We start from the raw sequence: 64,474 nt of genomic DNA on the forward strand, positions 1-64,474 counted from the left end.
AAAAATAAAATAAAAAAATAAAAAGTAGTGTATAATTTTAAAATACAGGTTAGTAGATAATCATCTATAATAGTCAAGCTTGTAGTCATGTTAGTTAGGTTTTCTAGATGTACAGAGATATATTTCAGATGGATAGGTATTCTTCAACCCTTTCAAAGACCTGCAGAATATAGCATTTAAAATGTTTTAAGAACTTAAGAGTTTTCATGGCAATAAGACATGTCTGTTCCTAGCAGCACCAATTCCTTCAGAGAGGTTGATGGGCATTAAAGAAACTCATTATGAAATTTACCTTCACTGTGACAAGGCTAGCTATTTGGGCAAAAAGACTGCTCTTGCCTGGACTGCTTGATGGTATGCTGTATGAATTGGACATGCAGGACCCACAGAAAAATGACTGATGAAGTTGCCTAAAGAAGGTGAGATGGTCCTTCAGGGTTCCTGCTTCATGAAAGAGTCTGCCAGAAATTCTGCAGAACACAGAAGAAAGTGACTGACAAACTGCCAATATAGGTGGAACTGTCTTTGAAATTTCCTACTTCATTGGAAAGTCTGCTGGATACTGTGGGCCTGTAGGCTGAAGATGGGTGACCTCAATATTACAGAAAAACTTTGGGTGATGTCTCTGTCAATTCTAGAGTTTTGGAAGTTGCTTACTTTGTACTTCCTGTTTACTTAGGTAATATTATAGCCTTCTGGGATCTTCGAAGAGTCGAAGACAGATAGTTATAGTTTTTCTTAGTTATGATAAAAGATAAATTAAATGTAAAACTTTAAACTCACAAAGACAGGATAAATGATATTTTCCTTAATTTACCAAATACAAATGTATTAAATATTGTAACTATTTTCTTGCTTGATAACTGTTTTGTGTATGTAATTTTATTATGTTAAAGTTAAAAACCCTCCTTTTTAATTAGACAGAAAAGAGGAGATGATGCAAAATATCCTTATGTATATGTGTTGCTTTTATTGGTTAATGAATAAAGCTGCTTTGGCTTCTGGCAAGGCAGAAGATAGCCAGGCTGGAAGGGATCTAAAAAGAGAGTAGGTGGAGTCAAGGTGATACCATGTAGCTGCTGAAGGAGAAAGACACTAGCTGCCAGCCAGAACCTAACTAGTAGGTCACAACCTCATGATGACTCATAGATGAATAGAAGTGGATTAATTTAAGATTTAAGAGTCAGCTAGAAATATGCCTAAGCTATTGGCTAAACAGTGTTTTAATTAGTATAGTCTCTGTGTGATTATTTTGGGTCTGGGAAGCCAGGAATGAATGAATAATCTCTATCTACAAAATATGTTTTCCAGAATTCACTGACATTTAAAAAATTCTTATCCTTAACTATTATCATACTTGTAACTGCATAGTTTATTGCTTATTTGTTTGAAGTCCAACAATAAAGCATATGTGGATAACTTCACAAATCAAGTAAAGGGCTGGTGAGTTGGCGCAGTGGGTAAAGGATCCTGCAGCAAGCCTGGGCACTTGAGTTTGATCCACAGACTTTCTGAAAAGGTGGGAGGAGAGAGCTGCAAGCACAAAGTTGTCCTCTGACCTCCACATGGATACTGTGATATGCATTCCTACTTTCTGTTATACACACACACACACACACACACACACACACACACACAATATTTTTAAAGAAAATCAAGTACTACAATAGCATATGTGCCACATGCTCAACATGTCTGTGTCTTTGAAGAAATGGCTTGTGTGTATTGACACATGAGGTTAACCACTGAGGGTTCTGCAAATACAAATTCCAGTAAAACTGAACAGAAGGTCATGTTGACAAGAAGTGAGAAAGGGGTGCCAGGGAGGAGTCAGAGCTTATGTTTGCTGTGATCTCAGCAGCCACTCAGTTGTGAATCTGTCTCTGGTGGGGGGGGGCAAGTCCAAAAAGCCCCTTCTCAAGTTATGCGAATACCTGCCGATGCTTACTAAGTTTAGTTTCTATCCACCTGATACAGAACAATTACATATATGTCAAAGTGTTTAACATAGGACTAAAGTCACAGGAGAAGTTAGAGTATAGTTGAAGAAGGGTCTTCACTATGCTCCATCCTGGTTACAGGATGTTTTTAAGGATCTAGTCAAACCTCCCCCTAAGGGCAGTGATCCCCATTGGAAAGTGAAGGAGCTAGAGAAAGCTTTCTCTTTTTAAAAGTTATTTTTAATATCATGCTATGGATATTTAATCGCATAAAACACTTGAGGTGATGATCTTAGATGAATGAACATGTTTTTGAAAGCACATCATATAAATAATCAGGAGGATATAAATTAGAGTGAACCTGACTCCAGCCTGTAAGCATGCCAATGTATGTACGAAGGGAAGCCCAATCAACAGGCTAGGGGGCTCTGTGCTAAAACTCGACAGTGATTGTCTGTAAGTGGTAGTGGTAATGTCTTATATACAGGACTTCAGGCTCACCAAATTGTACATGTATATACACACTTCCCACAAAGTAAATAAAATAGTTTTCAAACGTGCAATCATAGCACCTCATGGCTGTTTCATACATGTCCACTCTTGTTAATTTTGAACTTTTAACAGATTTGTTTGTTCTTATTTGTGGATGGGTGTGTGTATGCATGTGTATAAGAGTGGCCACACAGTCACACAGTCCAGAAGAGGGCTACAGATCCTGTAGAACTGGAGTGACAGATCTTGGCGAGCCTCCCAGTGTGGTTACTAGGAACCAGAGGAGCAGTCAGCACTCTTAACTGCTGAGCCATATCTCCAGCCCTATTTTGATTTTGTTTTAAAATTCCTGGTTTCCCTTTTACTTTCTCATGGCAAGTTCGGACACATTCAGTGACATCTCCTAATGGTGCCTCCGAGGCATGTGTGGGCTACTGTTAATTCTCAATGTGGGGAGAGAGAGAGAGAGAAAGAGAGAGAGAGAGAGAGAGAGAGAGAGAGAGAGAGAGAGAGAGAGGGAGGGACTTTCATCAAGTGAAGTCCTCTCCTTCACAAACCTCTCTGTTTATATGAGAAACAGAAAGTGTTGAGCAGGCACTTGGAGAGGAGCTGCTCCAACAGGGACAGAAGAGGAAGAACGTTTGAAGGATGCTGAGACCCAGTTTCACAGCTGTGCCACTCGGTGCAAAGACATGAGAATAAGTTGGACGCAATCGATTTAGTTTAGTTCCTGTGTTAACTAGGCCAGCAGGGGTCACCAGATACACTTAGGAAAGCACCATTGGCTAAGACGTGTTGGAATCTTTAGGGCGCCTGAGGCTTGAAAAACTCACCTGTGTGTCCAGGGTAATTCTGGACATTTTTGTTTGTTTGTTTGTTTTGTTTTGTTGGCTTTTGTTTGTTTGTTTGTTTTTCAAGACAGGGTTTCTCTGTGTAGCCCTGGCTGTCCTGGAACTCGCTTTGTAGAGCAAGCTGGCATTGAATGCAGAGATCCACCTGCCTCTGCATACCAAGTGCTGGATTTGAAGGCATGGACCACCATTCCTGGCTGATTCTGGACATGTTTATGAACCACTTAGTATGTGCACTAGTCTAGCAGTCCAGGACATTTTCTGTTTTGTTTTGTTTTTGTTTATTTTCTTTTTTTTTTTATTGCACATCACTCCTTTATTATACTGATCTGGAAAAGAAGATTTAGTATGCCCAAAACAAGTTCTGGACCCACATGGTAGGGTCAAGCAGCTGGAACATGATTCAGACAGCGAAAGACAAAACCCTGGACATGATCAAGGGGCACTTCACCTCTACAAGACAAGGCGGAGGGATCCTAACACACAGAGACACTCCTGTTCCTTGAGGACAAGGAGTTTATCCCACTTGATATGAGGAATGGCTTATTTTCTGGTGACCACATAGACTATTTCAGTGACCACTAGAAACCTCAGAGGGGTTTTTGTGTGCTGATAAATATATATGTACTTTTGTTTTTTGTAAAAGTAAATGTAACACATAGACTTGACAGGATTGATCTCAACCTTCAGGGGCCAGCAGCTCCTTTAGGGTCAGAGAGGAAGGTAGTTCATCTTTTAAATGCAGGCTACTTTCACCGTCCACTGGAATGACTACAGCCCCTACCTAACTGCAGAAGAGTGCAGGACAGGCTTCACCCTGGTCAGGCCACAGCATGGTTCCTCTCTGACCTCCTAAAAGCAGACCCTTGTAAACAAAGGACTAAGAAAACTGTAATTACTACCTCTCAATTCTCCTGGGAAGAGGAGCCCTCCCTGGATGTGGACCAAGAACCTGCACCCTAGAGGTGTTACTCTGACTAGATTCTGTGAAGGGAGTGGGTGCAGGGGATAAAATACTAAAACAAAATGGGAGCCACGGGTCCCCATCTGCAGCTACAACTTAAGATCCTAAACATGGAGTCAGTGATGGGTGCTGGGAAGGGCACAGGAGGCAGAGACAGGCAGGGAGGGGGGTCTCAGGGCAGAAGTCTGTCTGCGCGCCTTCACTTCTTGGCCTTGCCCTGCATGGCTACAGCTTCCATGGCTTTCCGCACGGTCTCTTCATCTCCCAGGAACTTCATGGGTTTAACAGGCTTCAAGTTCTTGTCCAACTCATAGACAATGGGAATGCCAGTTGGCAGGTTCAGCTCCATGATGGCCTCTTCTGAGAGACTCTCCAGATGCTTGACGATCCCCCGAAGGCTGTTGCCATGGGCCGCAATCAGGACTCTCTTCCCCTCTTTGATCTGGGGGACAATCTCTTCATTCCAGAAGGGCAGTGTTCTGGCAATAATGTCCTTCAGGCTCTCACAGGACGGTAGCTGGTCCTCAGTAAGGTCTGCGTACCTGCGATCCTTTCTGATGTTGCTGTAGAAGGGATGGTCAGGCTCCATTGGCGGTGGTGGGACATCGTAAGATCGCCTCCAGATCTTTACCTGTGCCTCACCATGCTTAGCAGCAGTTTCTGCTTTATTGAGACCAGTCAGACCCCCATAGTGTCGCTCATTGAGGCGCCAGGTCCTGACTACTGGCAGCCACATCTGGTCAATAGCATCCAGGACTGTCCAGAGGGTCCGGATTGCTCTCTTCTGCACGGAGGTGAAGCATATGTAGAATTCATAGCAAGCATCTTGCAACGCCTGTCCCCCGCGCTTTGCCTCCCCGTGGCCCACCGGACTCAGGTCGGCGGCGTCGTACCAGCCGCTGAAGCGGTTCTCCAGGTTCCAGGCGCTCTCGCCGTCCCGGATAAGGACGAGCTTGTAGGCGGCCGTGGCGACAGGTCTGTTTGTTTTTTTTTCTTCGCAAGGTCTCTCTGGCCTTGAACTCAGGGATCCTCTTGCCTCTGCCACCGTGCCCAGAGGCCCAGGATATTTTCACTAAGAAGTAGTTTCTGCTTCCATGTGAACATAGGGACTTTAATCTTGTGAAGTATAGATAAGACATTTTGGATCAGAAAACACTATGTTTCTGGAAAAGACTTATAAAATGCTAAGCAGTATCACCAGATAGAAGTGGGGACCTGTTGAGGCCAGGAAGGAATGTCAGAGCAAGAATATGGCGAACACATGAAGAGCTTATGTAAGTGGTGACGACGGCTTCCATTCTCACGGTAACAAAAGGGAAACCAGCATGCCTGGAACTCAAGTAACAATGAAAGTCAAGGGAAGACAAACGCGAGGAAGCAAAGAACAAATGGACCTCAGAAAAACCGAGAGTGTGGGCTTTATCCAAGTCACTAACAGTATGACATTGGAAGAGAATTTTCTTTATAGGAAAGGTAACATTGAGAAGGACAGGGCAGGATGCGTCCAGCCAGAGGTTATAAAGCCTACGTTTCAGTGACAAATTCTATAATGTAAAATATTATCTCTCCTGAGGGAAGCATCATCTTCATGGTTTCAAAACTTTTAAAGTGAGATATTTAGCGTTTGAATGTTAAGGTTTCGATTTTCCAATGTGACATAGTTCTATATTTCATTTCCATGTTGTCATCTGTTCAATGTGTGTCCTTTACAACACAAATGCGGGGGTTGTGATGGCGAAATCAAGAGTGCAGTGCCGGGCTCTGTGAATAGAAGCCGTGTTATTGTGGGGTTTCTAGTATAGCATGTAAAGCAGATGCTGATGAAATAAATGAATGGCCTTGGATTAGTAACTTCTGTAACCAAACATGTGATGGAAACAAGTTAAGGGAGGAGGGGCTGATTTTAACCTGTGGTCCTACAGCTGACAGTACAGCATGATAGGAAGGCATGGGCCTTGGTTCACAGTGAGGTCAGGAACACAGAATGGGGGACACAGGAAGGGACCAGGACAATGTACTATGAGGGCTAAATTTATGTCTTAAGTTTTAATTACTATGCTTGACAGACCTATAAAACAAAAATGCCTCCCATCTGCAACCCCCACTTACCTGAGGACAGATTACATTCTGGAATCCTGGGGACTATTTGTGTAAGAATACAAGCCACATGTTTTCACTTCTATAAACAAGACTGGTTGCCCAAACTGTACTGGATGTGCTTGCTCATATGTAGGTGGGGGTTACATAGGTAGGAAGTACATCAGGATGTATCCTTTCCCTGTTTGTTCAAAGGTGGGAAGTACTTAGTCTTGTTGCTTTTGCCTTTATACACACCTGATTAACATAATTCACAAGTATTCTCTGGAAATCCTGGGTATGGACCTGGCCAGTGTCCATTGTCCTGGCCAGTAAAGCTTTCTTCAAATTTGGCTCAGAAACTGTGGTAGTGGTGTTATTTTCCTTGAATGAAATTAACATTTCTGGAGGCTCCAGTAAGATCAGAACATCCACCCAAATTCTACAGCCAGACCTTTACTCCGGAATTCTGCATTGAATTTCGCCCTCAGGAGATGTTCCAAGGCTCTGAGGTATGCTTTCAGTTCTCGTAGACAGGATGTGAACCGTTGTGCTGAGAAGGCAACAGGCGTCTAGAGAGTCCTCTCCTGGTAAGCTATAGTCTGGTTCTGTTCTGAGGGATCCCAATCTGGGGTATGGGTAGGTTTTACAGGACCCGAATACTCTCCTGTCAAGGGCAGTGAGATATTAGTCATCCACAGGGTTCTGATTGTTTGGAAAGTTTTGTCTGCCTGTTTTGTATGCATGGATAGGTAGTGGTTTCTGGAGTGTCTGTAAGCTTTGTTGCTAACATGGGAACTAAGACAGATGTGGGTCAGTATGAAATCTTATGGATGACAATTGTTGGCCACCACATGTTTGGTTTCTGACTAGTCACCTTGGAGTGAGTGGACTTTCTGAGTTCATCGGTTTTGTTTTGTTATCCTTGCTACTTCCAGCCTCCAACCACCATGGCTATCACTACTTGCTGTGGATGTTTGGATGGCTAGGACTCAGAATTTACCTCTGAATCTTGTCACTGGATTCTGTTTAGCAGGGATTCAAGTACCTTTTGGGTGTGAATAATATTAAAGTTGCTTTAGGCTGTTCTACTTTTTTTTGAAAAGATAGCTCTACGCTTGGGTTATGAATCTCCCTTCTCCTCTAGACTCAAGCATGCTTATGCAAGCTGCTTCTACACTTTGTGTTAGACGACCTACTTTACTCTGTGAAAAGGGAAAAGAGGACAAAGCAAAACAGCCAAGACTATTGGTTTCATTTAACTGACTAAAACTTTTGCTAAGATGTAAAACTCATCTCAAGATTTTTAAGACTATTATGTAAACTTTTTATACTTCAATATTTGTATAAGTTTATTTGGTATGGTTAAAAATCTGTAACAATAACATTAATTTAAAATTCATAACATAGGAGGTTGGTGGTTAAACATCTATACATAGATAATCTTAAAGGAACCATGTGGTGTGATGCTATCTTGAGCTATAAACAAGATGTGACTTGCTGCCATCTTAGGGTCTGTCCCTTATGTTGATAGAGACAGCCCTGTGTCTGGCAGCCATATTTACTAAGGTTAGAGAGGATGAGTTGGTTCCATGTGACATTACTGCCCTCTTGATTAAAGGTGACCACCTAATATAAAACAAGCAAGGAGGTAACAACGGGTCTCCAAGATATTTTGAATTAGGATGGATTTTGTTTGATAATTCCTGATCTGAACACAAAGTCACAAAAGCAAGACTTATGGAAAACAGGATTTTAAAACAATGTGTGTTTAATAAGGTATCAAAGCTACAGCTCCATGCATTTATATACAAGAATGCCCCTGTGTTGGCAGCCGAACTTTGTAATGTAAGAATCATCTGGGTTGCATTGGCTTCACAGCCATGAAGGGGTTGTGCAGAACAGTTGAGACTTGGCACTGTGTAGCAGGGCTGGAGTTCCCATAGAGAGCCAAAGAGAGGAACCCTGTTAGTTTTAGAAATGCTTGTGCCATGTGATGATCACCAGAAACAACAACAGCAATGAAATGGAGCCAGCAGGGGCCCAGAAGACAGGTTGTCTGTGCTGCTGAGGTAGGGCCAGAGAGGTGACTTAGTCTCTTGGGGAAAGCCAGAGGGCTATGAATAAATTCCAGCTACTGAGCGTTGAGTTGTTTGCACTGTTGGAGTTTGGTTTTACCTTGTTATGGCTGTTCTTGTTTCTTTCCTCTTGAAGTAAAAAAGGGTGATGGAGGAGGGTCATCTGTCTATGTGTTACTTTCATTGGTTAATAAAGAAACTGCCTTGGCCCTTTGATAGGACAGAAAATTAGGTAGGAGGAGTAAACAGAACAGGATGCTGGGTAGAAAACAGTGAGAGAGACGCTATGAAGCTCTGACCTAAGATGGACATAGGCTAGAATCTTCCCGGTAAGCCACCACCTTGTGGTGCTACACACATTAATAGAAATGGATTAAGCAAGATATGAGAGTTAGCCAAGAAGAGGCTAGATATAATGGGCCAGGCAGTGCTTAAAAAAAATACAATTTGTGTGTTGTTATTTCAGGTGTAAAGCTAGCCGTGCGGGAGCCGGGTGGAATGAAAAGCAGGCCTGCTCGCCTCATCACTACAAAAGGGTTCTTTAAGAAGAGTACTTTATTTTTGATATTTTGATATTGCAGAAACCCACCACTGAAAGACTTTAAACTTTAAGAAGAAATTTTGGAATTTTACAAAAAATTTAAATTATAAATGTTAATATATTTTTAGGTCAGGTAGTGGTGGTGCATTCCTTAAATCCCAGCACTCAGGAGGCAGAGGCAGGCAGATCTCTGTGAGTTCAAGGCCATTCTGATTTACCAGAGCAAGTTCCAGGACAGGCACCAAAGCTACAAAGAGAAATGCTATCTTGAAAAACCAAAACAAAACCAAAACAAAACCACCACTACCAACAACAACAAAACCAAAATACAACAACAACAACAAAAAAACACCCAAAAGATTATGGGACATTGAAGTTTATAAAATGTTTTATATTATGATGCCTTTATTAATATGTAATCTTAAAAAAATAAAAGACTAAAGAGTTAGGGCCACAGATATGAGCACTATACACCAGAAGCTGGGATATTCCTATCTCATGAGGCAGTAAGACAAGGACCTTAGCAGTTTGACAGAGAGTAGGCATGAGGTCTAGTCAGGCTAACAGCAACTGATTTAAGCATGTGTGCCTAAACCTTTTTGGTTTTGTCAACCATGGTAAGCCTTAGCCATTTTGATAAATTGATTCATATAAAAAAACTGATATTCTGTAATGGTGCAGTATGTAAGGACCAGGAAAGTAAAGTTGCTAGTCCTTAATAGACTATATTTGTGATTTAAAGTTTTATTTTTATACTAAAATAGATTTGGTTAAAAAAATTGGTTATTTTTTAAGGCATAAGCTTAACAGGACTAAAACTGTAAAGTCATAACCCTTTGAAATCTACTAACTTGTTATAAATCTTTAAAGATGATTCAGGCATGCAAGTTAATAGCTGCTTTTTAATAATTAAATTCTTTAATGTGTTCAGAACTACACTTGTAGCCATGCTAAATTCTAATATAATTAATTACAAGAATAAGCTTTATTTATCCTCCTGTATATGTTTTCGAGGTTAAGCCTAAAGCCAGTGACTAGACAGAAGTAAAGTTTATTTAAAATCAGAGACACTTAACAGATCATGGTGTTCAAACTCTTCTGAGATCTGCTGAAAATGGCATTTAAAGTTTTTAATGAAGAAGTTTCCGATAATAGAGAAAAATGCCAGCCCCTACTGATAACAATAAGGTCTACGAAGAAAACAATGGGCCACTGACTACTCCACCTGGATTGTGGTAACACTAACCACTGGGATAAACTTCCCCAGGCCTCGCATGCCCCCAGGGCCCTGTCCAAGTTGTAGACATTGCTGGGTTGACGGTTTTTGATGTGGGAATGATTTCTTATTAATAAAGAAACTGCCTAGGCCCATTTCATAGGCCAACCCTTAGGTAGGCGGAGAAAACAGAACAGGATGCTGGGAGAAAGAAGCTGAGTCAGTGAGTCGCCATGGTTCTCCCACGCCAGACAGATGCAGGTTAAGATCATTCCTGGTAAGCCAGCTTGTGGGCTACACAGAATAATAGAATAATAGAAATGGGTTAGATCAATATGTAAGAGCTAGCCAATAAGAGGCTGGAACTAATGGGTCAGGCAGTGATTAAAAGAATACAGTTTCCGTGTCATTATTTCGGGGCATAAGCTAAGCTAGCCATGTGGGCGGCCGGGTGCGGGGGACGCAGCCCAGCCGCTCTTATTTCAACAGGTTTTATTCTTCCTGGCTAAAATAAGTCAATCCCTCAAGTGTCTCCTCTACAGAAAGAAGTCTCTCAGACCTAGGTCTGACAAAATCAATGCTGCTCGATGTGGAAGCTGAAGATGAGATGCTATCCTGTATGACGTCTGATGTTACTGCCCCAGTAAAGCTGTCAAAACCACAGGATCCGAGGGCAGCTGTGGTTGGGCTTCTCCCTAGATCTCTGGCAGCACTGATCCACAATGGTGGAGGGAGCAGATGCGGAGAAGAGAGTTCAGGATAGCCATGGGTGTGCTGGAGACAGCCCCCTGGGAGACAGACCGATGAATCTGCTCAGCTTTATTCCAGAGTATAAGGAATATACAGGATTGGGGAGCCTGGGTACGAACCTTAGTTTGCATTAAGTGCATGTGCCCATCACGAGGTTTCATACGTGGCAGCTGGGTCGACAGCAGAGCTCCCTAGCACAAGCCTTCCAGCAGGAATCTGTGTTAAAGATAGTCAGGCGTCTGGTTTAGAGACAGCTTTCAGATAAGTTCAGTCCTCTAGGCCCAGGGACATTCTCCAGATAAGGGCAACTAAAGGCGAAGAGTTCTGCTTGAAGGGAGGGAGTTTCTGTGTGTTGTCCAGCTTTTGAGAAAAGCTGCCAGGCCACGAGATACTGAAACCAGGAAACAATGCCTTCCAACATCTCTTCCTGTTTCATTTTGTAATGAAGAGATGTCATTGTTTGCCCTAAGGAACCTTTGGCAGAAGGGCCTAGGGCCTGGTAGTGAACCTTGACCTGGTTGTTGGTAATTTTAGCAGTGGTGGTGATTTGTTACTCTAGGAACTGAATAAAGCAAGGGGGTAAGAATCCAAATGAAACACAGCATAATCAGAGGATTGATAAAGGGTAGGACCCAAGAAAGCAAGGGGTTATAGAACCAGCTAATTTGCTCTACAGGGTGGATTTTCAAGGCCTGGTCTTTGAGTAGTTTTTTGAGGGTGTTGATATTAGTTTTAATAATATTTGATTTACTTACATAAAACCAACATTCTTCCCCCAAAATGAAACAAGCCCCCTATGTTCAACAGTTATTAGCTCTAGCAATCTTTTGTTTTGGAGCATGACCCCAGCAAGAGCATTCATCTATCTTTGGGGTGACTTGAGGCTTTCCAGCTGTAGATGTCATGGCCTGATCGAGTCTGTCTCTGAAGTCTCCAGGCAGATGATGTATCTGGATGATGGCAGTTGTTGCAGCCCAGGAAGATCTAAGGGAGATGGCAAATCCTATTCCTACCAGAAAAAGAAGGAATATTTCTCCTCTTTGGTTGGTAGCGGCAGTGTTGGTTTTTTCTTCTCAAATAAATAGAGCTGTGGAAAAATCACAACAAGAGTGCTAACCCCTGGCAGGAGGGTATCTATGCAGGAGGTTGTCTTTCCCTTACACCAAAGAAGAGGAGGAGTGACACATGATAGCCTGGAAGAAGGGATGTTAGGGAGAAGGCTTGTCCTGACTGGAAGTGTAAACTGGATAGTTGGGCAGCTGGTCAGACAGGAAAATGTCTCACAGGTGAGAACCAGTGAAATAGCCTTCCAATAGGTAACCATCTAGGTAGGAGGTAAGTCTCTATCATCTAATTAATACATAGGTGATGTTTTATTATCATTGGTTAATAAATAAGTTGCTTTGGCCTATTGTAGGGCAGAGTAAAACTAGGTGAAAAAAACTAAACTGAATGTAGGGAGAAAGAAGGCAGAGTCAGGCAGACACCATGTAGCTGCCCAAGAAACAAGATTTGAGGTAATGAACCACAAACCTCATGGTAAAATATAAAATAATAAAAGTGGGTTAATTTAAGATATTAAGAGTTAACCAGGAACGCGCCTGAGCTGTTGACCAAACAGTTATATAATTAATATGATCTGTGTGTAATTTTTCGGGTCTGAGTGGCCAGGAAATGAAAGCGCAGTCTATGCTTACAGATAGGCCATTTAGACTATATGTCCTGCTATAATTTACCCATCTCAAATCTCTGGTGGCATGGATGGCTAGGCTACCTCTAGCTTTGTCAGTTTAATTACAGCAGCAGATGACTAGGTTCTTCCCCCAAGGCTTCAGCCACCTTGTTAGTTCATTTCATATGCAATAATCAGGCCTTGCTTTTTCTAGAGCTCTGGGGTCTTCTGTTGAGAAAGGCAAACAGATTTGCTTTGCTAACAGGCTTCCTATTAAAGGATAAACAGGTTTCAGATATTCCTTTATTTAAAAGAACTTACTTTGCAATGACTGTTCTTGGTAATAACTATCTGTCTCTGACTCTGGTAAATGGTTAGATGGAAAGAAAAGGGTTTTAACTTTAATTTCTGAGGGTCTAAGGAAGTGTTTTGCAGTATGTAAATGTGAGTTGTAAAGGTATAAGAATGTGATTTAAGGTAATGGAAAACGTGTCAGATTTTTTTCCCTCTCTATACTCTTGTTATACTAAGATTTCAAAGGTTCAGAGTTTTAGTGTTGATTAATGGAGTTAACCCATTTCTGTTCATCTGTTGTTGGTGCATGACTGTGGTGTACCAGCAAGGTTCTGGCATGTCTGTCTCTGGAGGTAACTACATGGCTTCTTTCTGACCCTGCCTACTCACCCTCTTTATTTCTTTTAGCCTGGCATTACTCTGTTAAGCAACTGGTTGAAAGCAGCTTTTTTTACTTACCAATAAAAGCAACACATAGACAGAAGGACTTTCCACACTATTTCCCCTTTTTTGTTTAAACAAAAAGGAAGGTTTTAACTTTAACATAGTAAAGTTATATATAACAAAACAGGTATCATAACTAAGTAAAACTATAATTATAACTATTCTTCAACTCCATCAAAGACTCCAGAAGGATGTACTATTACCTAAGTAATCAGAAAGTGCATTGTAAGCAACTTCCAAAACTCTAGAATTGACAGGGACATCTTGCTGCCTGGACAATCACCCAAAGTTCTTCCGTACCATTGGGGCATCCATCTTCAGCCTACAGGCCCACAGTATCCAGCAGACTTTTCCATGAAGCAGGAAATTTCAAAGACAGTTCCACCTATATTGGTAGTTTGTCAGTCACTTTCTTTTGTGTCCTGCAGAATGTCTGGCAGACTCTTTCATAAAGCAGGAACCACGAAGGACTGTTTTACCTTCTTTAGGCAACTACAGCAGTCATTTCTCTGTGGGTCCTGCATGTCCAGTTTATGCAACATACCATCATACAGTCTGGGAAATAGCAGTTTCTTGCCCAAATGGCTAACCAACTCCATAAAGAGCCTCTTCAATACTCATCTTCTTCTTGAAGCAATTGGCGCTACCCGGAGCAGATGTGTCTCACTGTCATAAAAAAAAAATCTAAGTTCCTAAAACATTTTAAATGCCATATTATAAAGGTCTCTGAAAGGTTTGAAGAATAACTATCCATCTGAAATATATCTTTGTGCATCTAGAAAACCTAACTAACATGTCTATAAACTTGATTATTATAGATGAGTATCTATTAACCTGTATTTCCTAATTATACATTACATTTTTTTAGATTTTTTATTATTAATTATTTATTAAAGATTTCTGCCTCCTCCCCACCTCTGCCTCCCATTTCCCTCCCCCTCCCCCGGTCAAGTTCCCCTCCCTCATCAGCCCAAAGAGCAATCAGGGTTCCCTGCCTGTTGGGAGTTCCAGGGCCCCCCACCTCCATCCAGGTCTAGTAAGGTGAGCATCCAAACTGCCTAGGCTCCCACAAAGCCAGTACGTGCAATAGGATCAAAAACCCATTGCCATTGTTCTTGAGTTCTCAGTAGTCCTCATTGTCTGCTATGTTCAGCGAGTCCGGTTTTATCCCAGGCTTTTTCAGACCCGGGCCAGCTGATCTTGGTGAGTTCCCGATAGAACATCCCCATTGTCTCAATGTGTGGGTGTACCCCTCTCGGTCCTGAGTTCCTTGCTCGTGCTCCCTCTCCTTCTGCTTGGTATTGGCAAAAAAACAGAGAAGTCGACCAATGGAATCGAATAGAAGACCCTGACTTTAACCCACAAACCTATGAACACCTGATTTTTGATAAAGGAGCTAAAAGTATACAATGGAAAAAGAGAGCATTTTCAACAAATTGTGCTGGCAAAACTGGATGTCAATCTGTAGAAGAATGAAAATAGATCCATATCTATCACCATGCACAAAACTCAAGTCCAAATGGATTGAAGACCTCAATATCAGTCTGAACACACTGAACCTGATAGAAGAGAAAGTGGGAAGTACTCTACAACACATGGGCACAGAAGACCACTTCCTACGTATAACCCCAGCAGCATAGACACTAAGGGCATCATTGAATAAATGGGACCTCCTGAGACTGAGAAGCTTCTGTAAAGGAAAAGACACTGTCACTAAGACAAAAAGGCAACCCACTGACTGGGAGAAGATCTTCACCAATCCTGCAACTGACAAAGGTCTGATCTCCAAAATATATAAAGAACTCAAGAAACTAGACCATAAAAGGCTAATCAACCCAATTATAAAATGGGGCACTGAGCTGAACAGAGAATTCTCAACAAGAGAAGTTCAAATGGCCAAAAGACACTTAAGATCATGCTCAACTTCCTTAGCGATCAGGGAAATACATTACATATTTTTAATAAACTGTGCAAACACAATACCTTAATCAAGAGCAGATATATACATATAAGAAAATTGACCTTAAATTTGTATCAATAAACCAAGATCCATACCAATGAAAAGTATTAATCTCTATATCATATCCCCCTTTAAATGTAAACAAACATGTATAAACAATCATCTAGGGAATTTGGACATAATTCTCTCCAAACTGCTTCTTGCATTTTGCTGGGTGAAGTAATTTTTGGAGGTGTTTGGTCTTGGTTCATCAAACCATGTTAGTCTGGATGGAATCCACATGTTCTCATTCTCTGTGGAAACAAAAGGAGAACCTTTTTTTCAAAGCAACATATCCTTAGTTCCATATTTTAAAATTAAGATACCTTTAAAATATATGTGTTGGTTTAGCTTAGCAGCCTGTATAATGGAATGTCTCTCTGTACTTAGCTCATTCACAGTCAAAAAAGCCAAAGAAAACACAATAATATCCATAATCCATAGTCTTTGTATATATATATTCCATCTTTATGTGGTTTTTTTCTTTATTCCATTAATCTATGACTGTCTGTACTGTGTCTCTTTAAAGACTTTGTTTTATTTTTTAAAACTATTATTTCCATTTATAACTGTCTATACTCTTTTTCTTCTCTTTCCCAAGCCTACATACATTTTTCCAATACTGTGACCTATTTTGACCATTTTGAGATCTTTATTTTTTTAATCTGAATCTGTTTTTTTTTCTTTTTTTAACATGTCTGTAATCATCTTCTGACCAGGAACACATCTTAAAATACTAAGCAGAGCAGCTAGGACTAAGTATGCTTTACCTTTTGGCTCCACCCAGTCCAACATGGTGGAGGTATGTTTAGTGCCAGCTCGGGGAGTCATGCTCACAGCCTCATTTCCAGGCACATAGTAGGTCTATGTTGCCATTAAACAAGTTGTAGCACTGTGCTCAAAAACCTCATTTAAATGTTTTCTAACCAGACCTCTCAAAAGAGCTAGAGCCATTTGTGATGGTGAATAAGGAACCCACTGTTTTTATAAAGAAGCCATGTGGTTTTTTCTGCACCTCCTTTGCAAACAGATCCTGTCTGAAAAAAAATGCTGTTACCAAGAGACTGAGTTTGGCACCCATTTTGTGGGTCTAGAAGCCTTTTTTTTTTTTAAAGAAAAAAGATTTCTTAGACTTTATGTAGAAATTCTTGCCCCATGCTGGCACACCTATCTGTTGGCAGTGGCTGCTCATTAGCTAACTTCCCAGACCCAAAATAATCACACAGAAACTGTATTAATTAAATCACTGCTTAGCCTATTAGCTCTAGCTTCTTATTGGATAACTCTTACATCTTAAATTAACTCATTTCTGTTAATCTGCGGATTGCAATGTCACTGTGGCTTACTGGCAAGGTTCCAGCATGCCTGTCTCTGGTGGCTACATAGCTTCTCTCTGACTACTCTCTCTATATCTCTCTTTCAGTCTGGCGCTACTCTGGTAAGCCATTGGCTGAAAGCAGCTTCTTTATTGACCAATAAAAGCAACACATAGGTAGAAGGACTTCCCACACCAATTGCTTGTGTCGCTTAGAGTTCTGTTAATTTAGTCTTGTCGGATTCTCCAGAACTGCCTGCTTCTGTACTTTTTTGGAGGCACTGCTCTAGTTTAAGTCTCATCATTATTACATTACTGGACCCTGGCAATGGTTTCCAGAACTGCTCACCCACTTGACCGCTAAGGTGCATTTTGCCTCAGATGATTTAGGCCCAGTGTAATCTCAGAGGAGATCTCCCAAATAGAGCATTTCACTTCTTAAAGTCTCTTGTTTGGCAATTCGAACATTCTCCTCCAAATCTTGTCTCTCATAATGATTACTGTTTATAATTATCTTGCTGTGTTTTACAATGATTGCCGTTTGTAATTACTTCACTCTGTAATTATCTCACTAGTGATTTTTACCCACTGGGTTTCTCTGTACCTTCTACCCTTCATCTGACTCATGCTTTGGTGCCTATTAAGTCCTTCACATAGAAATACTGCCAACAAGATTGGGCACCTTCTGGTCATGTGAGTAAAATATCAACTGCCACAATTACTCACAGGGAAAACAGAAGATCTGAAAAACATTAAAAGAAGGAGGGGAGGGGAAGGAAAATGCAGAGACACAAAATCAGCTTGGAAGAAGAATGATAACCCTTTGCCAGGTAGAATCAAGAGCCTCCTTCTGGGAAAGCCCATAACTTTGGGACCCAAGTGTTTCTTTTTTGAGTCCAGTGTGTCTATCTATAACCAAGCCAGAACAGTTGCTTCCCAGATCATGAATAGTGGAAGATAATATTTACATTTTTATTTGATGCTTAAGCTTTACTGTAGGTGAAGATAATTTAGTTTTTATTTAATAGTTTATTTTCTTGAATCTTATACACAAGCATGGCATCTACCTCACTCACACCATCTCCCCAACATTTATGTGTTAGTTTTACATTCATTAGCGTTTTCAGTATATGAGTGCTGTGTCTACAGTTATTTCTGTTCTCCAGTGCCCAGGAAGGATCAGAGGATGGCACCAGATCCTCTGAAACTGGAATCACAGACAGCAGTGAGCTGCCATGTGGGTGCTGGAAATTGAGCCAGGGTCCTCTGCAAAAGCAACAAGTGCTCTTAACCACTGAGCCATCATCTCTCCAGCCCCCAATACTTAAGTTTTAATGATGAAACATGTAAATACCATTCTCTCAGAGTTTACCAGGAGTACATTTTTTATACACACCCAGTGAGCCTGAAAGTCATAACATTCATGTTCGCAATCTGTCAGCATTCCCTGCAGATAGATTGCGACATGCCTGTGTGTGGTTCGATCACTATAGTTATGCCAAGTGGCCCATCTCTGTAGTAGTGCCTCCAACCCTTCCTCCTGCCTTGCCATCTAATGCTCAGAGTTACCAGCCCAGTGTGCCCAGGCCCATCATATTCCACACCAGTTTTTCTTCCTGCCCTGATATTATTCCATCTGCTGGGAATAGTCTGTGTGTCATTGTTGGGAGCAGTGAGACCTCAGATCCTGAATCTCTTGTAATCCCCTGCTCTGAGTGCCTACAGCTGCTCTGAGCAAGAGACCTTCAGGAGTTCCTGATGGCAGGAGAGTGGTTTCTGGTGGGTTTGGTTGGGGCATGGCTATCTCTATATAATCTGCCCCTGAACACAATAAAAGGGGCATTCTTGGGGAATTCAAGGATGACCATGTCACTGTCTCTCTGTCTGTGTGTGTCTGTGTATTTTAACCTCCAGCCCCTTGCCCGAAGCTCGGGAACTGGGTGCCAGCACAGGAGAACAGACACTGGGGCGCGGTGCGAGGCATGTCATTAATCCTAGAGATGACTAATTCATCTTTTACCTTCTGAGACTCAGTCAAATGTCACTTAGACCAAAGCATTCCTAAATTCTAGTTCCAGAGATGAGCCTTGCTGAGTCTCCATGTTCCTTCATGGTCTGGGGCAAATCTAAAATTGTTTTTGTTGTACATATTCCACAGCAATATTTGGTGCTGGCTTCAGTGCCAAACCCAGTAAAGACAAGAGTGTGTTGTTTTCATCCTTGTACCCACCACCCATCCCTTAACACACAGTGTGAAGCAAAATGCTCAATGGAGTCTGGGGATGTTCGCTGCTAATGTTCTTTGCATGGTTTTAGATAATATCTAACTTTTGTTTAGTTTTTGAAATAACAATTTTCATCTTAACAATGATCTAAAGTCCTTGTGTCCCAAGCTGTGTTGCATAAGGCTATGAGCAGTATTAATTTATATACCAACAAGGTCTGTGTTGAATTATGCAACTCAAAGAACCAATTGTTTAATGAAACTTTACAGAATAACAGGTACTTCTGAGGATAGTGAAGCGTAGGAGTATTTGTGCTGTGGAATAATACTCTTATATACTGTAAAGATTTGTCACTCATATTGGTTTAATAAGACACTGGTTGGCCAGTAATCAGGAAGGAAGTATAGGTGGGGTAACCAGACTAGGAGAATTCCGCAAAGAAGAAAGGCAGAGATGCAGTCACCAGCCAGATTTAGAGGAAGCAAGATAAGATTGCCTTCTGAGAAAAGGTACCAAGCCATGTGACTAAACATAGACAATAATTATGAGTTAATTTAAGTTGCAAGAGGTAGTTAGTAGTAAGCCTGAGCTAATAGGCTGAACAGTATGTTTCTTTGGGACTGAATAGCTGCAGGACTGGATGGAACAAAAACTTCTATCAACATGTTATAGTACAACTCATCATCAGAATTTGCTTCATGCTTTTTCTTTTTTTTTCTTGTTTTGGTAAGCTTATTTATTTCAGGTGTACTAGTGTTTTGCCTACATGCATGCATGCATATGTACCAAGTGCATGCCTGGTATCCATGGAAGTCAGAAGAGAGCATCAGATCCCCTAGAACTGCAGATAGAGATAGTGGTGAGCTGCCAGGTTGATGCTGGCAACCAACCCAGGTCCTCTGCAAGAGCAGCAAATACTCTCAACCACTGAGCCACCTCTTCAGCTCCTGTTTCATGTTTCTTATTTGTCTGTATGAAAGAGGAAAGAAGAAAACATTGTGTCCTATTCTCAATGTTCATAAGTTTAAAATCAATTTATCAGTAGATCCTGTTCTTTCCCTTAAGTGAGTTTGGCTGCCCAAATAGAGTTGTGTTATTAACATATAAATGACCTTACTATTTATTACAATCAAGGCAGTTAAAGGAAGTGTTTGAAATGAGTCATGCCATTTATAATGATTTATAAATATATTGTTGAACTTACACAGTATTAAAAATGAAGGGGACTGGAGAGGTGGTTCGATGGTTAGGAGCACTGGCTGCTCTTCCTGAGGCCCAAGCTCTATTTCTAGCATCCACATGGTGGTCACAACCATCTTTAACTCCAGTTCAAGGGGATCTGACATCCTCTTCTGGGCTAAGTAGACACCAGGCACACATGTATTACATAGACATGCATGCAGGTGGAAATACTCATATACAGAGAATAAACAGGAAACTGTTTAAAAGTTAACATGGACAAACTATGCTTTGTCATCATCTCTATGAAAATTACCTTGACTTGTAGAATTATCATGGGCTTTTAAAAAACAAATTTATCCTATGACAACTTTACACAAATAGATTTTGCATTTTGATCATAGTCCCACCAATCTCATTGCCTCCCACCCTTGCCAACCCCCTCCCTGCAAGTACCACCTCACTGACTTTTAATATTAAGACCATTTTTGTTAACACACGATTGAGCCTGCTCATGATAAGCACTGTGAAACATTCTTCTCCATTCCCCTGGCTATATGTTAATACTAAAGACAGAAACGATAACAAATAAAGATAGTTTTAATACATTTTTAAACGTTAAGGTAGCAGCTCATGGTGCCTGTTGGCGGAGCTAGGAGCTAGGAGCTATTTTTAAGCACTGTTAAAAATACACCACACATCATTCTTATAAATATTCAGCCGATTAGAAAGAATAATTCATGTCCCCAGGGGAATTGAAAGCAACAGCTGCAGGGATGAGGGGGAGGCTCATGTTCCAAGCAGCCTTCACCTTCCTCAAGGCCGGGGGCAAGCCTGACAACCATCGGTGTTTTGAAATACAGGTCACTAAATATCTTATAGACAAAATCAACGAGAACCTGGGTCATGCACCATAGTTTTATTCTGATCCTCCTCCCACCCCACACCCCATTTGGGATGAAAATTCCCTGTTATTTAACCCTTTAAACCCTTCATGCTTTCTATATTTCCTGGAAAGTTGTTTTTATTCAAATCTAGACTCATCTTGGGATAATGTGTTGCTTATATGTCTGCTCCTCTCTGACTCTTAGTCCTGGGATTTCTCAGTTTCAAAATAAATTACTCCAGTCTCTTGGGGACGCAAGAATTTGTTCCTTCTCTGTCAACTAATAAGAGATATTGGTTTTGACTCTGTAAAGTCTTACTCTGCTATCAGCACCGATGAGTTAACAAGGGATAGAAAAAGAAAATGATGGTTCACACATCATTATGGAGTTCAAAAAAGTGACTGAGGGCCTGTGAGATAGCTCAGGAGGTAAAGGCACTTGTGGCCAAGCCTCGTGAACCAAGTTCAGTCCCCAGGACACACATGATGGACGTAGACAAGCAATTCCTGCCAGTTGTTCGCTGACCTCCACACATAAGGACTGTGGCATGTGTGCTCGTGTGTGCGCTTGCACACACACACGTGCACACACACACACGCACACACACGCTCGCGTACACACACAATAAATAAATAAATGTAAAGGTTTAAGAAATAAATCAATATTTTGTATTATTTTCTTCTATTCTGTGAGTGAAAACAGTCTATCAATATCCTTTTACTTATGGATAGTTTTTCACATATTTAATATAAATTTGAATAGTTATTTTTAGAAATAATCTACCTAAGCACATGATATGGGCTGTCCTTCTGTATATGTGTTGATTTTTTTGGTTGATGAATACAGCTGTTTTGGCCATTGGCTTAGCAGAGTAAAGCGAGGCAGGAATTCTGTACAGAGATATAGTGATAGAGAGTAGGTAGAGTCAAGGAGAGGCCAAGTAGCTGCGGAAGGAGGCAGATGCCACATAGCTGCCCAAGAAGCAAGATGAAACAAACCAAGAGCCTAGTGGTAAAATGTAAAATAATAGAAATGGGTTAAGCTGTAAGAACTAGCTAGAAAATGTGCATAAGCCATGGCCAAACAGAGTTGTAATTAATATAGTTTCTGTATGATTATTCAGGTCTGAGCAGCCAGGGAAACAAAAGAACTATCTCTATTTAGAGGCACAGCACCTAGAATCTTTTCCTTAATTTGTTCTCAAAATTAAATCTTAATTCTTACACGCTGAGTAGCTGGGTCTTTGCCTTGTGTCTCCTTGTGTCAGCTGCTGTTTCTGGGGAATTGTTTCTATGGGAAGAAACCTGGTTCTCTTGTGAAAAGCCGAACTTATACCTTGGAGAAGTTTTTCCAAACTTCAAGGCATAAAAGGATTTTCCATATGTATTTATTTCCTAATTAAAAATAAATACTATTTTATGTATGTGGGTGTTTTGCATGTATGTATGTCTGCATACCATGGAAGTGCTTGGTGTTAGAGGAGGCCCGAAAAGAGAATTAGAGCCTCTGGAAATGGAGTCACAGACAGTTGTGAGCTGCCATGCAGGTGCTGGGAATTGAACCCAGGTCCTCTAGAAGAGAGCTGATGTTCCTAACCTCTGGACTATCTCTCTAGTCTTACCAGGTACATTAAAGTCTCCATGTATACATATTTGCCCTCTGTGTAGGGTGAGATACTTATGAATGTTACACCTTTCCCCAGCAATGCTTTCGGGGTATTCATACCACCTCCACATTCCTAAATGTTTATAAATTGTTCCCTATCATTTCACAGATTGTTTTCCAAGACTGGCACAGCACTTTGGGCTTCATCCCTGTGCTATTCTTACCATAACAACAAAGGCATCCAGGTTCACAACTGAGGTCATTTCCAAATGTTACTCATTCTATATCACTTGCTACATTTTAAAAAGTCTGATTATGGGGTTAGAACTGTGTCTCAAAGTTGACTTTCTTTAACCTGTATATACTGCACGCACTGGCTTTGTGGGAGCATAGGCAGTTTGGATGCTCAACTTGCTAGACCTGGATGGAGGTGGGGGTTCCTTGGACTTCCCACAGGACAGGGAACCCTGATAGCTTTTCGGGCTGAGGAGGGGGGGGACTTAATTGGGGGAGGGGGAGGGAAATGGGAGGCGGTGGCGGGGAAGAGACAGAAATCTTTAATAAATAAATAAATTTTAAAAAAAAGAACTGTGTCTCAGTGGCAGGACACATACTTAGCATGAGCAAGGTCCTCAATTTAATTTCCTACATCAACTAAGACTAAGAAAAATTAAAGTGGAAAAATCTGACACCATGATTACATGCATTTGGAGATCTATGATCTTTAACATCAGGACTAGTGTCCCTTTTCTCTATTAAATATGCAATAGGGCTGAGATGGTACAGAGGACCCAGCACCCACAGCCACCTTTGCTTCTACCTCCAGAGGGTTTCACACCTTTTCTAACCATCACCAATGTGCACATACCCACAGATAATTTTTTTAAATGGAGACATATAAATATAATGCACACTCACACATTTTGTTTTCTTGAGTCATTGACACTGAACACTGTTCCTAAACTTGGTGAACAGCTTCTGCTCCCTACTCAGCCCTTAGCTGCAGACTTCCATGGCAGGATGTAGGAGCTCCAGCAGAAACAAGAATCCCATTTAAACTCTTAACTGGTCTGTAAGCTGAATCTTGGAAACCAATAGTTTACTATGAATTCAGCATTCACTTCAGAAATTATTACCAAGAACTCTGGCATCGAGGCATATCCTCTCTCCTTATTGAAATGGTCTTGATGCAAACATATATTTTGGAAATATGACTTGAAAAAAAATAAATGTAATATCTGTCTTGGTTGAAAAGTGACTTGAAAAATTAATTTAATATCTGTCTTGGTCTCTGTTACCAAAACACAAACATCCTCAGGTATGTTAGAACATGAAACAAAACTTCAATGTGTTATGAAGAAGTGGTGTTTGCTTCAGAACACACGAAGGTTAAGAGCAGTCATTTAGAATCTCCAAGGTCTGGCTTGAATCTTACTTGTTCAGTGACTGGCTGTCATCTTTTGACACCTCTCATTTTTCCTCACGGTAAAACAGAGATGAAAATCTTCATGGTAGTTGTTTCAATCAGGGTGACTTTGTTCCTTCCGCCAGGAACATTTGGAGATAACTACAGAAATCTTTAGAGTGCCCTGAGAAATGGTGTCCATGGACATCTGTCAGGTCTGTCAGGTGACCATCCGAGCTGGGGCCAAACATCTCACTGCCAGTTTTCCACAGTGAGTACTATCCAGTCCAAAGCATCACTAGTGCCAAGGCGAAGAAACACGACCTTATAACTTGGGAGATCAAAATCTGTGTATACACCTGCAATATAAGCCCTAGTGGGCTGTTAGCCCCTATTATGGCCACACCTTGTACTAAGAGTTCTATATAATTTTTTCATTTTATTTACATATCTTTGGCTAGGGATACAGCTCAATGGCAAGCATTTGTCTAGCTTCAAAATAGGGTAAACCATTCATATTGAAAAGGAACCATTACCACCACTGCGCATGGATGAAGGAATTAAGGCTTTGGTTCAATTAGACGGCAGGTAACGTGCTCAGACCACTGTCAATCCAGAACAGAGCTGACTCTCAAACCCAGGTGTCTTAGTTAGGGTTTACTACTGCTTTGAAGAGATACCATGACCATGACTGAAATTACCTGGCGTGAGTGAGAAGGAAACACGGAACACAAACAAACCCACTTAGGAGTTTATTAGAGGGGGTGCATACAGGCCTCGGGATCCATGTGCAGAGAGGTGGGAGGAGATGGCACATCTAGCTTTTAAAAGCTGCTTAGCACATGCGCACAAGGGGTGGGCGTGACTGTTATACACTGATGACACAGATGATGAGCTACTCGTGCATGCGTGCAAGGCTTTAGCTGAGTCATACGTGGTTGTAACCATGCATGTGTGCACGTGGGTCATGCGGGGGCCCTTTGTGTTCGAGGACCCGTCCGGACATGCCTGCCTTTAGAACCCGGAAGTGCAGCCTTATCTGTGGCTGAATAATTAAATAATTACAATGGCACTCTTATAAAGAAAACATTTAATTGAGGGTGGCTCACTTGCAGTTTTGGAGGTTCAGTCCATTATGATCATGAAGTAGAGCATGGTAGCATGCAGGCAGACCTGGTGCTGGAGCTCAGAATGCTACACCTTGTAGACAAAAGGAAGTCAGCTGACTGTCATGCTGAGTAAAGATTGAGAAAAAGACCTCAAAGCCCACCCCTACAGTGACATGATGTGGGAGTGATTTCTTATAAATAAAGAAACTGCCTAGGCCCCTTGATAGGTCAACCCTTAAGTGGGTGGAGTAAACAGAACAGAGGGCTGGGAGAAAGAAGCTGAGTCAGGGAGTCGCCATGATTGTCCCACTCCAGACAGACGCAGGTTAAGATCATTCCTGGTAAACCAGCTCATGGGCCACACAGAATAATAGAAATGGGCTAGATCAATATGTAAGAGCTAGCCAATAAGAGGCTGGAACTAATGGGTCAGGCAGTGATTAAAAGAATACAGTTTCCGTGTAATTATTTCGGGTATAAAGCTAGCCGTGCAGGCGGCTGGATGCTCCGCCGCTCCTAATTCAACAGTGACACTTCCATCAGAAGGTGTGGCCCAGATTAAAGGTGTCCACTGCAGTCTAGATTTGTGTGTGCCAGCCTCCAACTCTGGATTAAAGGTGTGTATCATCCAGACTCCTCCAAAAAGGCCACACCTCCTAATAGCCCCATGAGCTTATGGGGCGGGGGGGGGGGGGCAAACACATTCAAACTACCACACCAGGGTTGTTATAATGGCTCTTAACCATCCCCAAACTGAGTCTTAGATAACCCATGTGTATCAGTCTCTGTCTCTCTCTCTCTCTCTCGTTTCTCTATTGTGCTGTCTTCCTGACACCTGGGACTGGGTGACTCAACCTAAACATTCGTTTTCCTTCACTTATCAAAAGCAACTCCAACATAAGTCTTTCCCAATTTTACAGAACAGTTTCTTCCTTTCAGAGAATTAAAATGGGAGATTTTATAAGAAAGGTACGCACACGAGCATGCGAGCACTCACACACACACACACACACACACACACACACACACACTAATACGCATTACTTCTCTAGTTATACCCTCAAAATTGTAGCCACAGCTTGAGAGATGGCTCAGGGACAAAGAACATGTTCTGCCTGCCCTTGCAGTGAACCCTTGCTTGGCTCCCAGCGCTGACATCAGTTAACTTACAACTACATGTGACTCCAGCTTCAAGGTATCTGGTGGCTGTGACACCATGTGCACATATCTACACGTAGCCATAATTAAAACTCTTCAAAAGTTGTAACCATATTCTCAAGACATGGAAATCATGGAACACACTACAAGTGAATATTCTAATGCTGACCCTAAGGCAGGTTACAGAAACAGAGATGGCAGAATTTAGGGACATAGAAGGTGGAGGAAGGTCATTTTAAAAAAGGAGGAGTAGCATACAACAAAGTGAGCTTATATCTTGTATCTCATCACCAGGGAAGCAGAAGCCATAAGGTCAAGTTCAAGGCTGGCCCTAGCTACAAAGGTCCTGAGACACCATCTCAAACAGCCTAGAGAAAAGGACACAAGAAAGCACGCTGCAATGTCTAACTTTATTTGTTCAAGAGCTCCTAGTGCAAACATCAAACAAGTCTGGGTTTTGATCTGTGAGCTCATATCACATGTCAGGGGAGAAGCAAATTGTGACCTATAGACAAGGCTGAAGACTAAAGGTTCACGGTTAGTGACTTTGGAGGCTTGGGTTTACAGCCTAGAACCCGGCAGTCACAGGTCTTTTAGGTCCTTCTGGATGTCCCACAGGGTGTCTGCACTCTTCCTGAGCTGAGCAACCTCATCATCCTTCAGCTTCTGGTTGATGACGCTGGTCAGTCCTCGGGCATTGAGGATGCATGGGAGGCTGAGGAAGACTTCGTTCTCAATGCCATACATCCCCTGTGAGAGCAACAAAAGCATTCAGACAAGGCATGAGGTCATGGTACAAATGATCAGCAGAGTTATGTTGTATTCTCCTATTTTTCATTTAACTGGTCCATATGTCCATATATCTTTGGGGTTTGAAGTCATTTTCATATTTATAGACTATACAAACTTACACTGCAAAAAAACTAGCTACAGGAAGGTAGTCAGTACTTAGTTTTTAAGTCAAATACTATTTTCTGCTTAAATATGCTTTGCTATATGAGTCTTTAAATGACTTTCAATGAGGTCCCTTAATGGATAACTTTCCATCAACTCATTTTTTTTTCATTTTTATATTGTTTGTGCCTGGGGTGGCACATGCCTTTAATCCCAGCATTCAAAAGGCAGAAGTACACAGATCGTTGAAGCTAAACTATGCAGAACAAGTTCCAGGACAGCCAGGGCTACACAGAGAAACTTGTCTTGAAAAACAAAACAACAACAACAACAAAAATTTTTGTGTGTGTTTGTGTCTGTGAGTTTATGTGTGCCAATGAGTACAGGTGTCTACAAAAGCCAGAAGAGGGCGTCAGATCCCCTGGAACTGGAGTGACAATACCATCAAGAGGTGCTGAGGAAGCAGTTTTAACTCACTTTCAAATGTTCTTTAAATAAGGGAAATGATTATGGATTCAATTTCCCTATATAACTAATAGATTAATTAGTTACGTTATCTTAATCTTTAAAACTATTAACCTCAAACATTTTTGTACATACACCAAAGTAGATAAAATAAAAACATTCTTCTCTAGGCACCCTAAAGAAGTCAACAATTACTCAAATTGACCCATACTCGCTTTATAAACTGTCCATAGTACCCTAAGCCAAACATCTGGTGCCATGCTGTACACCTAACTACATTTCTGTATGTGTGGGGATGCATGTGCGCATCGTGTTTCAATGTGTGCATGTAGAAGTCAGAAGTTGGCAGCAGGTGTCTTCCTTGATGGCTCTTCACTTTACTCCCCTTTGAAATGACAGCTTGTCAATTCAGCTTCCCAGCCAGCTAGCTTACTTTTGGCGATCCCACTTACTTGCCATATTTTTTTTTTTTATTCTTGGCACTGACATGTAGAAACAACTCACTTGCTACATACGCTGTTTTAATATAACTTTGCTTTCCTTGGATAGATTTTATTCCAACGAAGTAATATAGTAAAGGTTCGTCTCAAACTTGCCATGTAGCTGAGGATGACTTTGAACTTCTGATCCTTTTGTCTCTACATCCTCAGTGCTCAGATCTGCACAAATACACCTGATTTCAGCAGAACTGGGAAAACAAACCTACATCCAGTCCCTAGCTTCATATGTTCTTTTGGCCTCTTTTGTATGTTTGCTTCATAGTTTTTTAATTAAACTAGATTTGCTACGTTATCGAGTGCTCCATGAAAGGCTGTCTACGGTTTATTACATACGCTTAAAATGGACCTCGTATATGCTTATTTAATAGTACAATAGAGGCAGGTTCTGAACAGGACTCATGGTTAATAGTTTTTATGGCACACAAGGAAGATTTCTCAGAAAACGTTATCAGACACTTCAGCTCCTACAAAGTTAAGTGCTCTTGCCTTAGACTTTGGTTGGGAAGAGATCAACTATGTTTCTATAAACTGTAAATGCAGAAGTAACTGTGGACTGAAGCTTCTTTGTCTTTCTCTAGATGAATCTCTTTATACAACATGACACTAGACATGCTGCTACTTCTTTCCCCCAGCGGTTTCTCTCACCTTCACCATCGTAGACACAGGGTGAATCCGAGACAGGTTTTTCAACATGGACTCAATGAGGTCAGCCACACTTAGCCCAATGGCCCAGTTGGTATAGCCTTTCAGCTTGATGACTTCATAGGCACTTAGGAAAAGAAACCATTTGAGAGATCATTGAACCCGACACTGAATTGACACCTGCTCTGTCTCTAATGGTCATCATGGCCAATTTCTAAACTTTTCCAGCTTTAGTTCCTCTTAGTAAAGGAGAACATACACTTGCTTTGTAAGATTTTTATGAGCATCAAGTGAATTAATGTACAAATAAGAGCTGTAAAAATGTAAGGACTACATGGCAGAGTGATACACAGGTATCAGTGGATATTTACAAAGTTATGATGGTTATGAATGTTGACTCTCTTTTCAAGATTTTTTTAAAATGTATGCATGTGTACCATGTGTCTGTGTGTTTGTATGTGCAGGTGGGTATATGTGCACATTGAGTGCCAGTATCCAGGGCCAGAGGTATCAGATGCCCCCAGAGCTGGAGTTATAGGCAATCATGAGTCACCCACTGTGGGTGCTGGGAACTTAACTCCAGTCCTTTACAGGAGCAATACAAACCCTTGATTGATAAGTTATTTCTCCAGTCCCTAAAACCATACACTTCCCACCACCATTGATTTACAAAGAAGTGTATTTCTAAATGTATTAATGAACTTAGGAAACAGTGAAAGACAAGATAAGCCATCACTCAAATGAGCAGTAACTTCATTCATAAAATCAAAGCACTGAAAAATCTAAGAAAATTTTAACCTGTAGATTTATTTTTACTACTCAGTCAAAATCTCCAAGAAGAGTCATTCTAAGTAAAACTTCCATATTTGAGGTAGCAATTTTTCTGCAAGAACTTTGCAAATAATAACACTGAACACTTGTCAGTGATAAAGCCCTGTATGTAATGTGTTGCTTCATTTCGACAAGTCTCCAGGGTCTTACACTATACACAACTAACATGATTATCAATGACTAAAACCTATACTTAATGCATCTAGGAGAAGAGGGGTGATAGATAACCCTGAAGGTTAAATGGCTTCCAGTATGATAGTCAGCTTGAGTATCGGAGCCAGAAGAATCCAAGCCTGCATTTTTGGCTGCATTTCAGAGTGATACATTGTTGGGACACAACAATCATGAAAGAGAATAGTTGGTAACCGAGAGGAATGGCTTTAGAAAATGAAATTAATGTGGGAGACTTTTTTAAGGGGGTGGGGTATGGTGAAGGGCAGTAAGACCAGTGCTGCTTAAATACTTTCAGCAATTTGCCTGACTGTGTGTGCACATGGTTATTTGACTAACAGGGTCCAGGTTTACCTTATTGGTTGACAGGTAACACAGTGAAGGCCCTCTCTCTAGGCAGTTCCATGTTGACTGCTACAGCTAGATTTGTATTGCAGCTTTCTCTAGATACCTGCACAGCAAATCTGACTGGTCTAAATTAATCCTGCCCACTTCTCAAAGAGACTCATCAGGGGAGGAGCTTCCTGAGCAGGCTGTGTGGAAACAGCTTAGAGTTTTACCTTCTGGGACAGGACACAAACTCACCAACGTGGGGTCATCTCTACTCACCTGTCCACCACCATCTTATGTACTTCCTTCCAGTTTTCACTGTCATTGTCCGTTCCCATTTCAGGGTTCAGCTCCTGAAGGGAGACTCCTGCCACATTCACCCCACTCCACACAGCCACTGTGAGAAAAACAAAACTTTCTTATCTCAGATCTCAACTCTGATGCAAATTATCCCAACACTAGTTGGTACTATTCAGTGGCATCTGACTCTAGTAGAGTTTTCATCCCCTTTGGAGGGAGTATTTGTTCTAATACTTAGCTTCAACTAGCAACAAAACTGACCTTTTAAATAAATAAATAAATATAACATGCATGTGTACATACACACATACATAATTTGTATGTATGTATGTATGTACTTGTATGAGCATGTACAGGTGCCCAAGGAGTCCAGAAGAGATAGTCGAAGCAACTGGGGCTGAAGTGACAGGCAGTTGTGAGCCACCTAATGTGGGTGTTATCAACTTGGTCCTCTGCCTTCTGCCACAGCAGCGACTGCTCTTTGCTGAGCCATGGCTCCAGTCCCTACTACTGACCTTTTTCACTCTCAACATATGTGGTTCAAAACAGTCACTGTATAATTTATAGAGAACATAAAATTCTTTCCAAATCTCTAGGTTGGTAAAAATCACAAGAGATTATAGTTTGAGACCATCCTAAACTCTCAATTTTAGAAATATAAACTCCTCTACTGGGGATTGTTTGTTTGGTAACAAAAGCCCATTTCTTCTTAAGAAAGAAAAGATCTATGGTAATTATACCCAAATACAGTTATTATAAAAGCACACTAATATATAAATTAGGGTCTCCATAATTTAGGGGAGAATGTCTACAAACAAACATAGGAACTGGACTTTGAAACCTGAGTCTCACACTCCAAAAGTGTGACTCACAGTATGAATGAGGGTTCAAGTACAGTTCAGTGCAATTACACAGAGACAGCAGCTAAACTGCTAGGGACCAAGTAAGACCCTCATGGTCCATGGTTTCTACTGCTTCAGGCCAACTAGACATCCTCATGGATTTTAAGGAACACCATGGGATGTGAGATTCCCCTCTGTATGCTGTGAATACCATTGGTGAATAAAAGAACTGCCTTGGCCTGTTGATAGAGCAGAAGTTAGGTAGGTGGAGAAAACAAATACGGAGTTTAACACAGTGTCTCACTGTTTGCTGGTGGTGTGCTGCAGCTCCTTAAAGAGAGGTTTTCCTGACTCAGTGGTAGCCGTGGTTTTGAAATGCCGGCTTTCTGGGCCGTGCTGCTAGCATGACCTCTGGCTCTCTCAGGAGATCCAGCCAAGGAGCATTTAAATGGGGTCTCTGAGAAGAATGCTACAGCTTGCTTTGTGGAGACACAGACCCACTGTGTGCCTGAAAATGGGGCTGTGAGCATGGCTCTCAGAGGTAGCAAACAGCTCCACCATGCTGGGCTGGGCAGGACAAGCAGGCAGTGCTGTATTTCCTCTAGCAATGGCGCCACTTAAGTTTATAAGAAGGGCTTAACATTTTAAGAGGCAATTCTGGTCAAAAAATAATTACAGATATACAATAAAGACAAATCAAGATGGAAAAGACCTCTAAATGAGACACAGTGTTTAAAAAAATGTACATAGGCTTGGGAGAGAAAAAAAAGAGTAAAGAGATAGTAAATGTAATATAAAAGAATACAGATAGTAATAGATTAAAGGATCAAAAATAATAAAATAGGTATTAAACTTGTAAAAAAAAGGTAACAGAGTAAAAATAAATAAGCCATGCAAAGATAAGATATACAAAGAGAGTCGGATTATGTATATTATTATGTTTTCTTTAAATTTTTTGACTGTGAAGGAGTTAAGTACAGAGAGACATTTCATTGTATGGGATGCTAAGCTAAGCCAACATATATCAGGCAAGCTGGCTCAGCAAGTAAAGGTGTTTGTTGCCAAGACTGATGGCCTGAGTTTGGTCCTTGATAACTTTGTGATAGGAGGAAAGCAACTCCCAAAGTTGTCCTCGGATTTCTACATGTGTGCAGATGTTCACACTGAGATGTTTTTAAAAATAGCTAGATGAAGTTGGGCATGGTGGCACATATCTCTACCCCCTGTACTAGAGAGGCAGAGGTAGATTTTTGTGAATTCAAAGCATACCTGGTCTACATGTCAAATTCCAGGACAGCTACATTGTAAAGTTCCATAGTAAGACCCTGTCTGTAAAACAACGAAAAATAAAAAAGATAGCAAGGTGGATGGATGCATGAATGGATGGATGGATGGAAGGATGGATGGATGGAAGGATGAGTGGATAGATGGATAAATGGATGGATGGATGGATGGATGGATGATGGATGGATGGATGAGTGGATGGATGGATGGATGGATGGATAGATGGATAGGTGGATAAATGGATGGATGGATGGATGGATGGATGGATGGATGATGGATGATGGATGGATGATGGATGGATGAGTGGATGGATGGATGGATGGATGGATGGATGGATGGATGGATGGATGGATGGATGGATGGATGGACGGATAGATGGATGGGTGGATGGGTGGGTGGATGGGTGGGTGGATGGATGGATGGAAGGATGGAAGGATGGATGGGTGGATGGATGGATGAACAGATGACAGCAAAAGCAAACTGGAATAGAGTCAAAAATACAACTATACTATTTCTGAATTCTTTCTGAAATATAGCAAAGCATATAAAACTAAAGTTTGAATTAAAAGAAGAACAGTCTGCATAAGCCGGAAGCACAAAGGAATCATTTTCTTACCGCTGGAGTCACCATGTTCGCCCAGAATCCACCCATGGCAACTGCTGGGATGAATACCAAGCTTCTCAGCCATAAGGTAGCGAAACCGAGCAGAATCCAGGTTGCATCCACTTCCAATCACACGGTGCTTGGGTAACCCGCTTAGTTTCCAGGTGACATAAGTAAGAATGTCCACTAGATATTTTAGAAAAAAGAAAGTAAATTGGAACTGCTGAACCAATTAGAAGGTATTCTGGCTTCTCCCTCTCCACATGCCCATCTCTCAGATGAGATATGACCTAAAAAAAGTCTGTAACTTAACTTTTCAGACTCAGGTTCAGACAGATAAGAATGAAGCATTAGTAAAGAAAATGTAAATATAAAATATGTAAAAACTGTGCACTTGTATTATTATTTGACATAAGATTACCTAGGAACTTTACAAGTCGATGAACTTTACCATGAAAGAAAGAAAAAGGGCTGATTCAGCCCTCACTGGGATAGCTTGAATAAGAAAGTCCCCCATTGGCTCATGTAGTTGAATGCTTAGTCACCAGGGAATGATCAGAAGAATCAGGAGGCATGGCCTTGTTGAACTAAGTATGGCCTTATTGGAGTATGTGTGGCCTTGCTGGAGGAAGCACGTCAGTAGGGAGTGGGCTTTGAGGTTTCAAAAGCCCATGCCAGGTCCAGGCTCCCTCACTCTGCCTGTGGATCAGGATGTAGAACTCTCGGTTATTGCTCCAGCACCATGTCTGCCTGTGGGCTGCCATGGTTCCTGCTATGATAATAAACCTCTGAAACTATAAGTCAGCCCCAATTACATGCTTTATTTTGTTGTAAGTGTCCTGGTCATGGTGTCTCTTCCACAGCAACATGACACTGACGTACTCACTTAGATTGCCCCCAGTTCTAACCGTCTGTGGCTGTGGAGGCTGTCATCACAAACAATTGCCACTTCTAGGTTAGCAAGGGCTGCCAGGATGCATTTTCTTGAGTACGATATTGTCTAACAAGTTATCATGAAATTCATGTCATTACTGTCTCATGGTTGGACAGCTGCTGTGTAACCTTCACCCCTGTGTGGCACAGTGGTAAGACATTTGCTGGGTACAGAAGGTAAAGGCTATGTTGGAACGAAAAGGAAAGACGCACACTGTCGGAAAAGAAGCCAACAGTGCATCTGGTTATCCCCCCACTGCACTCCTCTGTGCAGCCTGGCGAAGGTATTTTAAGCTCACTCTGACTGGATAATGCCTTTGTATGCCAACTTGAATGCATCAGAAGTGGTTCACCCCTGCAGATGTGGTTCCCTCCCACACACACTCCCTTGTAGAAGTGGTTCCCACCCTACAGAAGTTCCCTGAAGACTCAGACTTGGAAGGTTTACCATGGGAGTGATATAATTAGTGACGACTGAAACAGGACATGGATATGGAATAATACAGCTAGCTCTCTGCCATTTCTGTTCTACATGACCTGGTGCACATGTTTACATACATGACTGAACCATCCAGGAAGCCCCAATCTAGACTCATAAAGAATGGGAATACAGAAATGGTCTCTTAACAGGTCCTAATCCCCAGTACTAAGGGAACTGCAGTGATCCCCAAGCTTCTTCACAATCCTCCAAGGAAGGGTCAGATGCGCACCATCACGCAGTAACATAGATGATAAACTACAGACCAAAGATGTGTGACACTGACCTGAGCGGGGACACAACTCAACGGGAGAATACTTACCTACCATGTAGTTCAATCCCCCGTGCACCCCAAAACAAGCATGTGTGCGTGTGCGTGCGTGTGTGTGTGTGTGTGTGTGTGTGTGTGCATGTGACAGAGATGGAACTTTAGCCATTTGTTATGGCACATGATAAAGTAAAATTTACTTTCAAAACCTTAAATTGTTTTTAGAAAACGTTCTTTTTATAAACAGAAAGAAAAAAAGCTAAGGCAAGAAAATGTCAAACAAAAACCAGCTCGGCCATTTCAAAATCACTTTCTTTGCAAGATGGTGACAGAAAAACAATTGATACCAGGTTCTACAAGCTGATTCTGTTTTTAGAAAGTTTTAGTTATTTTTCTTTTATGTGTGTTTATATACCTATATGTCCATATGCCACACGCAGAGGCCAGAAAAGGGCATCAGATCCCCCAGTACTAGAATTACAGATGGTTGTGAGCCAACATGTGGGTGACGGAAATCGAATCTGGGTCCTCTGCAAAGGCAGCTGCGGGCTCTTAACTACCAAGTCATTCTCTCCAAGCCCCTTTGGGAGATGTCACTATTTTGTCTCTTGTCCTGATTTATCAATTCAAATAAATGGCTCGGTGGCAACTTGGTGGTGTAGATTTTGCTTCTGACTTTTACCCTGGTCTGATGGCCCAGCAGAACCTGTAAACAATGGCATCATATAATTTTTACTATTAGGCTAAAAGAGGTGGTGTCAGGGACTGGAGTGTGTTATATATGGCGTATGCACACAAGAGCACACACACCTGTGTAAGCGTGAAGGCCAAAGGTCTATGAGTCTTCCTCAATTGCTCCCTGTCTTATTAACTAATCCAGAGTTGGCCAGTTTGGTTAGGATGGCTGGCCAATGAGTGCCAGGCAATCTCCTGTTGCCATCTTCCTGGCACTGAAATTAAAACTGTGTGTCCTCAAGCATGGCATTTTACCTGGTTGCTATAGATCCAAACCCAGGTCCTTACACTTTCATAACATATACTTTGCAGGATCATTGCCCAGATCCATCTTTACATCATTAACAAATGCCTTCCAGCTCTACAGCACACAATAGATGAAACAAAAAGATGAAACCCCACCATACAAAACTCACATTTTTAAACATTTGGCCTGGGATGGAGCCATCTGTTTTGCAAACACCATCTTTCTGCACCAGTAACAGAAGACATGTGAACCAACTCTGCCAGTAAGCGAACCCAAAACAAAGTCCCCAAAGGCGAAGCAGACAGAACAGAACCAGACAGGCCACTGTCACAGTTAAAGCCCCGCGTTAGTACCTGGGTTGGACACCACAATGATGGTGCAGTCAGGGCTGTACTTGACGATCTGAGGAATAATGAACTTGAACACATTGACATTTCTCTGCACCAGGTTGAGTCGACTCTCTCCCTCCTGCTGACGGACTCCTGCTGTCACCACCACGATCTTAGAATTGGCTGTCACGGAGTAATCTTGAAGAGATATGGCAAGAGAAGGAACCTTAAATTCAACTCCTGGGCCAAATAGGCCATCTATGGTATGCTCTGGAAGCTTCACCATGCATAAGTCTCCAGAACTTACAAGAGTTAAAGTTTCTGTATTAAAAGACTGTGTTTTAAAAAGATGTGTGTGTGTGTGTGTAGATGAGGGCATCAGATCCTCTGAAGCTGGAGTGGCAGGTGGTTGTGAGCTGCCCACACAGGTAGTGTGGACCGAACCTAGGTCCTCTAGAAGAGCAGCACACAGTAGTCAACTAAACACTAGGCCATTCCTCCAGCCCCTATTTAAAGGTTTTCAGAGCCGGGTGGTGGTGCACAGCTTTAATCCCAGCACTCTGGAGGCAGAGGTAGGTGGATCTCTGTGAGTCTGAGGCCAGCCTGGTCTACAAGAGCTAGTTCCAAAACAGGCTCCAAAGCTACAGAGAAACCCTGTCTAAAACAAACAAACAAGAAAGAAAAAAGGATTTTCAGGTTCAAACTTCTGCAGCTGTATTTTTTCTTCCCTGAGAGACAATGAAGCAACCCCACTTTAAAACTGGCAAATAATGAACCAGGGAAATGCCCTAAAGTATGTCTGTGGCTAAGAAATCCATTGGATTTCCATGAACAGCTGAAACATGTCAGTGAGCCCGCAGCCCAGCAGACAGGCTTTCCACAATCACCATGAAATTATGGTTTTGCATATTCCTGTTAGTAACACACAAGGCAAATAAAACTCAATTTTAAGTTTCTCTTTAGCCATATAATGCTACTGATATCTATAAAGGAAAAGAAACTGTTAAGTTTGGATTGGAAATCAAATTTTGATTTCTAATATTCCATGTACCAAGGGATGGGACACACTTCTAATGCCAGCACTCAGGAGGTTGTACCAGGAGGACTGCCATGAATTCAAGGCCAGTATGAGTTACACACTTATGTATTATACATATACATACACATGTCTACAGTATGTAAAGGCGTGCATGTACGCATGTTTAAGAGAGTCTCACTTGTAGGGGTGTGGTCGATTAATAACCAGACCAGCTCAATACAAAAGATTTAGTTTTTAATAATGAGGAAAAAGGGAAAATTTACACGACCAAAGATCCCGTGAACTGCATGAGCGCAGGGAACCAAAGAGAGAGTGGGGGAGCGCACCCGCAAGATTTATCTGTATTCTTTCTCCTTAGGGCAGCACACCCCCAAGACAGAATGTGATTGGCTGAGCTTCCCCATCACTCACTATGCAGCCCTGGCTGGCTTGGAACTTATTATGTAACCAGGCTGGCCTAGAACTGCTTGCCTGTGTCTCCTGAGTGCTGGGATTATAGATGTGTGCCACCATACCTGGTTGTCACATATTTGTTAGGGAAGATTATTTATGTTCTAGTGGTATTAATTTTCGTAGAATATTTTATTTTTCTGCTAAGGAAGTGTTGATGCAATCAGCAAACTCCAACACAACAGCTCATTCCCATCACTAATGCAGAAGATTAACAGTCTTTTCCCATAAGATGCAAGGACTGGTCTTATCTCCTCCTCACGACTGTGTTCTGAAGGTGGAATGACAAACCCAACCACCTGACCCAGGACTCTGAATGCTACATAAGTAACAGCCATTAGCTAGCTTCTTCCAAGGGAGCTGAGGAACGAGAGAACAATTCTGGGACAAAGGAAATGCAGAATTCTTGAAAACAGATATTACATATAATCATTCTGGGGTTTTATTATTTTTTAAAAGGTAAAGATGATTTTAAAAAAAAAGAAAAGAAAACACACAAATTTTACTTCAGAAAACAAACTGCGCTGCTGAGCACAGCCCTGCACACCTATAATCCTGCAGCTAGGAGAGGCCAGCGTCAAGTGCATAGTGAGTTCAAGGCAACCTGGATTCCATGAGCTCTGTCTCAAGCAAGCGAAATGAACAAAAACCATGTGTTTGTAATGTAAAGCTGACAAAGATGACTTCTGGTATGTGGCACACAGGACCACATTCTACAGGGATTCTCAAAGACAGAACGTGCTCACATGCTGTGTGCATCCAAAGCAAAATCTCCAGAAAACAGATGTCTAGAAAATGATGCAAAAAGGTTGGCGTGTCCGAGGCCAATACAGACAGTAAACACAGCACATCACATTTCTTTCACATAAGCCTGAGATTCTCTACTGGTGATATGGCCACAGTAGAAATGGAGAAGAATCTCATTTTTAATGACTATACATTCTACAGGAAGTAGAATTGAGAACAAATTTTAAATTAAATAGGGGACTATTTCTAGGTAGATGGAAATTTTGTAGTATATGAAATTACTAAAAAAGATCATGAGTGTTTTGTCATTAGCCATTATTAAAACAATCACTCCACAACTGCAACTTTTTCTAGTTTAAAAAAATAGTTTTCTCCCTCCTTCTGCTCCTCATTGGGACCTTGGGAGCTCAGACCAGTGCTCTAGTGTGGGTCTCTGTCTCTATCTCCATCCATTGCCAGATGAAGGTTCTATGGTGTTATGCAAGATATTCGTCAGTATTGCTATAGGATAGGGTCACCTCAGCTGCCCAAGGGACCAACTGGGGACATCACCATGGGCTCCTGAGAGCCACTCCAGGGTCAAGTCTCCTGCCAACCCTAAAGTGGCTCCCCTAAGAACTGTGATTCCGTGCTCCCCTGTCCAACCTTCCTCCATCCCAATTCTCCTGTTTCCCCAAGTTCCCCCCCTCCTTCCCTTCTAACTTTTCTCTCCCCATCTCCCCCTACCCCATCTCACCCCACCCCCAAGATCCCAACCTTCTCCCTGGCAATTTTGTCTACTTCCCATAGCCAAGAGGATAACTATATGTTTTTCCCTGGGTTCACCTTCTTATTTAGTTTCTTTAGGTTCACCACTTATAGTCTCCGTGACCCTTATTTGTGGTTAGAAACCAATTATGAGTGAGTACATCCCATGTTCATCTTTTTGGGTCTGGGATACCTCATTCAGGATAGTGTTTTCTATTTCCATCCATTTGCATGCAAAATTCGAGAAGTCATTGTTTTTTACTGCAGCGTAGTACTCTAATGTGTATATATTCCATACTTTCTTCATCCATTCTTCCATTGAAGGGCATCTAGGTTGTTTCCAGGTTCTGGCTATTACAAATAATACTGCAAGGAAGTCAGGACCACGAGGGGTATACCCACCCACTGAGACAATGGGGCTGATCTATTGGGAGCTCACCAAGGCCAGCTGGACTGTGACTGAGAAAGCATGGGATAAAACCGGAATCTCTGAACATGGCGAACAATGAGGGCTGATGAGAAGCCAAGGATAATGGCATGGGGTTTTGACCCTACTTCATGTTCTGGCTCTGTGGGAGCCTAGCCTGTTTGGTTGTTCACCTTCCTAGACATGGACGGAGGGGAGCGGACCTTGGACTTTCCACAGGGCAGGGAACCCTGACTGCTCTATGGACTGGAGAGGGAGGGGGAAAGGAGCTTGGGGGAGGGGGAGAAAGGTGGGAGGAGGGGGAGGGAAATGGGAGGCTGGGAGGAGGCGGATTCTTTTTTTTTCCTTTTCTCAATAAAAAAAATAGTTTTAACTGGGTGGTGGTGGCATACATCTTCAATCCTAGCCCACAGGAGGCACAGGAAGGTGGATTTGTGAGTTCAAGGCTATCCTGGTTTACAGAACCAGTTCTAAGAAATCCTGTCTCAAAACGAAACCCAAACAACAACAAAACCTGAAAAACAAACAAACAAAGTTTAGGATAGAGTATAACTCAGGAAACGTTGGGCACTTGCTCCGCATCCAGCAAGGCCCTGGGCATCATCACCACAGATAGTAATAGCAATAAATTAAAAGTAAATGATAAGTTTGTCATGCTGGAGGGATAATTTTATCCATTATAAAATTTCTTTCACATAAGATCCCTTGTAGCATGCAAAGAAACTACCTACCTTTATCCGCCACGATTTTGGAAGTCTGAAGAAACAAGCTCCCGTGCTGCAGATCCATCATCTCTCCTTTGAGCTTGTCCTCCAGGACATCCACAAGGGCAAGTTCATCAGCTAGGGACTAGGAACACAAAAGCGGGCATTCGTTCCTGTCATGGTTTGAGTATGAAGTCTCCCACAGGCTGTGTGTTCTCAACACGCAGCTCCAGCTAGCAGAGCTGTCTGTGGAAAGTAGAACCTTGAGGACACGAAGCTTCACTGGACAAGGGGGTCACTGGGGATGGGCTTGGGGTCCACATTATAGCTGGCTTAACTTCCCACCTTATCTTTGCAGCCTGATCTACAGAGATATAAATAAACATGCCTTCTCTGCCATTGATTGTCTGTGAGGGAAAGTAACACACCTTCTCATTTGAATTGCTCACCAAGGGTTTGAGTATAAAAATAGCACCCTAAGTTATACAAGGAAGGTTTAGGACCAATATATCCTAAAGAAGTCTTTACAAATAGCTAAGCACCCAATGTCTAAAATCCTCAACTTTGGTGTTTGGTCTTCAATGACAATTCAAGAGAAAGTACAAAGATTCCTCGTGAAAGTTAAGTTGGTTCATTAAAAGACACATTGCCTACACATTATGTACACATATGAACATATATATGAACAAATATGTACATATATGAACACACACATATCTATGAGAGACAAAGACAGATGATAGATAAAGACTGACTCAGAACAACATTAGAAGTGTGTTTTGATGTCATCATAGTTCAGAGGGCTTATGGGAGGGTGATCGATTTAAATCTCCAAAGGTGAGTTCACATTGGAGTTGAATGTGGTTGAACCCTAGAATGCTTAACTTGTCAGGAAGGGCAGTCAAGTCTTAGGATAAAGAGCCAATCCTCGGGAACCAATACCTATACATGGGGAGAGATGACAGCTCTGTATCAAATATGGACACAAACTTTTATATACCTTCTTACTTATACGTGCTTGGAAAACTTTTAAAGACAACTGTTCTTCTGCATGCAGCATCTAAGAGCCCACAACATCCTCATTTTCATTTTCTAGTTCTAAATTAGCACCTTCTCACTTAATAATAACCTAATAGATTCTGTAACCACACCCAGCACCAGCAATTCCAATCGTCTTTTAGTAACAGTACAACACAAGCCAGCGCTTATGTCAGAAAGCACACCACAGGATGTCAGTGCCTCTGCGGCAGTGGGTGTAGAGAATTAGCTTTGAAGTGCAGGTTTAGCTGAAGGAAGCAGGAGAGTCAGCACCTAAAAAAACAACCAAAGCGCTGAATATAGCCAACTGTGTGTGCTGCACACCCTCCACAAGCAGAGATACACAGAGAGATGCATGGCCAAGGACTGATGCTGCGGATGACTCAGATCTCTCTACCTACATCTCCACAGCTCATGCATTTACTGTGACTATAAATAAACTACTAAGGAGCAAGACCAGTTGGAACCCAAGCATGCTAATATAGAAATCTTTTTAATCTCAAGAGGAATGGATGTAGTTATGAATTCTGCCTCTTAGTTAATAAATGACTCACATCAATGGGTTGGTATTTGATACCAGCAATTTTATATTCAAGTTCTGGTTAAGTATGAGATTTTTATGGGAGGAAAAGATATAACTTTTCAAATAATTAACCAAATGGGGAAGTACCATTCGCTAATTTTCATTTTTGAGCTTGTCCTAGCCTAGGGATATGTATTAGGATATTCTGAGCAGCTGCAGTGGGCTGCAGGACCCAGGGATACAGTTCTCTCCCATGTCCTGTGCTGCTGTGGCACTGGGTGGGTTATTCACATTAAATAAGTACATTATTTTGTGGTGCTGAGGAACTGAATCCAAGGCCCTGTGTGTTGCAGGAATGCTCTCTATCTGAGCGTATGTTATCTCTATGGTCAACTTTAGAGTCTTTTGTCAGATACGTGGAGGGATAGCCACATGTACAGTTCACGTGACAATGGACAGGTGACATTATTTCTCTTGCCTCAGTTACTTCATCTCAAAACAAGGAAAAGAAAAGTTCTCTGTGAGGAGGATGTAATGTTATGGGCCAAGAATTACAGCATCTGGAAGGTTGAGTTGATGCAGAACTGTCATGAGATTGAGGCCAGCCTGGTTTGAAGGAGACCCCACAGTAAAACAGCAGCATCTACCCTCCCCCCCCAACACACACACAAAAGTTTTTTTAATCTATCAATTGTTTAGAATAAAGCAGTTTACTGGCATTGGCATGAACTTTTTAAAAAAAAATGTAAGCTCAATTGTTTTTGTTCTGACTAAAGAGTGAACACTCAATTAAGACAATTTACAACCCCTATAATTCAGGAGACTATCACATATCGTAGGTATCTAGCCAATTAAAAGCAGCTAGAAAAAAACAAGCAAAAGGGCACAGTACACACTGATCAGTTCTTTGATAACTATTTCTCAGTTAAAAGATTCACAATTTGATCCTTTAGAATTTAAAATTTACACACTGGAGAGATGGCTCTGTGGTTAATGGCACAAGCTACTCTTGGAAAGGAACCAGTTTAGACTCCCAGCACTCACACGGTGGCTCACATCCATCTGGAACTTCAGTTCCAGAGGATCTAACACCCTCTCCTGGCCTTCTCAAGCATGAATGCACATACATTCAGGCAAACACTCATATACATAAAATAAATAAGAAAAAGTGTGGGGTCAGGTCTTGCGGCACATACCCCTAATCCCAACATTCAGGAGGTGGAAGCAGGAGGGACCACAACTTTGAAACCAGTGTGGGATACACATAGACTCTCAAAAGCAATGAAAATAAAAAGTGCTGGGAACGCACCCAGGAACTGAGCTGTAGAATGCTCATCTAGCATACAGAAGAGTTCCTGTGCTCAGTCCCCAACAAAACAACAACAACCCATTAAACTTCACAAACAGAAGGAATATGCTTGGTCAGAGGTACTCGGGAAGCCTCAGCACAAAGAGTCAGTGTACTCTGTGGCGGGGGAGGTGCTGCTTGCGAGCATTGCTTCTCTCTGCCTACATGTAAGGACGCTCTCAGAACCAGCGAGGCCTCAAAGTCACTAAAGTCAGAGAAGCAAGGAAAGAAACAGTGATGTGAACCACAAGGGCTATCTGTAAGCACAACCAAGAGTCTAAGCAGGTGGACGGTGAAAGGAATAGTAAGTCTGGAGACACAAAGTCAGCCTTAAAACTGATGCCTGCCGAGAGCTGTGGACGGCAATGATTATGTAAGAATTTGTCCTGTTCTTAGAAGACACGCTGGGGGGCTTAGAAAGCTTCATCTCATCAAGATATTCTCAAATGCTTTAGGAAACTCATAGTACATACATGATACATATACACATACATACATATACACATACATACACATACGTATATGTATACATACATATACACATACATACATATATACATACACACATATACATACACATACGTATGTGTATACATACATATACACATACATACACACATATACATACACATACGTATGTGTATACATACATATACACATACATACACACATATACATACACATACGTATGTGTATACATATACACATATACATATATACATGCATACACATACGTATATGTATACATACATATACACATACATACATACACACGTATGTATATGTATACATACACATACGTGTATGTATACATACATATCCACATAATGGAGGAGGTTAGAGAGATGAAAGGAAGGAGAGGGAGGAGAAGGGGGGAGAAGACGGCAAAAAGCAGAGGGCTGGCAAATCTGAACGATGCATACATGGAAATGCTGATTTATTAAGATAATTTTTACAAATTTTCTGTTTTAAGTTTGAAATCATTTCTAAATAAAGCCATAGGTTTAAGATTTGAGACTAGTAAGACGTTCTTTCAACAAGCCACTCTACAAAAATCCCCTAAGAAGAGAAAGCGGAGACCACGGCATCTGCATTTTCCAGTCACTCACTCAACCCCAAGTCTCAGTTTATCACCATAGAAATGAGGCCAAGTTACCATGCTGTCCTCCTGATGTGACACCCACCCAACGGGTTAATCACAAAGAAGTCCCCAAAAAGCATATACCAAAGAGGATGCCCCGAAACCGACCTGGACCAGTCGGAAAAAGTCAAAGGCTTGCGAGACAGAGAAAAAGAGGCGTGGTAAGGATATAAAATGCTTGTCTTGGATTGAGGCAAAACCTGCTACAACAGATGTGATTTTGACAACATGGAGAATTTTAAATATGAATATGATGGGGGACACCACACTACTATAGCAGTGTCAAGAAATCCCTGGGTCACACAGAGTGACCAGAACCCTCTGGTAGTCTACAAGTACTGAAAGATAAGTAAGCGTGACCTTCGAAGTTACTTAAGATTGCTAGGCTGTGCAGCTGGAACATGCATTCCTGCAGCACGCATGACCTCTCTTGCTCTTAAAACATACCTTTCCCAGAATGCTGATAGCACAGGCCATTCCAACTTGTCCAACACCTACAACAGTAATCTTATTGTTCGGGGTAGCCGCTTCCTCTTCCGCCACTGGGGCAATGAGCTTTTCCTTAAGGGTTGCCATGTTGCCTACAAGAAAAAGGTGATCAATGCATTTTCCAGGAGTGGAATCTGAGTAAGAAACAGCCTAAAACGACAGAGCTTCAATACCAGAGTAAAGTGCAGCGCAACAAGGAACCTCAGGGTGGTCTAAACACAGAATGCATTTGCGGGAACCACATCACACCTAATGGACGATTTAAACACAGGAAAATTCCCTAGGAGCTTAAAATAAAAGTTCTTCCCCTGGGCAGAGGACTCCAAGCACGCAATTAAGTTGCCATCATCACTCCTATGGCCTTTTTTGTTATAATCGCTCATTACTGGCTAAAGGGTAGAGACATTTGTACTTAAATAAGCTAGTTCCTTCCATTGTCCCTATAAGAAATTTATATACCACCATGTTAACCGGCTAACTTATATTTATAGCTTTTCATAAGCCAACAGAAATGATTATAATTCCCATTATAAATAATGACTTTCACTCCTGGATGGCAAAGTCTGAGTTTTGTGCTTTAAATCTCATGAAACGTTCACTGCCCTTCTCACAAGTTTCTCCTTCATGAGCAAGTATCAAATTTAGTAACCTATGCTGGTTACTTTGTTGCTCTTTAGCTTAGCTTATCACAGCTGACGTCCTGGTCATCATCCTGTTCATAGCCCATCCTGTTCTTCCTACAGCCTTTTCACTTTTAACCCCTGAAGAGCTAAGTGGCAAAACCTGGCTTTGCTAACTGCTGTGTGAAGACCCCTTAGTTGTCCTGAAGGAAGTAGCTGGAGTCAATCACGACTATTGTAGTCTGTAGCTTGTTAGTTTATTTTAAGCCGTTTCTCCAAACTGTACCACTTCAGGGGTTATTTTGCCTTAGAGAATCACATTTGCAGCTTCTTGGTGGACACAAAGACAAGTGCCTCCAAAGGGCTGGGACAAAGCACTTAAAGCGATTCAAACAGACCCTGTATTTTAAGCGGCTTCAACAGAGCGGCTGACTTTCTCCAGTAAGAAAAGCACAGCCTCCCCAACCCCTGCCCACACCAAGTTTATTTTTGTTAGTTGGCTTAAAATCTGTTAGGTAGGTTCCAGAAAGCATTAGGAAGGCCTGGAATCCCAGCATTTAGGAGGTGGAGGCAGGAAGATCAGGGGAGGTCAAGGTCAGACTCCATCACACAGTCACACAGTGAAATCTTGAGATTCCTGAGAGCTTGTCGTGTGTGTGTGTGTGTGTGTGTGTGTGTGTGTGAATTCAGAAAGGGAAAGCAGAAGCTTTCTCCAGCTGTGCTGTCCTGAAAACATCTTAAATTGGGTTGGGTAATTTCAAAAGCGACACTGTTGAAGATCCAGCAAGCACAGGCAGACTCAGCTGTGTAGAGAAAAGTACACATTCTCCTCCCAGCGCCCAACAGTGGTAGAAAATAAGAAGGAAATGGTAAGCATTGTAGCAGGCCTGGCGTCAAATCAGAGGAGTGACTGTAGGGAGAGATAAATTGGAACAAACAAACAAAACACGCCAGTCTCAGGGTCCCCCACATCCCTTCCTAAGATCCCCTCCGCAGAGGATCTTTCTGTGTTAACTGTTAAAGCCCAGGTTTTTCCTCTAATTCCCCCAGGTTGGGGCTCACTCGGTTTGCGGCCCACAAGCCACCTTTCCTGTGCAAAGCAGGTCGCGAGGGAGGCAGCAGCGCGCACATCTCGGATAAAGTCTCTGGAGGCAAGTCTAGGCCTAGCACACTGAACGCAAGAAGTAAACAAAACCTTAGTGCATCTAAGAGGCATAGCAAGCGCAGGTACCCGGCTGTGGGAGGGGGGGGGGGCGAGTGGGGGCAGCGTGAGCCGGGGATGAAGCCGGACGTTTAGGACTGAACTTTGCTTTATCCCCATTCCTACAATCGCAGGGAACTTAATCCATCACTAGGTGCAAGGCCTTCTAACCTTCACAGGACCCACTTGTCCCGCCGGATTCCCTGGCACTTAGGCGCGTGCCCCCAGCCTGCACCCCAGCAGGTGAGTGATGCGTCCGCCACCTGCCGACCAAGGACTTGGTGGGACTAGGTTCACTTACGCTTGTACAAGTCTCTCCCCCGATAGCACACAGGCCTGGGACCAGCCTGCAGGATGCAGATCGAGCCCAGAGTTCAGCCCCAGCCTCCTGCCCACCTCTGCTCCCTGGGCTGGACGCCAAAAAACCGCCAGGCAGAAAGAGGCTGGAGCTGAGATGCTCAGAGGCAAAGGCCCCAGAAGATGGATGTGTCCTAGCTCCTTCCTCCTGTTCCGCCAAACAATTACGCCTCTTCGCTCCCTACCCCCAACATACACCCTGCTGTTCTGTGAGTCAGGCTTTGGGGTCCTGGGTCAAACCTACCGGACAAGAAGAGACTCTGCCTAGCGCTGAGGTAGGAAATCCACCGCAAAGTCAGCAGACTGCACCGCCGATCCTAGATCTGCAAAGGAGGAGGAGGTGGAGGAGGCGGGGCCGCTGCCCTCCAGCCTCCTAGCTTTCTCTATTGTGATTGGAAACCCGAGCTGGGTCTACCACTCCCCTCGGCTCGCTCAATCCCCTTCAAGGACACCGCTGCCGTTAGCACACGCTCTCCCCCGCTCCCTCTCTAAAAGTTGGAGGTCACCTTCTGGCAGCCGCGGCGTTCTCCCAGCTTGAGGTCTGGCTCTCACCGTGGCAGTCTTCGCCTAAACCTGCCTCTCAGGCCTTTCTGGATCTTCCCCATCTTGCGCAAATAGAAATCTATGTCTAGATTGCATTTAGACTCAACTTTAGACCAGTCTCCTCGGTTAAGATGCTGCTGCTGGTCCATCCCTCAGAAAGACCCCCGGTGATTCTGAACTCTCTCAGAAATCACCTCAGAGCAAGGGTCTTGAGCATGCCTGGAATCCCAGCAGTGGGGATGCGGAGTCCAGAGGAAAGCCAGGAGTTTGAGACTAGCCTGGACCCTCCTGTTAAGAGTCTGTTTCAAACAAAAACTAAAAACAGAAGAAAACTAAATATTGCCCGTCATGTTCAAGTTCCTTCGATAAGACATTGGTCTCCCCTCTCCCCACACCTGCTTCAACTAATAGTTGCCTAGGAAAACCAAGGGGCCTGATTTTTGCACTTCACAGTTCTGTCTTCCCACATGCTCAGTAATTTCTCACCCAGCCCAGAGCCTGGTTCCTTACTCCTGCGTTCTAAAGATTGGGGCAGCTGTGTTTTCTTAAGATAAATTGTTTCCCCATTCTCTAGCAATCTTACTGACTCCAGTGTGTGAGAATTTGCCTTTTGTTTTCTCTAAGTGTGTAGATCTTGTGAAGGACCGCTAACTCCATAAATAGAGCTCTCCTCGGCCAAGCCCTGAATATGGAAGTAGGAATAGAACGCGGTGTTCACGGGGTGCTTCTAGGCCCAATTTATTGAAAATCTGGGGGAGTCCGGGAGGAGCTAGCACAGCACTGGGGAACAGAAGGAACGCTGAAATTGAAGAAAAGGAGCTGCTTTGATATAAAGGTGTTAGCAGCTGGGGTGGGGCGCAGCCGTAGGGTGCGTGCTTAGTGTGTGCCAAGTCTTGGGGTTGGAATCCCGGTAGTGAGAGAATAGCGGCCCCAGGAGCTGGAGAGAGGGATGATAATTGGAAGAGGTTCGGGAAGGGATGCACTTTTTCTTCCTGGAAGAAAGGTACCTGCTAAACCTCTCGGCAATGCGGGCTAAAGAAAGTAATGTAAATCATTCCTAGGGAGGGAGATTGGCTATAGAATTGAATACGAATATAAGAAAAAAATTGTCAGGCCGGGCGGTGGTGGCGCACGCCTTTAATCCCAGCACTCGAGAGGCAGAGGCAGGCGGATCTCTGTGAGTTCGAGACCAGCCTGGTCTACAGAGCTAGTTCCAGGACAGGCTCCAAAACCACAGAGAAACCCTGTCTCGAAAAACCAAAAAAAAAAAAAAAAAAGAAAAAAATTGTCAAAAGCGACAACGGGCTTTTCCTTTCTAAAAGTAGGTACTGAGAACTTCCCTATGTGACGAGTGCTGCTCCAGGGACCAAGGCACATGAGATGAGACGCTTGCTAATGGGCTGTGCCCACTCACAGAGGATGAAAGACACAAACAAGTGAGTAAAGCAGGAGACAAAGAATGTGCTCACGAGCGGACGTGCTGCCTTTAGACCCAGAACTCAGGAGGCAAAGACAGGCACCTCTTTGAGTTCAAGGCCAGTCTGGTCTACACAGCAAGTTCTAGGACACCTAGGCCTACACAGAGAAACTCTGTGCTCCCCTTCTCCACTCCCTAAAAAAGAATGTGACCATGGTACAGCTCCTCGGAGCACTGTGAGCAGGGTTCATGAAGTGCAGGGATGAAGCCTAAAGCTGAGGGTGGAGGTATCACTTGTGCAACAAACGCCTGTGGTGTGTGTGCATGTGCGTGCGTGTGCGTATGCGTGCGTGTGCTTGCTTTTCCTCTTGTGTCTTGAAAAGGTAATCTCCCATTGTCAGAGCAGCATGTTTTAGAACCAGGGCAGTTGAACTGGAACAAAAACACTTTGGATTAGATATACTGTCTAATCCAAGTATATAGCTGCCACGTATCCTAGTGCATGTAAATTACACGTATCTTAATACTTGTGTAAACTACAGGTGTAGGAGCTGACACAGTTTGCCCTGAGATGCAGATAGAATCATGGTTACCAGAACCTGAGTCCAAAGGAGAGGAGGTGGGAAGGGATGGAGGTGACAGGCACATGACCCAAACAGAAGAACTTTGAGGTAGGACGCCACCTTAGAAGAGCTGCTTGTGCTTAGCGTTTTCTTTTTTAATCCAGGCTGTTAGACACAGTCATTGTGTTCTGACCCCTGAGCTGCCCCTCTCATCATAGACTCTTTCAGGCCATGTCTCTTTCTAATCTGTTACGTTCCATAAGAAAAAGCCAGGAAGGAGAATCCCGGGCAATTGGCAAGAGGGGTCTTGAGTGCTAACATCGCAAAGGAACTGTATTTAGATTCTGATTGCCTACCTGTTTCTTGAGAAGAGGTTCAATATGGGCTGGTTATTTTCCTTCTTAGAAGGGAGCTAGTGATAGTGTGAATTATATCAGCAGTTTTAAATTGACTCAGGATGTTACCTAGCTGTTAGGGTCAAAGCTGGGCCCTGGCAGCCCTAACAAAGTAGGTATGAAAACCTGTTCTCAATATTTAAAGAGACCAGTTAAACAGGGCAATTAAAGCAGAAAGGGGGAGTTTTCCAAAGACACCACACTGGGAAGAACAACAATTCCAGTTCCTTGGGGAGAAGGGAGGAAAGGGGTCCCTCCCTTGTTTCAATGGTCTAACAGCCAAAGGTAGGGGCACAAGGGTCTTTCCCTAGCTCTCTTCCATGTAGCTGTGTTGAGATTGTAGCTCATCTTCTGTATAGCTCCCGCAGGCTACATGGGGGCACCTAGCTGTGTTGAGATTGTAGCTCATCTTCTGTATAGCTCCCGCAGGCTACATGGGGGCACCTAGCAGGACAGAGACTGGCCTGCGTGTGCTGTAAGCCGAGCCAGGGTTTAGAAGTGATGCTCTTGATAAAGCATTTCTGGACTCCAATCAACCAGTGTGCATAGAACCGGATTTGTCTCTCCTTGAGGGTCTGAAAGCAGCAGTGGACACACATTTGGTGAAGAACACCATTTTTGTGTGCAAAAGTGTGTGCAGTAATTACATACTAAATTTTGCTGTCTCTGTTTTGGAAAAAGAAGTGAACCTTTATGTGTTTGCTTGTTTATTTGTTTTCTAATGTGTGGGGCTGGCGTTGGAACCCAGGTCCTTCCACATGCTAGATTGTGGACCCGTGTTGTCCACTTTGTGGAGTAACTATGGTTATGGGCAGGAGACCTCCCTCCCCAACAAGAGTAGCCTTTTGGCCTTCCACCTCAAAGAAGCCAGGTGGCAGAGCATGCCTTTAATCCCAGCACTCGGGAGGCAGAGACAGGTGGATCTCTGTGAGTTTGAGTCCCGCCTGGTCAACAAGAGCTAGTTCCAGGACAGGCTCCAAAGCTACAGAGAAACCCTGTCTCGAAAAACAAAAAACAAACAAACAAACAAAAAAAAAGGTGGGGGGGGCGGGGTTTTTATTAGATTCTCACCTGATACCCCTGCTGTGATTAATTCTGTTACCTCTGCTTGAGCTCTTAGGAGAGACTCCACAGCTGGAAGGGGGTCCTTACCCACGCTGGTGTGGGGCTTCTCTGTGTTCCAGCTTTCTGGGGGGTAACTTCCACACCCACAGGCACCCCCTCACCCATGTTCCTGTAAGTAAACTCAGGTGTTCACAAGCTGGACTGGGCGGGGTCCTTCCTCTGGTCTTTCATTGGTGGGGATCTGGGGTGAACACGTGTTTGTTCCGGCCTCCCCAGGGCAGGTAAAACAAGCCAGGCAGAAAATACCTGGAGGAGTGAGTCACCTGCCAGGCGTGACATCTTAGCTTTTCTTGAAGGTGAATTTCCAGAGAGGCGTGCTCCCTCCCGCAGAGCTGATGAGGAAATATCTTTCTCAGAATTTCACACAGCATGGTTCCAGAAAACTGAAGTCGGAGGCATTCTCCCTGAACACGTTTGAGTCTTCCTTGTCTAAAGGCCCTGAAGTCAACTACATAGCACATCCCGGGACCCAGGAGCCGACCAGCATGAACAAGGTGTTCTCCAGAAGGACACACCTGCTTGTTCTTCCCAGTCTCACCTGCCTGCTGTCACGTTACACTGACCCTATTCAATATTAATGCTTTATTTGTGCCAATCAAAAAAATTGCTCCAAACGCGAATGACCATGATGATTCATAGGGACGTAGATTTTGCTTTGTAAACGTTAATATTTATTGTTGTTGATCATTCACAGTGGCCGTGCATCTTGTGTTGTCTGTATTTTGTGCTTCAGTCTGGAAACCGATATTGAAGCCCTACAGGGCAAGCCTACAAGCTTTGTGCAGATCTCACAGTTTTATATGCATACGATGCTTACCGAAATAGTTCACTTGCATTGAACAGTTTGTGCAATGGACATAGCATAATTTCTAGGTAAAAAATAAATATACAAATACTCAAAATATGTAAACTATGTCCCCCTCTCTTTCCTCCTCTTTCTCTGTCTCCTATCCTTTTTTTCCTGTCCCTTTCTCCTCTCTCTCTCCTCCCTCCTCCTCCCAGGAGTTTTATTAAACACCCTCTATTGAGCTCCTGGCCTCTCTTTCTAGGTACTTGTGAATAGACTTGGCTCACCTTAACTCTTACTGGTTAAGCTCAGGTGAGTGATATGCATATCAGGGCAACCTAAGCCGGCTGTTTCCACTGTGTTCCTCCAGCCAGGAGGAGGAAAGGCCACCTGAGGGGATTCATTCACACTTACAAATGGACCCTGGTGAAGAGCTGTAAGGGGGAGATAGCACAGGCTGCCCAAGGCCCCAGGTTTGAGCTTCAGAACTGCTTAAATTGGGTGTGGTAGTGTGCTTCTGAATCCGGTCATTCAGGGCAGGAGGCAGAGGGGTCAGAAGCTCAATGTCATCCATAGCTACCTAGCAAATTTGAGGCCAGCCTGGTCCTAGGGACCCTGTCATTAGGACTGCTGTTTTGTTAAAAGACACAAGGTTGTATCAGTTTCCTCCTTGATCCCACATTCCCCGCATGTGCATTTTTATATGCAATGAATCCTTTTCTCGTCCCTCACTTGGTTAGTAACTCTTGTTCTCCTCTTTTCAGCATCCTGAGGGCTGCCTTTCTGGCACATTCCTATATGGAAACAGCAGAGTGGAGAATTAGGACTTACTTTGAAGTTGAAATTGATCACCATAAACTCCCCCCTTATCCTTCCTGGCTTGGGTGTGAGGTCTCCTAGCATCTGCCAGGACTCTCTGTACAGCCGGCCTCTCTCACCCCCTCTATCCGTGCTGCGTGGGCTGCTGCCCATAACTATGGCATCAACAACGTATTACCCTCGATTTCCACCTCCTGCCCAGACCCCTCTCCTAAGCCCCCAGGTCTCTATTTCCAGCTGCCTCCTGGACAAATCTGCCCGGAAGCCTTATAGGTGCCCCACACTCCACATGTCCATGTCAGGGGCCACCCCGCAAACTTCCTTTTGGCAGCTGTCAGAAGCTGAGAATACCTCAGCCACAAATAGTTTATTTTGGATGTATATTATTTTAAGTATTAAATTAAGTGTGGGGGATGGGTAGAGAGCTGGTTCAGTGGTTAAGAGTACCTCCTGTTCTTGCTGAGGACCTGGATTCGGTTCCCAGCTACTACACTGCCTCTCACAACCATCTGTAACTCAGGTTCCAGGGGCTCCAATGCCTCTTCTGACCTCCAATGGTTTCTGCATGCGCATGGTACACAGACATACACCTAGGTGTGTACACTCACACTCATGTACATAAGATTAAATAACATTTAAACAGTATTCAATATTACAAGCTTAAGATGCCTCGGCTCCTTAGGAGAAAGGTTCACTCAAGCTGGTGGCATCAAGGGAGAGAACTAAGCAGCTGGGGATTGGGTGGGAAAATTTCTTTTCCGTTGTGTTGTCTTTTGGTGACTTTTATACACATATGTACGCAAAGAATAATAATTAAAAATAATGAAGAGTCAAAATTAAATTTTTTGTGTGTATCTGTATGGACATGTATGTGTGTGTATAGGTTTGTGCCTGTGCATGCTTGTGTGTGGTGTGTGTGTGTCTGTGTGTGTGTATCTACATGGGTGTGCATGCAGAGGTCAGAGCACACCTTTCAGGAGTTGGTCCTCTCCCTCCACCAAGTGAATCCTGATGATGCCACTCAGGAGGTCAGGCATGATGATGGCGAGTGTGTTTACCAGCTGAACCATCTCACTGGCTCTGAAAAATCTTTGTTATAAAAACCCACTTATGCAAACCACTTGAGTACCCAGTCACATGGCAAGTGTCTCTCCCTTTCAGGAGACCATTAGTTATTCATAGGCACTGGCTCCTTCTGAACAAGGTCTCTCGGCTACTGTGGGATTGTTTCAAGTTCAAAGATTTCCTTCCTGAATACACACCCACTGAATATATATGTCCTGTGTTGTTGAATTATGAGCGGTGGAGCTGCGTCCCCGGCACCCAGCCGCCCGCACGGCTAGCTTTACCCGAAATAATTACACGGAAACTGTATTCTTTTAAACACCGCTTGGCCCATTATATCTAGCCTTTTCTTGGCTAACTCTCACACCTGGACTAGCCCATTTCTTATAATCTATGTAGCCCAAGAGCTGGCTTACCAGGAATGATCTTAACCTGCGTCTGCCTGGAGTGGGAGAATTATGGCGACTCTCTGACTCAGCTTCTTTCTCCCAGCATTCTGTTCTGTTTTCTCCGCCTACCTAAGGGTTGGCCTATCAAATGGGTCTAGGCAGTTTCTTTATTAATAAGAAATAACTCCCACATCACTGTGTGTGTGTGTGTGTGTGTGTGTGTGTGTGCCTGGGTATCCACACAGAGTCATTTCACACGTCTCTGGGTGCCAGACCCTGTTCAGACCTTACAAGACAGATGGAGTTTCAGAGCTCAGGTTGCTTGGAATCCACAGACTCATGAATTCATGTGCTAATGATCTAGGGCTATCTCGGGCATCAAGCTTGTGCACAGAGAGGACTTGAGCCAGAGAGGTTTTCTAAGGTTGATGAGAAAGGCGGAGAGGAGAGAAACAGGAGCAAAGTGAATGGAATCAAGAGTGTCTGACATGAGCCAGGCAAGATGAGCAGAGCAGGGAAGCTGAGGATGTCATGGGGGGTACAGATCTCTCTAATGCAGTAGCTCAGGCTGTGTGTGCGTGTGTGTGTGTGTGCGTGTGCGTGTGTGTGTTTAAACTAAGGAATGTCTTCTTGTGTTCTCAATATTCCATATTGCCTGAAAAATGTAGTTTATCTTTACACAGTCTAAAAGCATTCCACAGATGTGTGGCTCCTGATCTTTCCTACCTTCGTGACTCTCAGACCCATTAAGCATCTGGGTTTTATACAATTGGTGCACAAATACGTGTGTGCATTTTTGAATAAAGGGACTCAGACATCTCATCAGTGCTCCCCTGCCCTCCCCACATGCACACACACTCAAGACACAGATCCTTCTGCATAAATGGTTATGTTATAAGACCTCTTAGACACATACTCCAGCCATTCCCAAGCACTGGCCCTCAGCAGACAGTGTGAACCCCACCTTGTCCATCTGAATACACTGATTAGGTTTTTCTGGGGCAGATTGTATCTGGTAGATACTGGGTTAATCCATGTAAACCTTGTACTTGATGATATTTAGGGCCACAGAGTTACATGGTACAAACCACTGTTATTTTGTTGTTGTTTCTTAGATGAAGTCTCACATAGCCTAGGCTGGTCTTGAACTTACCATGTACCAAGAATGTGATTGAATTTCTTTCCAAGCCTCCTTCCTCCACATTTCCACATGCTGTGATTACAGGTGTGGGCAGACTAGGATTACACCAGATGCCCAAACATTTCCTAGACCTTTTCACATGTAGTCAAGAGGGCCTGTACAAACAGCTTGTTAGCGTCCTTTAAAAGTCATTGCTAGTGTCCTTTAAAAGTCCCCAGGTAACCCTAAGAAAGAAAACAATGCTGGATGGGTTAGGCCGGACTTTCATTTCCTTCATGTGCAGACAACTCATAGCTTGTTTCTTTGCTGTTCATGGTTTGTTTGGGGGAAGATACTAAACATTTCCTTTGAGGGAGCTGGGTTTTTCTAACATGATGCACACACATAGAAACAGAAAGGAGAATGGCTTATCAGAGACCAACGATAAGAATGAGCATCCAATTAACTGATATGGCTCAGGACTCTGGCCAATTTGGGTTAGCTCTATCTGTTTTCTGTTTGTGGATCAAAATGTGAGCTCTCAGATGCTGCTCCAGTGTCTGCCTGCCTGCTGCCATGCTCCCCACTGTGATGGGGATGTATATGTCAAGGACCAGCCTCGATAAAAATACTTCTTGCCAGGGTAGGGATGTGTGGATCAGAAAAATAGTAAAGAGGATGAAGATGCTAGTAACAATAATAAAACAAAAAACATATGATAGTACTGAGAAGGAGTTCCAGTGAATACTGAAATTGCCTGCATTGAATTTTCCATACACTTTTATACCCTGATATAAAAGGGCCACAAAAGACTTCTATAACATGATCCAAAGGACAACTCACATAGTTAAATGCTTCAGTACTTTGAACCATCAAGCCATTAATCCGCCCATTAGCATTCTGTTGTTTAGACCAAGTATCCTGAAGGCAGCCACTCCCCAGGTTAAACCTCCAGTTGCAAAAGAAGGATCAGAAGTAAGCTTGTACATCCTGACCATCTGCCAGGATGGAGTGGATCTACCTGTATGTGCCATCTTAATGTCAGAAGAACCAAGTAACCACACCCATCATTAGGATGTGTAGCCCTGGTTGCCTTCAACAATTCTGAACGAGCTAAAAGTCTCTGACCTTCAGATAAGGTGGAAATAGTCTCACATTTTTGGGCCTCCAAGTATATAGACAAGCCCTTCTTTCCATCAGTTGCCTTAGTCATGATGACTTCTGACAGAAATTGAAAAGTAACTAAGGGAAACACTGTGCAGGATGACTCAACTATTTTAAATATAAACGTGAATGCCTGCTACGAGAAGATATGGTGACATTCTGGTGAAAGATGATCACAATGGGCTGATGAGGCTGATTCTCTGGAGATGAGTGAGGCCACCTCATCCTATACCCGTGATCTGAATGCTTCTATGTTGTATAGACATACTAAATAGGTCATGCTGTACTCATTAGCTTTCGTAAAGAAGAACAAAAATGGGACTGGGATGTAACTCACATGGAAGACTGTTTACTCAACATATACAAAGCCCTGGGTTTCATTCATAAATTGTAGGAGGACACTGCTCATTCATTTCCTGACTGCCCAGACCCGAAATAATCACACAGAAACTTTATTAATGAAAACACCGTTTGACCTATTAGCTGAGGTTTATTAGCTTAGGTGTAACTAACTCTTACATCTTAAATTAACCAATTTCTATTATTCTGTGTGTTCCCACAAGACTGTGGCTTACTGGGTAAATTTCTGGCATGGGTTTCCTTCGGCAGCTACATGACGTCTTCCTGACTTCGCCTTCTTTTCTCCTTCATCTTTGCTTGAAATTTCCACATTGCTCTATTCTTCTCTGCCATAGGCCGAAGGCAGATTCTTTATTAGCCAATGGTAAGGAAACATATTTACACCATACAGAGGGGAATCCCATATCAAATGATGTAGTGGTACACATCTGTAACCTTAGCACCTATTTAGGAAGCAGAGACAGGAGGATCATAAGTACAAGGTCATCCATGGCTGCTTAGTGAGTTCAAGGCCAGCTTGAACTACCTAAGACCTTGTCTGGAAAAAAGAAAAAGAAAAGAATGTTATGACAGATATGACTGCTACACACATCTGTGAAAAGAGATTTCTTAAAAGGTATGTGAATTCTAAGGCAATTGCACATAAAGAATGGATTATACCTTAAAGATGCTCCACAAACCATAGATGACTCTGAGTATATAGTAATCAGAATGTGGGCTATGAGGGTAGTTCAGTGGTAGAATCCATGCTTAGTTTACTGAGGCCCTGGATTTAATCTCCAGAATTCCTGAATCAGGGAATGAACAATGACCAAACCGGCTTTATTACCATTAAGGTAAAGAAAGCAGGAATTACATGTACAGAATCTAATTCTGAAAATGATGTTTTCATCACTCCGAGAAGATGGGAGTACAAAGACAGGAGAGGGGGACCAATCTCAGTGAGTACTTGGTGAAGAACATTTGAAGCAAGGCAGGCACATGGCTTCAGGAAGACTGAAACAGGAGATTTTTAAACAAGGAGAACAAGGTTACAGTATGGCGGTGAGAATGACCGTGGTGAGCTCAGAGGACTCGTGCCTGTCCAGCCAGGGTAAGGATGCAGTTAAGTAGTTTGTACAAGGCTTTATCTGTTAGGGAAGTGTGATAAGCAGTTATTTGATGCCAGGTAACAGAACTATCATGAGCATTGTGGTCACCTGTGTGCATGTCAACAGTCTAATCCTGTGTTTATGCTTGGGCAAGACTCTGAAGAGCTAACACAAAGCAGCAGCACTCCAAAGCTTAGTAAGCCTGGTAAGCAAGGCAAGCATAATTATAGGGAAAGAATTAAATTTGAGGTTGGGATACATTACAGCCTAATTGGTAGAGTGTTCACCTAACATATAAAAGATCCTGGGTTTGAGCCCTAGTACTGCTTTAAACCAAGAATAGTGGACATGCCTGCCACTCCAGCCATGAGAAGTGGAGGCAGGAGGATCAGAAATCGTAGCTTCAAAGTCATCTTTAGCTTCATAGTGAGTTTGAGAACAGCCTAAGCTACAAGAGACTTTGTGTGGGATGAGGGAGGTCATGTTTCAAGCACTTTACATAAAATTCCTCAAATAAAGCTAACCAAACTTACTGTAACTTATTAAAACCATTGAGCTGAAGGGCAGCCCCACATGAAAACGTTATTAGAAAAAAATGTGACACCTTGCTAGTTCCAAAGACAATGAATGCCACAATATTTGGAAAAGCAGCTTTAGCCAAAGCTTAAAGACTCTTTTTTGTTGGCAGTGGAGGGTGTGGTTGAGTGGTGGCCCTGAGCTCACCCTAGCACCAGGCCCCCTTGCTGAACATGCTCTGTGTGGAAATGAGCTGTGGGGAAGCTGTGCGCCATAATGCTCTTAGACACTGCCATCTGCTGGAAGTTTTAGCTAGCACGTTTAGCTAGCACACGACACACAAGTTTTCTTGTATTTCTTTCTGCTCCTTCCTCTTGTTCTTATTTTGCAGTCCTGGAGATTTAACCCAGGTCCCACCAGGTACCCACAATCTACAACCCTGCTCTTCACCAGCCTTCTATCATGGTTTAACACTGACCATGAATGGGTAATCATGGTCTTTAATCTGAGGCCTCTTCGATTCTGTAACAGCAAGAAGAGCAAATCTATGGTAATCTGTGAGACAGGAAAAGCAGGACTGGGGCTGAGGAGATTGCCCGGGGGTTAAGAGCACTGGCTGTTCTTCCTGAGGAGCTGGGTTCAATTTCCAGTACCATATGGTGACTTCCAACCATCTGTAACTCCAGTTCCAGGGCATCCAATGCCCTTCTCTGGCTTCCACAGGCACCAGGCATGTTCATGCTCATGGTACACAAACATAAGCAAACATCCCTACAAATACAATAAAATTTTAAAAAGAAAGACTGGATTTAGGTTTAGCTTTAAAAATAAAGCAATTCCTTCTTGATTTGATTCTTATAAGAATCAACACATAAAACCATTTTGCTTTCTTCATTTCAGATCTGGTGTGGGAGGTTTTTCTGTATATGTGTTGCTTTTATTGGTTAATGAATAAATCTGGCTTAGCAGAATAAAGCAAGGCGGGAAATCCCAGCAGATAGAGGAGGAAAGAAGGCAGAGTCAGGAGATGCCATGTAGCTGCTGCCAGAGGAGACAGATGTTGGAACCTTGCCAGTAGGCTGTGGCCTCATAGTGATGCACAAATTAATAGAAATGGGTTAATTTAAGATGTAAGAGTTATCTAGAAATATGCATAAGCTAATAGGCCAAGAAATGTTATAATTAATATAGTTTCTGAGTGATTATTTGGGTCTGAGAAGCCAGGAAACGAACGAACAGCCTCTGCCAATACAGATCTGCTCCTTATAATAAAATTAGTGCTCTAGTATTTACTGAAGATCCAGACTATCCTAGAAAGTAAATATTTTGCTTAGGTTAAAATTCAGTTTAGAATTAAGGCATTTTATAAACACTTCCCTGGATAATGGTAATATATTAAAGGATAAAATGTAAATGTAATAATAAAAATGAACCTGGGCCTGGGCCTCACGTTTTAGTTCAATGATGCTGGCTAGACTACTCCACTTGGCTGACCTTGTTTGTTCTGTTGTTGACAAAGAGGTATCTTCATTCACTGATCTCTCAGCTATAGGCTCAGAATAAAAATGATAACTGGTTAACATAGCACCAAAGAAATAGACAAAGCCAACGTGTTATGACACTTTGGAGTGGGTGCTAAAAATCAGATCCTGGGCCCTCTCTACACACCAAGCAAGCACTCACCCACTGAGCTCCAAGCCCACCCAGCCATCTGATTCGAAATCATGGTTGATACTCCTTCTTAAATGCTGTATGAAATTCAAGTTATAATGAAAGGATATCTTTTCATACCTTCAAGATGTTCCAGCTACCAGATTTATCCTCCTAAGTTCTGCTGACCTGATTCTGGATGGGAGGATGGTTTCTGGGTCATCTCTTCTTTGGGAGTGTTCCGTGTTCACCATGCCAGGTGCCGTCCGCTTCCCAGTCAGCTGGGAATCACATGTGGAACTATTTTGGGATCTAAGGGACTATCGATTCTTGCCAAGGTGATGAGAATGGGTACAAAATTATATAAGCATCTGCATGACTCAGCAGTATATGTTGCATTGTGCCCCTTGTCTTGTCCTGTTTATTTTAAGGTCACACATTTCTACAATGGGCCTGAAGCACAAAAGTGTGTGTGTATGTGTGTGTGTCCCTGTGTATGAATACCCAGAGCCATATAATACCACTAGCTTACTGTTTTCCCTGCTCTTTCTCCCTCATTTACAAATTTCTCAGACATTCCTCTCTATAACCTCTTTTTCTGGATCTAGGCACTTACTTCTGTCACTGTTCATCCGGGAAAATAGTGTGTTTGAGGGATCTTTGACAATCTCTGTTGGCCTTCCACTCTATTGTTGCTGGGGCAGCACATGAAATGAGGGGTTCCACTGCCTTCCAGGTATGTCTTAACCCAGGAAACTTCACTTCTGTTTCTTATATGCCTCAAAGACAGGCCTTGGAGACTGGGGTCAGAGGGGATGATGCCATTCACAGTGTGACTAAGGTTTTCTCAGGTGAAACACCCAGCCCCAGCCAGTCAATTGTGGATTTAGATGGACCTTGGGGCATCAGATCACCATGGACTGAACTGGACTTGATGCATATCATAAATAACAATATTATTGGGGAAAGCATGCAGAAAGCAATTGCTTCCTTTTCTGTCTGAGTCTTGCACAAATTTTGGGAAACTTCCTGCCACTCTTTCTCTCAGATATTTATTTTTCTCTCCTTCTCTCTAAACAGAGAACTCACTATAGTCACAAAAGTGAAATGTAGCCAGAGTCTTAGCCCAAAACAAGCAAATCTCTAAGAGGAGATGAGACTGGAGAGGTGGATGTGAACCAGTAGGTATGGATCTTGCTTGGTTTATTGTAAAAAATTCACATTTTCTTTTTTATTATGGAGAAGTTAATGTGGGATTTCCCTCTGTATGATGTGATTACCACTGATTAATAAAGAAACTGCTTTGGGCCTATAGCAGGATAGAACAGAGCTAGGCAGGGAAAACAAAACTGAATGCTTGGAAAAAGAAGGCGGAGTCAGGAGAAGTCACATAGCTGTGGACAGTGACAGGTGTGCCAGAAACTTGCCGGTAAACCATGATCTTTGTGGTAAAATATAAAATAATAGAAATGGGTTAACCAAAGATAGAAGAGCTAGCTAACAATATGCTTAAGTGATTGGTCGAACAGTGATTTAAATAATACAGTTTCCAAGTGATTATTTTGTGGTCTGGGCAGCCAGGAATGGCCTCATACAACAGATCAGCACACCAATATGGATAACTACATCCACATAAAAACCTGAGAGAGCTTGAAAAGGAATTCCAAACATAAAAAACCAGGGTTTAGCATAGCTTCTTGCTCTGCTTGCTAGAAGCAAGCAGAGGCATGGCTCCTTTAAGAAAGGTCTTCCTGATTCGGCAGTAGAAACAAAAGAAAAAAAGGCATGGGTTTGAAAAGGTAGCTTCCTTGTCTGTGCTGCCAGCAAGAACTCTGGCTCTTTTAGGAGGCCAAGCATTTAAATGGGGTTTGTGAGCAGAGTGCTACAATTTGCTTAATGGCAACACAGACCTACTGAAACCCAACTGTGGATCTGGGGTGGAGAGAATGATTCTCGGAGGCAGTGAATGGACCTCTGCCATGTTGGGCTGGGCAGAGCCAACAGGCAGTGCCTCAGTGTTGACCCCAGTTATAGCTGCTTAGCAAAAAACGGTGTTTCTGGTCAGAAAATAATTATATATACACAACAGGACAGATTCAGACATAAAAGACCTCTACATGAAAAAAAGTGTATTTAAAAAATGTATGTAGGCTTGGGAAAGAGAAGAAAAACAGTAAAGAGACAGTAAATGTAATATAAAGGAGTACAGACAGTCATAGATTAAAGGAGTAAAGACAATAAAATGATGTGGGATTCTCCTCTGTATTCTGTGAATACCTTGGTGAATAAAGAAACTGCCCTGGCCTGTTGTTAGGGCATAACTTAGGTAGATGGGGAAAACCAAACTGAATGCTGGGAGAAGAGAGGCAGAGTCAGAGAGAAGCCACAGAGCTGCTGCCAGAGATAGATGTCCTGAAACCTTGCTGGTAGGCAATGACCTTGTGGTGATGCACAGATTAATGGAGATGGGTTAAATTTAGATGTAAGAGTTAGCCATAAGAAGCTAGAGCTAATGGGCCAAGCAGTTATTTAGATAATATAGTTTCTGTATGATTATTTTGGGGCTAAGCAGCTGGGAACTAAATAGCAACCTCCTCCTACAATAAAATAAATATTAAACTTGTAGAAAAAGTAATAGAGAAAGAAAAATAAGCCACATAAAGATGGAATACACACAAAGAGTCTCGATTATGTATATTATTGTGTTTTCTTTGAATTTTTTTGCCTGTGAAGGAGCTTTGTACAGAGAGACATTACATTGTCTGGGTTGCTAAGCTAAACCCACCTATATATTTTAAAGGTATCATGACTTCATAATTTGGGTCTAAGGATATGTTATTTTGGAAAAGAAGTTCTTTTGTTTTCAAAGAGGATGAGAACCTGTAGATTCCTTTCAGACTATGTGGTTTGATGGATCAAAATCCCCCAAAAGGTCACTGTGAACACCCCCAAAAATACTTTGTCCAACAAAAAGCAGGAAGCAGTTTTGAAAGAACTATACCTATAGTCTCAAATATTGTTTATAAATGTTTGTTTACATTTAAAGGGGAATATGTTATAGAAAATTGCATTGGTATGGATTTTGGTTTATTAATACAAATTTAAGGTCAGTTTTGTTATATGTATATTTCTGCTCTTGATTAAGGTTTTATTGTGTTTGTGCAGATTATTTAAAAATGTAATGTATAATTAAGAAATGTAGGTTAATAGATACTCATTTATTATTGTCAAGCTTGTAGTCATGTTAAGTTTTCTAGATAAATAGCCATATATTTCAAATAGATGGGTATTCTTCAAATCTTTCAGAGACTTTTAGAATATGGCATTTAAAATGTTTTTAAAACTTAGGGCTTTCCATGACAATGAGACACATCTGCTCCTGGCAGCACAAATCTACTTTAAGAAGATGATATATTTCATATTTTACCATGAGGATCATGTTTTACTGGCAAGGTTCTGGTACATCTGTCCCAGGCTGCGGCTACATGGCCTCTCCTGACTCTGACTTCTTTCTCCCAGCATTCAGTTTAGTTTTCCCAACCTTGCTGTTCTACCCTGCTATAGGCCCAAAGCAGTTTCTTTATTAATCAATGGTAGTCACAGCATACAGAGGAGAATACCACATCATCTCCCCATGGGAGAGGCTCCTTAGGGATTTTGCTAGCCATTTGAACAAAAAACTGCTCTTACCTGTACTGCTTGATATTATACTGTATGAACTGGACATGCAGGACCCACAGAGAAATGACTGCTGAACTTGCCTAAGGGTGAGATGATACTTTGGGGTTCCTGCTTCATGAAAGAGTCTCCTAGACATTCTGCAGGACACAGAAAAAAATGACTGACAAACTGCCAATATAAGCAGAACTGTCTTTGAAATTTCCTGCTTCATGGAAAAGTCTGCTAAATACAATGGGCCCATAGGCTGAAGATGGATGCCTTAATGGTACAGAAGAACTTTGGGTGACTGTCCAGGCAGCAAGATGTCTCTGTCAGTTTTAGAGTTTTGGAAGTTGCTTACAGCATATTTTGTGATTGGTTTGATGGAAAGCTGAAGGGCTAATAGCTAGGCAGGAGTAGTTAGGGGGGACTTCCATGAAGAGAGAAGGACTCAGAGGGATGATGAATCTAGGTGTGGGGAGTCTCTAATGAGACACTGAGGAAGTTGGATGCACAGAATGGAGGAGAGATAAAGAGTCACCTGACAGAACATAGATAAATAGAAGTGGGTTAATTTAAGTTATAAGACCTAGTTGGGAACAAGCCTAAGGTAAGGTTGAGGTTTCATAATTAATACTAAATCTTGGTGTCATTATTTGGGGGCTGGTGGTCCAAAAAGTCTTACAAGAGAGACCAGCTAGAGGCTCTGCCTTCTGACCTCAGGTTTTTATTTGATTAATATAACCATGGGTTTGACAGTGTGCTCCAATACCTTGCAAAACCTGTCTTAGCTCAATAGAGTGTAGACACCGGACATCCTGCCATGGCCTCTATATGCATTGGAGTGAACTGCTTACCTGAACACTCACACCTCTCTCTCTCTCTCTCTCTCTCTCTCTCTCTCTCTCTCTCTCTCTCTTTCTCTC

At 42.5% G+C, this 64,474-nt stretch overlaps 2 protein-coding genes across 3 annotated transcripts; both read right to left on the reverse strand.

Annotated features, from left to right (window-relative positions):
* Positions 1–4,446: 4,446 nt before the first annotated feature.
* Positions 4,447–16,148, reverse strand: LOC101992241 (phosphoglycerate mutase 1-like). The gene is made up of 4 exons (XM_005364640.1): positions 16,088–16,148; positions 6,778–6,876; positions 6,357–6,389; positions 4,447–5,285 (listed from the first exon to the last, which is right to left on the reverse strand). Exons 1-4 carry the CDS (start codon positions 16,146–16,148, stop codon positions 4,447–4,449), a joined length of 1,032 nt encoding a protein of 343 aa, XP_005364697.1.
* A 10,443-nt stretch (positions 16,149–26,591) lies between these two features.
* Ldhb (lactate dehydrogenase B) lies at positions 26,592–47,237 on the reverse strand. Of its 2 annotated transcripts, none has more exons than XM_005364571.3 (8): positions 47,129–47,237; positions 44,665–44,798; positions 40,195–40,312; positions 36,078–36,251; positions 33,076–33,249; positions 30,313–30,430; positions 28,705–28,828; positions 26,592–26,950 (listed from the first exon to the last, which is right to left on the reverse strand). In XM_005364571.3, exons 2-8 carry the CDS (start codon positions 44,791–44,793, stop codon positions 26,783–26,785), a joined length of 1,005 nt encoding a protein of 334 aa, XP_005364628.1. In that variant the 5' UTR covers positions 44,794–44,798; positions 47,129–47,237; the 3' UTR covers positions 26,592–26,782. The 2 variants fall into 2 exon arrangements, with proteins under 2 accessions (XP_005364628.1, XP_005364629.1); XM_005364572.3 differs by lacking the exon at positions 47,129–47,237 and adding an exon at positions 46,829–46,849.
* Between the last annotated feature and the right edge of the window lie 17,237 nt (positions 47,238–64,474).

The sequence above is a fragment of the Microtus ochrogaster genome (assembly GCF_000317375.1).
Source record: "Microtus ochrogaster isolate Prairie Vole_2 chromosome 14 unlocalized genomic scaffold, MicOch1.0 chr14_random_2, whole genome shotgun sequence".
In the NCBI taxonomy this organism is placed as follows: Eukaryota; Metazoa; Chordata; class Mammalia; order Rodentia; family Cricetidae; genus Microtus; species Microtus ochrogaster.

Excerpts from the sequence above, each read along its gene's own strand:
- LOC101992241 (XM_005364640.1), bottom strand. The coding sequence starts at position 16,148 with ATGACTCCCCGAGCTGGCACTAAACATACCTCCACCATGTTGGACTGG. Across the intron at positions 6,390-6,777 it reads TGCAGAATTCCGGAGTAAAG|TCCCCAGGATTCCAGAATGT; the intron begins GTCTGGCTGTAG and ends TTACACAAATAG. Across the intron at positions 5,286-6,356 it reads AGAATGTAATCTGTCCTCAG|AGGCAAGAGGATCCCTGAGT; the intron begins GTAAGTGGGGGT and ends GCACGGTGGCAG.
- Ldhb (XM_005364571.3), bottom strand. The coding sequence starts at position 44,793 with ATGGCAACCCTTAAGGAAAAGCTCATTGCCCCAGTGGCGGAAGAGGAA. Across the intron at positions 40,313-44,664 it reads CTATCAGCATTCTGGGAAAG|TCCCTAGCTGATGAACTTGC; the intron begins GTATGTTTTAAG and ends TTGTGTTCCTAG. Across the intron at positions 28,829-30,312 it reads CATAAGATGGTGGTGGACAG|TGCCTATGAAGTCATCAAGC; the intron begins GTGAGTAGAGAT and ends TCTTTTCCTAAG.